The sequence below is a fragment of the Micrasema longulum genome, unplaced genomic scaffold, assembly GCF_059751315.1.
Source record: "Micrasema longulum isolate JH-2025_06_02 unplaced genomic scaffold, ASM5975131v1 h1tg001826l, whole genome shotgun sequence".
NCBI classification, from domain to species: Eukaryota; Metazoa; Arthropoda; class Insecta; order Trichoptera; family Brachycentridae; genus Micrasema; species Micrasema longulum.
Window position 1 is genome coordinate 19,776 of NW_028279000.1, and position 72,089 is coordinate 91,864.

Below are 72,089 nucleotides of genomic sequence, written 5' to 3' on the forward strand. Positions count from 1 at the left end.
TGTATGTATCTGGGGCGAACCGTGTATAGAAGCGATTATGCACAGCTTACCATTATATTTGACTAACCATAATAATGTTTTATTGTAACTTTATTTACAGAAAAACAAACAAATAATAAACATTTATTTTAAATAATTTCCACCGTTTGTATTTTTATCCTAATATAAATATAAATTTTAATAAAACAGACAAATTGATTTACGACAGTGTACTTCTGGGGGTGCGAATGACTAGTAATACATTTTATATGTTCTATAGATTGTATGTATAACCATAAACATTAGCTACATATGATAAATCAATCACTTGAGTAATCTGAATAAATATCGTTTGCGGATGTAGTCACTAATTAGAACTTACAATAATAGTAAGCAGTTACTTTGGGCGCGCTTACAATAATAATTTAATCATTATTGCCAAGTCACGTTACTAACATTTTCAGTAAGTAACATATTTTCACGACTGTATGTATGATTTTTTTATACAACAGACACCGGCCAAATTATTGTGATAAATTTTTATTAGTCTAATAAAAAATTGAATAAATACTTAATGCTATAAGTGATGTAGTCCAAAGTAATATTGTTCAACATAGAAGGGAAATAGTCCCATAGAAGGGAAATGGTAAATTACAAATCTAAATAGTAGACTAAATCAAGAGAAGCACGCGCCGACCATGCTCTAGGGCTTGTTTCGTCTGCTTTAAGGCCTGTGAGATTGTTAGGACGATTAAGGTCTTTGCATAGAATTGTTTCTACTGTTGGTATTAGGAAAATGGTTTTTGCGAGGAATTCAGTACTATGACGAAAAGTAATTTCGCCTGAGTTCAATAGGGATCATGTTAGGATCTGTGTTAGGATTTTGCCGGTAGTGTCTTGATAATTTGATGTTCCACTGTGATTTGTTATAGATACGTATTGATTTTCTTCTGTTGATTGAGTGCATGTTGTATTGGGCAAATTATTCTAATGTTTCCTCTATGTATTTGGGTTTCGTGTGATGATTGATTTGTTTGTATTACTACGTTCTTCTTCCTTTCCGATGCGGGATCTGGAGCGTGCGGCCGCGGTCTCAATTTGGAACTAACACTGTATTCCTTCACTGTAATACTGGGAAATTAGAAAAAGGTGATTGTGCTGACCATGTGTATTTGATTGATCACAAACTGACAATACTGCAGTGAGGGGTACAATGAAAGTTTTAAAAGTTTATTTGTTTTGTTATTTTCGCGGTTTGATTGTAAAGAAATATTAAATTTTCGCTTAATTAGTTTAAAAAAAAAAAAGATATTGATATGCGAAACTGAAGAAAGACTCAAGTCTTTATCAATAGTTTCGGGAAAGGGGTGGATGCTTTCATTGTTCAACATAGAGATAGCCCTTCGAACAGGCATAACCATTGGCGGGTTGGTCCTGTATATTGGAATGTGAAACAGTCTATGCTGACGCTGTCTAAGGTAATTATCCGGAACATAAAAGCTAATGCTCTGCATAATTTCAGGGTTGTCAATAATACCGCGCAACAATCGAAAGAAGTGCGTAGTTAAATACACATTCCTTCTAGTCTTCAAACTGTTGTGACCAAGCATGCCCTGGAGGAACTCAGTGGGATAAAGCCATGGATAATATCCGCACTCCCCCTTGTAAAGAAACCGACGAAATTTCTTCTGAACCTTCTCCACCATAAGAGAGTACTTCAACTCACACGGTCCCCAAATCATCGAGCCACTCTCGAGTCTACTTCGCACCAGCGAGTTATAAAGAATTCTCAGTACTCGTGTACTACCAAAAACCCTGGCAGTACGCAAGACGAATCCTAACATCTTGAACAAACTACTACAAACTGTTTCGATCTGATCAAGAAATGTCAGGGAAATCACAAAAGTGATGCCTATATCTTTAACCTTCGCAATCCGCGTAATATTCTGGTGGCTCGATATGTTTAAGGCTCACAAAGATTTACAACCACATTCCCCATACAATAATATCGTTGAAAAGAAGTTTTATTGGTTATTATAATTTGATCAATGAGTGCACATGGTTTTACTTACAATCTAAGCGTACAAAATGTGCAAAATTCTAAATATAACGCGGATAACTAGCTTCTGATAAAAAACTTTAGGCACTATAAGTATTCGTGTTTGCATTATATTGACTATATAAGTACATTTGGAAACAAACAAACAAATGAGAAATGTTCTTCATCTCTGTTGTAATATGTTAATATAAACAGCTCCCCAGGGAGTTGAATCCAGTCCTTGTCTGCAAAAATTCGGTCAAACTCAAAATATTGTTGATAAATTACCTGGTCCATGAAGAAGTATAGAAATTGAAAAAATAATATTTTCAGGCGTTGTCTAGTATGTAGGTGAAATAATTCAATTAGATGAATCTCACCCGCATAAATAAAGGTTTCAGCTCTTTTACTTCACAAACATCAACTGATGAAAGAATTGAAGGAATATAGATTTTCAAATATAGGCAGAATGATGAATGTTACACAGTGTGTAAAGTGGCCACTTAAACCAGCCATTGACAGGTCATAAGCCCTGTAGATGCCTAGACTTTTATATTAACTTCTCTTAAATGTTCTTCATCTCTTTTGTAATATGTTAAAATATTAAATCACCCACCATTGCTAAATAAATTCCATTGCAATTTGATTAGCAATGGTGGGTGGCAGTAGCCGCCGTGATTTATTTTTACAAAAATGTTCATTAATTCGTACCTACCAGGGGCAAACTGTGTATCGAAGCGATTATGCGCAGCTTACCATTATAGTTTACTAACCATTATAATGTTTTATTGTTACTTGATTTACAGAAAAACAAAAAAATTATTAACATTTATTTTAAATCATTTCCACCGTTTGTATTTTTATCCTAATATAAATATAGATTTTAATTAAGCGCGCCCAGCGCCCGCGGTGAGCCAAAAAACTAACCGATTATTCTAGCTTATTTTTTATGCAAATAAGTTTACTATATTTGTAACTATTTTATTATTATAGATTAAACATGCAGATAACACAAATTATTTAAAGATTCTTGATTTGGAAAACAGCATTTCAAACATTGTTTCTTAAGGAATATTTTTCTTTGAGATGGTACTTTAGACATAAGACCATAATTACTTTCATGCGTCATATTGCAGGGCATATAGCGCTCCACGCGGCCGTTTTTAGCACTAGTAATTACTAGAACAATGCGGCCAGTTGATATTTCAATTGAATACCTAATTTCGACTGAATTCATAGTGATATTTTTTATTAATTTTTTTATGAATTATGCATTAAAGTATTAGATAATATATTAATATAATATAATATATCACGAAGTTACATCGTTTGAGTTGATTTCATGGATGAGAATTGTTGTATCACACAGAAACCCAGAAAAGTATCGATTTATAGTATATATTACTTACATCATATTATGTACCTCCTATGTAGGTACAAATATATGATATTTTTTATATATATTATTTTATATATAGCTTACCTGTTAATAAAATCACCATTCGGCACTGGTACCTACATAATATGTAAGTAATATAATTATAAATTTTATTTTTTCTGTGAGTCTGTGAAAATCAACTCAAGCAACAATTATTATTATATTACTAACCACGTGATATATGTGAGGTACGTAGCTTAATTCTACACTGTTTTGATTGTACATTTTTTTATTGAAAAATACCACAATGACATTAAGCAGAAAATTCCATTATGATTTAAATGTCAACACTAAGCACTGGCCGATTCCTTTTAAAATTAATAAGGCCAAAAACGGCCACTGCAAACGCCACATGTCCCATGTGACACACAATATGTCAACTGTATCCTATCAAAGAAAAATTGTTCTTCGGAAATAATGTTCGAAATACTATTTTCCAAATATATAATCTTCAAACAATATTTGCAATCTGCAAGCTTGTTTTAATACTAAAAAAGCTAGACAAGGTTAAAAAGGTAAAATATGGTGTCCTTTTTTTGTATGGAGAAATAATCTGAGGTAATCTGCAAAAGTCATTGTTCACTAAGAACGGGCTGAGCCCTGAGCGCACTTTAAAGATATTATTTTGTAGGAAGATATAAAGGGTTATATATGCATAATTAATTTATTTATTATACGGCACATGTGCCTTTTACAATATAAAATATAACAATATAATAAGTTAGTTAGATATACAAAAATTAAAAACTAAAAAACAACATGGGTGTAAAAAGAAAAAGAAAAATAACCAGAAATGTATAAATGTGTATACATGCATGTATGTCAGCATACAAAAAATAAAATAAATTACTTTTATTTTTTTTATTTTCCCATAAATATGGTTACTAAAAAACATTATTATCGAAATTCAAATATAATGGTAAGCTGTGCATAATTGCTTATTTAGACGATTCGCCCCTGGGGTGCTATTCTGAACCGTTCTCGTGGCACGAGAAAACCGTTTTTCTCGTGTGGTTGTATGTGAATACACGAGATAATACGGCCGCGAGAGCGTTTGGAATACCATCCCTGGTGTGTGGGAAATACCTTCACTATGGACCATTTTTAACTATTTTATACAAACATAAAACTAAACAACTTAGTCTCCATATCTCCCTATTCTGAGCCGACCGCATCCAACTACTTCTTGCAACTCGTCTGATGTCATCAGACCACCTTGTCTGGGGCCTGCCGACACTTCTTCTACCCGTTCTGGGTCGCCATTCCAGGACATTTTTGGTCCGTCTAGAGTCTGTGGTTTTGGCTTTACGACCAGCCCAGCTCGATTTCTGGCTGGCAGCTCTGTGGACCACATCGGCGACCTTTGTTCTCGCTCTTATCCATCCGAAAACACTAGGGGCTTTCAAGGGTTTTTGAATGGTCTCAGCTCCTATAAAGGACAAATATATATTAACAGCTTGCCCACCACATACCGCACACCGCATCTGAGGACATAAGTCTCCTTGGCGGTGCCCACATACACGGAAAATTTGCTCATTGTCAAACGAGAAAAGCTACCCGAAGGAGCTCTCTCAAATCTGGTAGCCTTAGCATATTTGTGCAGAAAGAAGGTAATCCAGAAGTACATAATTTGTACTATTTAAGATTGAGAAAAGAGGGAAGTGAATTCATCACTGACTGGGATTTGATTGATTGGACATGATCAATTCGCCGAAATGATTACAAAACTTTTTAAAAGCCTTGAAATTCTTTCTGAAAGCCACCAGATCTGTACATCCGACAGGACCTATAACAGGGCCACGGATAGTAGCGAGAAGCTCCATTCGGTAATCATAGAGAAGGGGAAAGGGACAAGACCACAGGATGTGTTCAGAAAGTTGGTTAGGATATCCGCAGCCGCACGAAGCGGAGTCAACAATATCAAAAACAAATCATTTTAATTAAATTTACCATGACCTGATAAAAACTGCGTAGTCTAGTGATCGCGGATAACCTAAGAAGATTCTAAGCGCTGACGGATTGAAGGAAAAAAAAGAAAGGTTACCCTCCCTGAAGGGGAAGATTCCCATCGCGATTGCCATTGTATATATTAAGATATAATTTGTAAAGAAAATCATCGCTATCGCTTCATAATCCAGGGAGAAAATACGGGAACACGTTTGTATCAAAAAATCATTTAATTATCTAAATCAAAATACGTGCTTCTCAATAAAAATATTAACATAATAAAAATATTTTTTTAGCAATTGCGTAAGTACTCAATACGAAATTACCGCCATTATTGCTGTCACCAAATTAGCAGATGTGAAAGTTTCATGATTAGAATCGTTTTGTTGCAATCCGATAGAATAGCGGGTTGATTAATTTTCCGCCATTTTATATGTGTTTATAATATCGAGCTGTCAATTCTAATTCTCGGCAATCTATCATGTTTGCTTTTCGCATAATTTGGTTACGGAAAACACGGGGCCGCTTTGACGACATGGCAAATGTTAGGCATTTTAATAAATGAAACCTGTTAAAAACATATAAAACTAACATCTGTGCGCGTCATCTTCTAATCAGAGGTTAATTATTAATCCCTGGTGTTTGTAAATATTTATAAGTTGTAACATAAATTCTATTTCAACTCACCCGGCCTTAAGGGGGCCTCCAAGAACATATTATTTTAACTAACTTTCAATTGATTTCATTTTTTGCACAATCCTATCCCATGATGTTAAGAATGTATCGAAATCAATAAAATATTTTTATGCATAATTCTTTGAAGAACAATTCACACTTGTCATTGCTTTCTCTTGTGCAAATAGCAAACTTTACAATTCACCGCTCTACAATTTTAATAATATTTGACATGTTGGTCAGTTTACACGGGTGCTTCTTGCCATTCGCCAACTTATTTCCAGCGATAACCACAAAAATCCGGATTTCATTAGTTAGACTTTACATGCTCTCTACTTTTCGACTCCACGGTGTACCTCCTTGCTACCGGGTTGCCTGACTTTAGATCAGTGTTATTCAACGTGTAGAAGCGAGAGAAGCGCGATGTCATATACCATCCTCTCGCAACAGAATTTTATGGAAAAAACAAATTGCCGAAATTCGAAATATTGTGAAACAGTTTTATGAACCGAATTGTAGTCTCGTGGTAGTATTGCGGACTCACTTGATTTTTATTTTTTAACCTTTCACTCGATCTCCATTTTTCCAGCACTAGTTATTTGCGACTTTAAGGTTATACTCTGAAAATATAAATATTTGAGTAAATAATAAAAACACCGGCATTTAGCTTTTTATTAAAAATAAAAAAAGTATTAACAAAACACTACCCTGACAATAGGGAAATATAACTTGTTTCACATTTTTAAAGTAATAAAGGTATATGAAATACTGTCCAGTCAACAAAAAAAAAGTTGCTGATTATTCGTAGCATAAAAATACTTTTAAATTTGTAATTTTGAATTCCCGCAAAAACGGTGATTCCATTGGCCACGCCCCTAATACGTCACGATTCATGTTTATTTGTTCCTTGTCATTGAAATTTGTGTAGGACAATAATACGAATCCTTACGTCACAACAACCAAGGCCAAACACGTCGCGTATTTATACGAACGTATTTTTATCGAATTTCTTTTTTACATTTATGTATGAAAACATTTCTCCAAATATCAATATTGATTTAGAAAATACAATTAATTGTTCTAAATCCATTTCATATGTTTTTATCGGTATTCGTAGAATGTGATATTTCCCTACTATGGTGACACATATGTATTTAGGGCGTCTTTAAAGGATTTTAGCTGGGGCATTCCTAGTATACCCCGCAGGAACTCGCGGAATTTTTTCAAGCTCAGGCCCGGAAATCTTAAAAAGGTTTTCGTGGACATGATAACAATATGTATTTTTTTTTATTAGGCGAATCTTCTCTAGAATAGTTGTACCATAGAAAGCTAAATGAAATATTAAACAAGAATTTAAATATTTTTTTATTTATTTTTTATTGATAAATATTTCGCACGTATCATCTAAATCCAAATGACAGGGTTAAATTAGGGTGGATTGACATTTACCATATTTTTTGTATTTTTTTTAAAAATTCATCTGCTAATCTCAGGCTAAAATCGTGCAAAACAAAAATCTAATGGAGCCTCGTGGTGTGACGTACTGATGATTACGTTTACCTGGCATTACATAAATAAATAAAAAATCAGTAATACAACATACATTTCTCCGGATCATAAATTTCAAGCTGCTCTTATATACACTGAATTGACTTAAATTAGTGATTGAAGAATAATTTCTGATCAGTGTTTTTTGTTGCATAAGTTGTGAATAATGAGCAACGTATTTATTTTAGATACATTAATATCTCTTAAGTCAAATTTGCACATTAATTCTCTGCTCCCGAAAATTCACTTTCTCGGGAACAAACACATGGACGACCAAAAAATAGATATATGTGTTATAGATACAGGTATAACTATCAAAAAATTTTAAGAACAATTATCCATCAAATTTAAATAAATAACCTAGTACCTAGTCGTTTTATATTTCATTTTAAAATTATATTTTCAAATTGTTTATAACCTCTGTAACATGTAAAAGCCTTTCGGGCGTTAATATATAAATATAAACAAATAAGGCTTATATAAAACTAATATTATGAGGTCAAGTCATGTGATGTATCATCTGGTTAGTAAAGTCATAGTGTGATTTTCAATATTTCAGTACACTGTCAAGAAACCAATTAATTTAATAAACTTTAAGGGACCCAAATCAATATAAAAACAATTCTGTGTGAAAAAACTAAATCTAACCTAGAAATCTATACGAACTATTGTTTTATCAATATAAAAAAAAACATTTTTTTTTACTGGGGAGTGCCTGTAAAAATTCAAATTCAGTATTAAAATAAGATAAATCTATTCAAGAATTTTTGAGATAAGCGTGAGAATAACAAATACTTTGTACCCAAGTTCTAAATAACTCGGTATTATAATTTCAGTAACACAATGGATAACGAAATCGAAAGGTATTTTTTTGTAATGATCGACATTGTATGCTGAGTACCTACCGGTATAATAAAAGTCACAACACTAAACTTCACAAGATCGTGCCTATTGGTGATTTCGATTTTCGAACATTTCTGCACTGGAGCGTAAATGGAAAAGTATTTAATCGAGCCAATAGGAAAAAATGTCAAACGACGGAAGATTTCCTAATAGAGCTGCGCGAATTCGTTCAATATTCAATCGCTGGTTTTTATTTTATTTTATTGTTTAGTCTATGAACGTGACACTCGAATTGGAAAAATAAAGACGTTGAATTCTTTCACGTTATTCACGGCCGTTGAAGGAACGGAGTCGCCGAACTATTTGGGATATTTTTGTTGTGTTTATTTTTGACTGGCTATAGAAAAATAAGTGGCGGTTCCTACTTTATATAATGATTTGTTTTTAAATTTGTAAATCACTTTCAGTGTCGATTGAATGTTGAATTCTAGACGTTTTATAAAAAATCTTTACATATAATTCTGTCGTTTTCGTTTTCTCCCTTCAAAATTAGTTGTTTTCTAAGAGCACTCGTTACAGCTCCTTGTTACTGTTCTGGAAGTATTGATGAACTAATATCAATATCGGATGTTGTTACGAAACTAGTAGATGTTAATTTAACGGTGCATAAAAAAAAAGTATTCAATGTTGTCAATTAGAATATCAAATTAAAGTAATGATAAAAAAAGACATATTTGTCGTTGTGAAACATTGTGTCGAACTTATCGGGAATTAAATCTGGGCCTCGATTACAAACGCTTCATCGGTACATATCGATGCGGTATAAAGTAAAATCGACATTTATGTACGAAAATGCATATATTTGTATAAACATTATAAGTATCTCCGCCGGTAAACTGTAATCGAGGGACGACTGTGGAATCATCTCCCATCCACCATTAAAGATGTTACTACATTATCTCTGTTTAAATCACGTCTGAACAAAACATCTCCTTTCTCTTCCTTAATCTCTCCTCTTTCCTCTTTTTTTCTTTTTCCCATTGAGTAATAGTTTTGATTTAAGGTAATTTATAAACAAATACGTTTATTTATATTTTTATATATCTTAAGCTTTTTAATCTTTATTTTCAATTGAATATGTTCTGGAACTTGAATTATAAAAATAAAGCTATTATTTTATTGGTTGGTTGGAAGAAATTGCCATTTGGCAATAAGCACGCCAATGTACAAATAACATTATGTACAAAAAGTAAAACAAATAAATAATCGAACATGCTTGGGGAAAAAATGTACACAATACATATTCCTATTTTTCATACATAAAACTTAATTTTACAATATAAAATAGAATAAAAAAGTCAGGGGGTCCGTTAAAATGAAGAAATGTTTATTATAAAAACAAAAAGGTTACAAACTAAAAGTGTAGGTGACAGTTATGTAGTTATCAATTATTTATATTTTTGTATTTGTAAGAATTCATATTGCTTTTTAAAAACGTTTTCGCTCTCTGTTGCAATAAATTTATTGTAAATCTTGATAACTCACTAGGAGGTTGAATCCTGCCTTTGTTAACAAATATTTGTACATTTATTTTGCTAATTTAACCTAACATACAACTATGAGATATGTTTATAAACTAGTCATCTTGGAAGCCCTGTAATAACTAGAATTCCATGTTACTTTCTCAAAAACGTTTTCGCTCTCTGTTACAATAAATTTATTGTAAATCTTGATAACTCACTAGGACTTTGAATCCTGCCTTTGTTAACAAATATTTCTATGGGCGGGGAGAACAATCACATAAGTCAACTTATTCTATTTTTTATTTATTTGCTCATCTTGTAGTATGAACCCATGTTCACACGTGTTTCAAAACACGGAAGTCAAATAACATTATTAAGAATAGTATTATCAATGTAGTTTATCACACAAAATTAATTTATTAGTTATCGGCTAAAAAAAAAAGTTTTCTCGAATAAGAACCTTTTCTAACTTTATGCCTTAAACGACGTTACATTGAAGAGTTATCCCATGACCATGTATTCCTGATTATTAGCAATAATTCCAATTAGTATAGAGAAAAAAGGATATTCTTTCAATGTTAGATTTTTTATTTTTTATTTATTTATTTACAATGTTAAAAAACCCGTTAGGGTTACATTAGAAATTTAATATTGTCTAGTCATTTTATGTCTCGTCTAGTCTAGTTAGTTCAGTCATCATGTGCTTTGATTCCTGTAATGTTTGAGACACAAAAAACTTTCTCTTGAAAAGTAAGGCATTTCGACTTATGTGATTGTTCCCCCCGCCCATAGATTTGTAAGTTTATTTAGCTAATTTAACCAAACATACAGCAACGAGATATTTTTATAAAAAAGTTTATTTATTTAACACTTTATATACATATACAATATATGTACATATAAGGGCGGGCATATTGCCTTAAGGGCGGGCATATTGCCTTAAACCGTTCAGATTGAGAAAATTACAAATACATATTGAATCTTACAATTTTGTACAAAAATTAAAAACAAAGATTAACAAAAATAAAAATATATAAAAATTTAACACTATACTGTGAAGAGAGGAGAGGGGATGAGAAGGGAAGAAGAAGGATAAAGAAACAACTTAAATATTTAGATAGTGACGTTTCAATCTTGACTTAAATGTAAATAAAGAAGGGGCGTCTCTAACATCAGTGGGTAGGTTATTCCACAATCGAGCGGCTACTACTGTGAAAGAGGAGGCAAGAAAATTAGAGCGATGACAGGGTATTTAAAGGGTTCTGTCGTTACTAGAACGAAGAGCTCTCTCAGATAAACAGGCGAAATGGGATTATTTAAAATATTGTGAAGAAGTGATAGAATGTGAATGTTTCTTCTATGCCTGATACTGAGCCAGTGTAGTTACGTGTGATACTCTTGAAAGTCATCTTGAAAGCCTTGTAATAACTAGAATTCCGTGCTGTATTCTCAAAATTGTTTTCGCTCTCTGTTACAATAAATTTCGTATCAACCCTGATAACTCACTGGATGTGGAATCCTGTTTTTGCATACAAACATTTGGACGTACTCGAAATATTGTGTTTATTATATTTGGTGAATTGTTTCAGAATGACGAGCCTCCAGAGATCACGTACTGCGTGGTGGACCATGCTGGGACGCTCTCCTTGCAGCCGGTGGCGCCCGCCCAGCCCATGCCGCCCCAGGAAGAGCTGGACGCCAAGTTCGCCGAGCTCGTGGTGAGTCCGCAATAGTATGAGAGCTGGTCTTGAGAAATATTTTTAAACTTATTTTTCTACAAAGTGCATACATTAATAACAAAAATAAAAGAAAGAAATAGAGACAAACGCATTTAAAAGTCAAACATCACTGCAGTTAATATCAAAAGTTGATGCTGAAAAGAAAACACATTAATTGTCGAGTATCAAATAAATAAAGATTAGATTTTTTATTAATTTATTTAAACAATTTATGAACAACAAAACTTATGTATATAAAAAAAAGATATGGAAGAATCGCAGTGCAACCATTAACACCAAAAAGAGACTAATGAAGGCCTTGGTTTTCTCAGTGTTCATGTACGGTGTGGAGTGTTGGACACTCAGGGAATCTGAAAAGAAAAAAATCGAAGCTTTAAAATGTGGTGTTGGCGGCGAATGCTTCTATACTCCAGGAACTGGACATGGGAGAAAGACTAACATCCATGTGCGAGAAAAGAATCCTGCAGTTCTTTGGGCATATTTCCAGGGGGAACTCTGACAGTTTGGAGAAAACTATTCTCCTGGGAAGTGTCGAAGGGACAAGGTCACTGAATTATCAGAATCATCACGGACGAATGCCTATAAAAGAGCACACGACCGTTCCAGATGGAGGGAGACTGTCAACAGACGAGCCATGCCTTGAGTCAGGCAACATCCTCAGACATGAGGCACGGATTGAAGAGATACAATAAAACAAGTATAAACCAACTTTGATATATTACAACAGAGATGAAGGACATTTTAGAGAAGGTAATATAGAATTCTAGGCATCTACAGGGCTTATGACCTGTCATTGGCTGGTTTAATTGGCCACTTTACACACCGTGTAACATTCACCATTCCGCCCATATTTGAACATCTATATTACTTCAATTCTTTCATTTATTGATGTTTGTGAAGATAAAGAGCTGAAACCTTTATTTATGCGAGTCAAATTCATCTAATTGAACCTAACCCCATATCTTCTACTATATTTGTGTTCATTTTACGTCTTTTTTTTTACACCGGTGTCTCTCGGAACGTTTAAAAAACCCGTGTCACAATGGGAAGTTAACATTTATCTTAAATTTTATCTACAAAGTAAAATTTAGTTTTGTGTATTAAAAATAGAATACGTATACATTATTTTTTTCTTAACATGTTAAATTAATAAATAAATAAGTAAATAACAGGTTACCGACGAAGATACCTTAAAGTTTCATACAAATATACACATTTTCGTACATAAATATCGATGTTACTTTATACCGTCTCGATATGTACCGATGAACGTTTGCAATCGTGGCCGTGGTATTGTAATCACAAACCAATTTGTGTTTATACTCGGAGACGCATGCTGATAGATTAAGTTTTACCAAAGTAGAGCCCTAACTGATAATTTATTTACAGATTTATACATCGATGATTTTGAAATATTGTGTCTCTGGCGGTATGCATCTTTATGTAGTAGCAATTCGACGATTGAATTCTGCAATGTTCGAATAAATTAATATTAGTTTCGCTTGATAACCACCAGGAAGTTATAGCATATCGTATAATTGAACGGATGTTGCAAAATTTTAACAGTATGCATTTAAGGCTTAATTTGATAAATCCCGAATTGATTTTTAAACAAGGAAACCTCCATCCAGCATTGTTTTTTTTTTTGTAAACTTTTTAAACGGTACTAGAGGTGGTAAAAAAACGAAACTTCTATTTTAAAACAGTTATTCTTCCGAGACATCTGAAAGTTTCACAAAAAATAAAACTGTTACGGTGTAAAAAAATGAGGCAGCTATTTTTCGGACTCAACTGTAACCGTCTCGTAAGAAAATTATACTGTTACAGCGAAAATAAATTAGTCAGGATATCAAGCGAAACTGTTTTCAAAAGGTGTGAAGCAGTTACTGACTAGATTTGTTGCCCATGCTGCTCTAAACGGTTACTAAGAAACAGTTTAATTTGTGATTCGGTAGCAGTTACGGCTGCTTCATATAAATAACCGAAACACCCATTTCTACACGAAACTGTGTGAAACGTAGCCCCCGTGTATTTTTTTTTCCCGTGTATGTATGTTTTTTTGTGTTGGTACCTTTTTCGTGTTATGATGTTTGTTTTAAATAAATAAAAATAAAATATCAAAACCATCGCAATTTTACAGTACAAAAATGATTCATTACATGAGTAGAAACAGAATTATAAATCTATTATATTATTTGAGACGTGTTTGCACATAATCGATTTGAAATAAAGTAATTATACGTTTATTGTCTCATATAACACACCTATAACATTTTAAATACATCCTGCCATAAATATTGAACTTCTTTTTCGTTGTAAAATCGTTGATTGTCTATTGTGGTCTAATTATATTCTAATATACAATCCAAGGCTTTTCCTTAATCGGACATCAGATATTTCGTGTCTGTAAGGAGTTTATAATGTTATTTATAGGATCGCTTCAGGCCTACTAGTGCGTTACATAAAATAACTTTGATTCTTGCACCGTACCACGAATCACTGTGAGAAATTGTAATTAAGATAATTGGTAGACAATGATTTGACAAAACCGCTTTGAAAATTGACATTTTCAAGGCTATTGTTTTTTAGTTTTGGTGAAAATTAGATTAGATGACAGATATTAAAAAATACATATCGACAATATTGACGTTTTTTGTTTATTTCTTGGGTTTCTTGGGCGAAAGCGCTCGTTGGTCAAAATAATTTAAAAGTTAAACTAAACCTAAGGTTTTATTGATAATTTTATTTATAATTTTATCAAAATTTATTTACAATTTTATCAAGACAACTTATTTGAGAAGGGAATATGGATGTCTAGGCATTTACAACATTTATGATTTGTCATAGATTGGATTAGGTGATCACTCGTTGCTATCTGCTACTACTACCTACTATGTTAAATGCACAACATTTGAACATCTGAGCCGCGATTGTAAATATGTAAGAAAATGTGTATATTTGTGTGAAAATTCAAAGTATCTTCGTCGGTATGCCTGTAATAAATTAAACATGTTTAGAAAAAAAAAATAGGGAAATATCAACATTTTCTGCAGGCTTAAAGTATTAAGGGCGTACAAAATACTTGTCGAGTAAAAAAAAACATTTTTGCTTCTTGTTAGTAGCATAAAAAAAAAGTAATTTTGAATTCCCGAAAAAACTGTGATTGCGTTGGCCACGCCCCTAACACGTCACGATTCATGGTAATTTTGAACTTTGTTCCTAACCTTTAAAAATTTTATAGATATATTTTATAAGTCGAATTTTTTTGTGACATATTTTTAAAATATTTTTTTTAAAAGTTAGGTATGGAAATATTTCTCCACAATATCCATATTGATTTTGAAGATACAATTAATTATTCTAAATTTATTCTATATATTTTTATCGGTATTCGTAGTATGTGATATTTGCCTGTTGTAAACATACAGTTATTCTATTTTTCACACAGAAAACTTAATCGGGTTGTGGTCCTGTGGCTAGTGTCTCGGACTCACGGACCAAAGGTCCGTGGTTCAAATCCTACTCTACCCCACTTGATTCCCATTTTCTAATAGTCAGTTATTTACAACTCGTTGAAAATGGCCCTCAAAACTAAGTATTTGGGTAAATTATAAGAACGCAAATATTTCTTTTTCAAAAAATAAATTCGTATATAAAATAGAAGATAAATTTTAGCTCTCCATTAGAGTACGGGCCCCGTCACCCGTTGAGCAGTTCTAAAAATTACCAATCCACAATGAAGTCGCCGATGCCGACCAGTGTGTATGGAAGAAATGTATGGATTCGGAAAAACAAAGATGAAAAGTGTCGATATGTGATCTTTGAGGTACGATATGTGCGCAAATGTTGAGATCCGTAAATTTTGTGAGGTTATTGACAACAAAACAAGCATTTTCGATAAAATCGAGAAAAAAGCGCTGCGTTTGTTTGGACATGGAAATAGAATGGACAGCGAAAGAGCGGTTAAAAATATTTACGATGCGAATGTTGATGAATGCAGAAAATCGGGAAGACCGCGAAAGACATGCCATAACCAAATCCCAGAATGCATGAAGATGGTCATTTATTTATTAATATAAACGGCACATAGTGCTTTTTCTTACAAAATTACATACTAATTAATTTATTTATGTATTTATTATATATACGGCCTAAGCCAATTACAGTTACATATTCTTCTCTGTCGTTCCTCAGTTCTGAGGGCCGTGATCATTGGTACTCTCACCGGCCATTCCATTGACAAAGCGTCTCCACTCTTCACGGCTCTGCGCCCTCTCCACAGCTCAATATAGGGTCGCCCGTGAGGTTGTTTTCACCGGGTAGATCCATCGAGCTGCAGCTCTGCCTCTGCTTCTTCGTCCTGGCACACTGCCCGTGATTATTACTTTCTCAAGATTTTCTGGGTCACGTCAGGCTATGTGACCGAAGAACTGCAGCATACGTTGGCAGCATATGGCCGATAGGCGAACTTTTATGTTGAGTTCTTCCAGTATAGAGACATTTGTTATTCTGGCTGTCCGTGGTATTCTCAGTATTCGACGCCAACATCACACCTCGAAGGCATCTATTCTCTCCTGCTCACGTGCTTTACTTGTCCACGTTTCTGCGCCATACAATAATATTGAGAACACAAGCGTACGCACTATGAATATTTAAGTATTTTTCGATATACCCCGATCTTGCCAAATTTTGGTCAGTCGAGTGGTGGCATATTTTGCTATTAGGATACGTCTTTTAATTTCTAAAGTGCATGCACCACCCGCAGAGTCGGATGAGCCTAAATAAACAAAATTTTGAACTTTTTCAAGGTCTTGGAGTCTAGTTGATGGTTGTAGCATATTGGCTCTGTCAAATGTTAAATTACATATTAATTAATTTATTTATTATATATACGGCCTAAGCCAATTACAGAAAAATAATTTAAAATGATGGATCAAAGACAAACAAGGGCAATACAATAATGGTATACAATATATTCATAAAGACATAAAACTTCGCGCCAAACCATGCCAATCAAACTTCATCCCACACTGTTTTAGTCACGAAGCGATCTACAAAAAGCAGAAAGATCTATCACAAAGAATTCGTGTGACGAATGAACTAATCTACACATTCTGGACATTGGGGTATGTAAACAAAAGTTGCTCTTAGAAGATTTAATAAATAGCAGATTTTGACTTCTGGTGACATGGTTTGGAACATGAAAAGAAATTGATTGCATTTAATTTAATTATATATTAATTTCAACATAATGTGAAAATAAGTATTATGTTCCATAAATACCGTACAGCAGTTTTATGTAAAGAACATGCTTAGATATAGATTATTAAAAATAACATAATTGAAAAATTTAAATAATAAATGATTTAAACAATGTGTGCATGTAATATTTAAATTTAAAAAAACTTTTTTTTTTTAATAAAAACAAAAGTCTAAATAATGCAAAGAGCAATAAAATTCTTTTAAATCTCAGAAAAATTAAAAAATAATCTAATAAAGTATACACGTAAATACACAATGGTATACAAAAGTAAACATAGAAAGCACAATAATCTTACAAATGTAAATTACAGTTCGAAATGATTCAATATAGTTTATATTATAACTATATAACTTTACTTTATGTTAAAAATATCGTCGATTCAGAATAGCACTATTTATTTATTTATTTTATTAGGTAAACAAACAGTATGTATACAAATATTGCCAATTTCTTTGTATATTAGTGTAAGAAACTCATGCACATACCAAAAAAATTGTTTACACTTAATACAATAATTTAAATTATGTTCAATATAATAAATGTAAAAGTAACGAAATGAAAAAATATTTATATAAAAATAATAATAAAGTTAAATGTCTGCTTCTCTCAAAATTTCTATAATTTTTGACCTAAATTTACATATATTTATTATATAAATAAAACACGAGTGATACTTTAATCCACGAATTTGGAATATCCAGTGACCGGTTTCATCGCTTTCGCGACATCTTCGAAAGCGATGAAACCGGTCACTGGATATTCCAAATATGTGGATTAAAGTATCACTCGTGTTTTATTTATATAATAAATTATAATGAACTTCCATCAAGAATTTTCACTTACAAACTTAAATGTTTTAAATTTACATACATTGTCACAAAAAATATCAGCCTCTGTAAATATATTGTTATATTGGTCGCATATTCTAGGTAATGTAGATTGTTTAAAATAGTTTGTTGACGCGTTGTCAGTGTAAAACAAAATATTTTGTCTTGTCGGTCTAGATGGCACACGGAATGGAAGTCTTTCTAGTAGGTTTGGAGAATCAATTTTATTATTTATTAATTTGAATAAAAATAACTGGTCCAACATTATTCTTCGATTTTTAAGAGAGTTTATTCCATGGTACTGCATACTTTCAGCGTGATTAGAAAAGTTAATGTTTAACCGGTAGTCGACCTGCTTAAAAAAAATTGTTGGACCTTTTCTAGTCTATTAATACTTACATTATAGTAAGGTGACCAAATAGGAGTACAGTATTCTACCTGGGGACGAATTATGTGAGTATACTGTTCGCGAATTGTTGCAACTAAACGAAGGTGCTTGACAAGTCATTCGTCCAGTACCTTGAATGTCAAACATGTCAAAAGTCGGAATAATCGGTATGCGCTTGTTTTCTATTTTGAACATCCGCTTTTCGGAAATGAATCAATATATTTCTTTTTTATGATTTTGAGAAATTTATTTATGTACAAACATAAGTTTATTATACAATATTTGAGACATAAGTCCCAACTCCATGGAAATAAAAGTCCGGTGTTGAGATGGGACTAGCAATTAGTTAACACAGACACGTCAGTATATCACCACTCAGAAACATAAAATATATATTTTTTTTAAAATAAATATAAATACATGTTTATATATAAGGCACATCAATATGCTAAACAGTAAACTCAAACATTCCGAAAATCATCAAGGAGTTTCCTACTCAAATCCCTCCCACTAAGGAAAATCCAGTCCTTAACTACTTTTTTAAAACATTTAAGTTTGTAAGTGAAAATTCTTGATGGAAGTTCATTGTAATTTATTATATAAATAAAACACGAGTGATACTTTAATCCACAAATTTGGAATATCCAGTGACCGGTTTCATCGCTTGCCCAGTCTCGAAGATGTCGCGAAAGCGATGAAACCGGTCACTGGATATTCCAAATTTGTGGATTAAAGTATCACTCGTGTTTTATTTATATAATAAACTTAACTACTTTCTTGAAAATAGTTTTTGTCCTTGAGAGCTTAAAACTCTCTTCCAAAATATTGAACATTCTCGGTGCGATAAATGAGAGATGTCTCTGAACAAAAGTCGTACGGGTTTTGGGTATGACATAATTCATGCTCTGGGAAAACCTCGTACGGACATTTTGCTGAGACCTTTCCTTATTGTTCGACCAAATTGCTTTTGCGATTTCTCAAAATCAGTTTGACAGGCGCCGTGGCGCAGTTGGTTAGACAGCCAACTGTGAAACGGGCGCCGCGGGTTCGATTCCCGCCAGTTGCAAGAAAAAAATCCAAGAAATATTTTTTTCTCAATTGGTCTGTGTGATGTGGTATATTTTTCATTACCTCCTTCCATATCCCCTCTATCCCACGTGCTGACAAGCCTCAAAATAGAGGCTTGGCAGGTTATTCCTTAAAAAAAATTTTTTTAAATATTGATATCGTATTTAATTTTTAAAACCTTCTTATACAAAAAACAGGTGCATTATTAGGCTGGCATCTTCTTCACTCATTTCAGTTCTCACATTTATCTTCTTTAACGTGGAAGTTCAGGGCTACAGGAAATTGGATATGGAACGAAGTTTCTTGAAAATGAATGATTTAAAAAAAAAATAATTACGAACTTTGAACGACGTCACTAGTTCTTCCGAATCAACCAATTATAGTGTTGTGATAGATTTCCGGTTTACGGAAAGCCAATTCACCAATCCGCAGAACTCAGAACTTAAAAAAAAAAAAAAACCACTGAATTTCCTCATTTTATTTAGGTACGCAGATACTCTCAGCGGGGTCGATCTTCAAAAATAGATTACAGGTGACTTTCGTGATGCAAAATGTGGCGCCTTTTTATATGATGTTTTAGAACCTACTTCATTATTTGTAATGTGGTATCTCCCCAGCATTATTCTGTTCCTAGGACCACCTCTCAAAGGTTTCTAGACTATGCTTCTCTCTTTCACTAATTATTGTAGAAAAAAAAACTATGCTTATGAGTTCGTGTGGCTCGTAAAAAAATCTTAAACAAGTACTGCTTAGTACTTACATTTGTACGTATCATTATAGATAAGTTGGTACTTAAACCTACTTTCTTTTTACTTAGTTAGCATAATGGCTGTCAATTTTTCGATTGGATTCGCAATTGATTTAAATAAATTTCATGGTTGTACTATTGAATATCGTTTTAAAAACCAAGTATTGTAATATTGTTCCGGTCAAATATACCTGAGCCCCTTTCATATTAAAATGAATAATATCGTCGATCGGCGTGCGTTACCGCCAATTTACAAAATTAACTTTTTCCATGAGGCAGAAAAACCTGCTCTTAAAATCAAATCAAATATTATAAAAAAACAAACTTTGTTATTTGGGTATAGTAAAAATCAACATGTTTTACAAAGAGTATCTGTAATCAAGGATCTGGGTATTGTATTTGATCAACATTTATTGTCATTTATACCTCATATTAATGAGATTGCTAATAGAGCAATGAAATCATTAGGATATATTTTAAAAACGATTGAAGATTTAAAATCAGTAGGTATGTAGGAATTCGGTTGTTGATGATTGGAGCTCCTACCCCAGTTAGAAATTTACAGAAAAGACACGAGGTTGCTGTTCGATGTTTATTTATTACATGGCGAATAAATAATGAATTGTGTCGGACGAGTGTTACGGCGATTATAAGTTGAAGTAACTGCACTTGAACTACATGCTGGAACCGAGTGACTTCGTCGAGCTGGACTGACTGACTGAACTGAACTTGTTGGGATGACTGACTGGCTTTGCGTCCTGTGGTCTCTTTATAGACCACGATCCTTTGAAGTTCATTTCTTCATGGCAGGGACTATTTTTATGTGCTGCAGAACGATGCTCCCGATGTATGTGCAGTACTGTTAGAGTTGCATTAAATGTTGTATTGGATTCTATAGAAAATGATGACATTGCTTTCTTCGGTCATCAAACTATTTCAAGTGAAACGTTTTAGCACGTGTGTGTGATCGATTATGGACTATCAATCCTACAGGTATTATATTTCAAGACTGTGTATGTAGTATCACTTATCAGGAGCATACTTGAATACAATTCAAGTATCCGGAGCCCATTTTACGGAGTGCAGGGGAAATTTTCTCGCTTTATCAATTACAAGCTGTATATTCCTTTTGAATTTTTAAACTATGACTTTTTAATGAATACACTTGATTTGGAATGTTTATCCAGAAGACGGAAACTGAGTGATTTAATGTTTCTCTTTAAGATAATAAAAGGCAGGTTGGACTCTCGTCTCCTGGCTTGCTAAATATGATTCGATTCTGAATACCTATTAGGACTATTAGGCATAATGTGTCATTTTGTGTTTTAATTTTTGCAACAAATTATGCTATTAATTCATTTTTTCCAAGATTACACGGTCTAGGGAATCAGATCAGTTGTATCGACATTTTTCACATTAGCCAAATCACGTTGTAACTTGCTATTAAAGAAATAATTTAGGATTCTGACTGCTGTTCTAAATTTGTAAAAAGAGAAAAAGAAATGAATAAATAAATACACGTTAAATATATATATATATATATATATATATATATGTATATACATGTGACTAGATTTTAGATTTTAGATTTTGGATTTTCATCGTTTTGCTAAATTTTTTTATACTTATTTTTTTTTAATGGTTTGTTTTTTTTGTTGTTGAGAACCCCTTGGTTGGAATAGCTCGTGAAGAGATCACTCTGTTAGCGTGTATTTAGTTCGTAAATACGCGTTAAAAATGCGTTTTATACGCGCGCTTTTGCATTCAGCGTTCAGAATACCACCCCTGAGTTCTTAGCACGAGACAGTTTGTATTATACCTAGAGCATTCAATCAAAAATACCAACAAATTAAAAATTTATGCTTTTTGCTATTTCTAATTTATTGCGTTATCTTTTTTTTTACATAAGAATCGCATGGTATTATAATAAAGCACAATGTATAAAACAACTATGTTATATGTTTAAATATATTGTTTTCGTATTAGTTCGTAATTTTGTAATAGAAGACTGCTGTGTTTAATGTTTTATGCTTTTGTTTATAAAAGGCATTTGTGCCGTGTGCACTGATAAAATGAAATTTTAAAAGTACTACCCCAATCCCCAGTATTATTTTTCTTCAGAAAACTCGCTTCCAATTGATCCTACGTCCTACGCATATCGTATGGTTCAGGAACATCCAATAAGAGTTATAAATTTTACAATACGAAAATTTCATTTTTGTCAAAATTATAGATTGGCGGCATAGAATTAAGAATAGTCCAGAAGGAGCGTAGAATCATATTTGAATACATCGGACTGTGTCCAATAATCCCCTCACTATGCCCCACTTTTGCCGCGCGCATTCGTGATGTCGCCGCGTAATGGGAAAAAAAAAATCATAACACAAATGTAAGGTAAAAAAAAAGCAATCTGTTAATTTCTCTTAAATTTTATTGTGCACGCGTAAATATTGATTGACACAACAGAGTAGATAAGTAAAGGGTCATTTAATATAAGTAATTGAATTAATGAATTTTAAACTTAAAATATTAGAAAAATTTTATTTGACATAAAACGGATATTTTTATATCATGTTAAATAATATTTGATGTTTTTAAGAAAATGTCGGTCAAATGTCCACCACAGAGTTGTTTAATTCGAGGTCCAATTTTCATTAGTTCTCTTATTAGATGAGTAAAGTAAGGTAAAAAAATTTACCCACCCTGGCAGCACTAACGAAATATTCATTTTGTTTCTTCGACAATCTGACAGATGGAAAAATAATTCAATTTTTAAGTAATTCATTTGCTACTTACACATTCATTTGCTAAGTACACATGATATGTGATCCTATCCTGTTTCTTGAAGATCCTAGCAGTATTTAAAAAAAAAACACAACATGACATAGTTGAATTCAAATCAGGAGTTGCGTACTGAGCGACGTCTACAAAGAAAATAATGGGTCAAAACGTAAACTTACTCATTTATGAGTAGTTTAGTCGCCTTCTGTTTGATGTGCGTATGCGGTTTTCGGACTATTCTTAATGAGGAAGTTCAGTGGTTTTTTTTAAATTTTTTATTTGTTAATAGACTGTTAAACTAAGTAAAACATTATTTAAAAAAAAAATTATATATCGTATAATCGGCGCTACGATTTTTCAAAGTTTTGTATTTCTGAAATAACTCCGCGTGTAACGTCAGAGGTTCATTTCCGCTTATTCTCATTTAGTTCTTCCCATTGGTCCAGAAGCGACAAGCAGACCGGAAATCTTCCATAGCTCTCAGATCATAGGTTGATTCACATGAACCAGTGACGTCATTAAAAATAGTGCGTTTTTATCAAAATATTTTTTATTATTTTTTCTGTACATTTTCAAGAAACTTTGATGTACAATTTAATGCTCTAATTTTTACCCCGCGTAAGAAAAAAAATTTTGTATCCAATTTCCCGTAGGGCTGAAGTTCCTCATTCTATGATTGGGCGGTACGGCACGCCGACCGACGATATAATAAGATAAATTTGACAAAATGGCTTTCCCCTTCATTTTCAAACGATAAAACTTCTGATGGTGTATTTATTGTTTATGTTCAGTCATTTTATTCGTATTATCTTTGATAATACTTTCTTTTTAATTCATTATTAGAACGGAGTGTTCAAAATGCGAATGATTGATGCGCGAATCATCCTCCCAATGGCGGATATCAATTTGGTTTATGTTCAATCTACATCTTCCCGCTGTCAAACTTATGCTTTACGCTGATTAATGCCTCGCTTTTCCGGATTTTAATTATCATTCGAACAAGCCCACGGCATTTCATAATCTCGATTATCTTCCTCAGGTCCAATGGGACGAGTTATTCAAATAAGGCCCTTGGACGCGTGTGATTTATCATAGTGAACTATCGAGAGGGACACGGCAGAGTTATAGAGAAATTCATTTCAATTAATGTTATATTAGATTCAAACTCTTACGTTTGACAGGTTAAGCAGTTAGTTTAAAAAATAACTAAGTTATTACCGACTCTTTGAACCGACGCGCTGTTAAAATACATTATCATTACGCGTGGCCAATCAAGTTTATTAAAATTTTACTGAGAAACGAGATATCGTAACCTACGTTAAGTTTTTATGAAGTAGTTTAACTATTATTATCTTGGCATGCTAGAAAACGTAGCCATAGGTTAGTGAACACTGTAAAATATACATTTTTATCTCGTTTACAGCAAAAGTAAACCCATTTTCCTAATCGTTATGCTCACAAATTAGTTAATCAGTTACAATTAGGAAGGAATGCAGACCTTGAGTGTTCATAAAATTACGCAGGTACCCACATAAACGCTTTTCTGCCCGGGCGGATAAAATGGGAACTAACATAGCTACCGTGTAATTTATTTAGCTGTTTATTCGAATTATCTACAGCAGCGACACCTTTACCCGAACAAGTAAGTTTGTATACCTGTACACGACCATTTGTGTCGGCTAAATTTATTCAAAATCTCAGCACCGCACGCACTAAAGCGAAACGAAATTAGGGGTAATTATTGTATTAAATCGAGTAGGTACTTGCGTACTTGTAATTCTAGGCTTAGGTTTCTATTTAATTTTCGCAGTGGCAACACGCAAGCCTTGGCGCGCTGTCAAAAAATATGAAAAGTTGAAAAGAAAGATGGCGCCGATAATTATAATGATTCTTTTGGTTGTGTCATGATAGATTGTGTGTAGCCGAGGGAAATTTCGACATGTTCTAGAGAAATGAACTATTTGTCTTTGCGAGTCGCGTAGTTTTCGCTTGTCAGTTTTAACGACCGAATTTGTGTAGCACTTTACATTATGTAGGTAGCAGCAGTAAGTTTGAGTCATTAAAATATTTAAGGTCATTCACGTCGAGACCTTTAATAACTTTTATGAGATTTTTCACATGTGGAGCATATCGATTATATTTTTTTAAAAATAAACATTTGACGAAAAAAAATTGTACGTTTTAGGAAACACAATTTAAAGGAAAGGGATTTAACGCTGTTTTTAGCAACGAATTAATAAAAAAAATCGCTTCATATCATATCTATATGACTTTATACTATTTTTTATTTTTAATAAAATAAATATTTGCGTTCTTATAATTTAGCCAAATCTTTCATTTTGAGGGCCATTTTCAACGAGTTGTAAATAACTCACTATTAGAAAAACAAATCAAGTTGGGGTAGAGTGGGATTCGAACTACAGACCTTTGGTCCGCGAGTCCGAGATACTAGCCACAGGACCACAACCCTATTTTAAATTGACATATTAATACATAGACGCGCCATATAGAGTTAGATATTTTGAAATGTGGTTACACGAAAACGTACCCATAGTTACTGAGTTTGTTTATTTATACAAGGGCTACATTCAACGACCATGCATATGCTACCATAAATTGTAGGATGCTCATTTTTGGTGTATAAAAAAGTTTATATTTTTACATTTTTTTATTATTATTATTATTATGGATAACTTATAAAGCGCCATTTTCGTAACAAAATACCTCAAGGGCGCTTTACATAGTGATTCTTTTAAATTTGTAATTTAATTAAAATAATTTATTTTGTTGTCACATGCTACGGATTTATTCAAATGATTTAAAGAACAAGTGGGTTTTAAGTTTTTTCCGAAACATCACTTCACTTTCACAGCCTCGCACCTCTGCTGGGAGAGCATTCCATGCCATAGGGCCTGCGACCGCAAATGCGCGTTCACTAAATTTAGTGCGCTGTTTGCGTAGAGGTATAATAACTTTTCCTCTCGTCGTAGACGTAGCTGATCTAAGCGTTAGACGCCTGTCAGCTAGTTCATCTGGAATGCATAGTTCCCTTAGATATTCCGGAGCAGAGTTGTGCAGTGACTTACACATAAGCCAACAGAGTTTGTATTCGACCCTCTGTGGAAAACGTAGCCAGTGTAGTTCCCGAAGTAGTGGAGTGATATGACTGAACTTAGAGATTCCGAAAATAAGTCTCGCTGTGGCATTCAATACAGATTGTAGGCGAGTCATTTTGTTCATTCGTAGACCTGCATAGATACCATTACAATAATCGACTCTAGACACTACAAATGCATTTATTAATTGACGGGCGGCATCAACCGGCAAATTTTTGCGTATGCATTTAATTTGTCTCAGCTGGTAAAAGCATGAACTTATCGTTCTACTAATTTGAGCGTCAAGAGAAAGGTCAGAATTAAGTAAAACTCCCAGTAGTTTAACGGTGGGTAAAGCGGTACTCCCTACATTGGGTAGAGCCGTATCCTGGATCAAATTCTGTCGTCTGGCTGAAGCGACCTATAGTTGTTCAGTTTTTGATGGGTTTAATGTTTAATGTTTTGTCTGTTTTCAGCCATCCAGTTTCCTATTTTCTCGATGCATCCATCAATTAAATTGACAAGCACACTTCTCTCGCCTGGTTTGTAATAAAAAAAAACTTTAGTATCATCTGCGTAGCAGTGAGACCACAATCCACATTCTTTGATAATGTTCTCTATATCTTTAGTGTAAAGGAGATAGAGGAGTGGTCCGAGTACTGACCCTTGAGGCACTCTTGTAGACACCCGAAAGTTGGTTGACTTTTACCCTGGAACACAACTGCAACTCAACTGCAAATCAACATTCGTTTTTGGTGAATCCCAATCAGATTATTTCCTTAAGTTCTTTATAATCTTAACCCTCACTGGATTTTGGGCAGTGCAAAAATCATTTTAACTGACATTTCTTGTATTTCAAAAACGTATTCCAATCAGCGCAGCCCTGTAAGTGAGAAGAGCTTATCAATTGCGCCGCTAGGCGTAGTTTGACGTTTAAAAGAAACAATATTTATATTAGAATATTAATTGTTTTAAGCGCTCATGAACAAATATTTACCAACGAAAAGTTACACAATGTTTATCTGAAAGGTTTTTACACACTTTCATGATACAAGCAAGCATTTTGGTTTCGATTCTAAACGTCACGCCTGGCTAGCGGTCGAAGAACGACTAAATTCGCGTTGGGTATGACTGAGCGTTTGGGCATGATTTAAGTGTCATCATTTTTTAGGGCTCAAGGCATGTGCGTATTAATATGCCAATGATTAACTCAATAAGTTCGTGCACACAAACAGTGTGCCTTCATTGAAAATAAACTACGCTAATATTAACAAACAAATCTCCATTTCAGTTTGAATATTTGTTTTCCTTTCCATTTTCAATCATGATTCACCTGTCGCTTTTAAATTAACATGCATTTGACTTAAGTGAAAAAACTGGAAAATCAAGTAGGCAAATTAAGTAGAAATGGGGTAATGAGGTTGATTTTCTAAATAAAGTATTCTATTAACGACCTTGAAATACCGGAAAATCAATAAAAATATCGTTTTTAGACAAACTAAACATATCCAATATCCAGTATATAATTTGCTTTTTAAATTCACTTTCAAGTTTTATGGCTGCCATGCTAATAGATTAGTGCCATAGGCCAAAGGCCATAGGCAATAACGCATCCCCGTCAAGCGTCTGTATTATGAAGAATTCAACATATTGTTGCGAACTCCTGAATCTCAATAGCCAATCTTCTATATCTATAATTCCACTCGTCCATGCGCTTTGTAGCTGCACGATGATTGGTTATCTAGCTTTCATATATCAACTTTAAAATACCTAAATTTTGTAAATGGGGTCTAGAATTCCAATCGTCTATACGCTTAGTAGCTGCAAGACGTGTTGTAATCTTACTCCTTTTTATTACTCATGTTATTATTTTTTCAAATATTATTAATACAATTAACTTATTTGTCAATTTTTAAAATTTGTAAATGGGGGCAAAATTTCTAACTGTCTATGCGCTCTGTAGCTGCAAGACGTCCTGTGATCTAGCTCCTATCTGTTATAATTTTTTATTAGTCTTAATCGAAAACGAGGAACTAGAATCCCAACCGTCCATGCGCTCTGTAGCTGCAAGACGTACTGGGATATTTATTAATTGTACAGCGCCCTTGAGGTGATTTTCACAAAAATGGCGCTATATAAATTATCCAACTATATATATATAAATATATATATATATATATCTATCTATCTATCTTATATATATATATACAAATGAATCGCCGTGTTGTGTCTCGCAAAAACTCGAAAATGGCTTGACAAATTTACGTGCGGTTTTTTGCAAAATTTTCTAATTCACGTACTCATGGTTTACAAACATTAACATCTTCAATATATTGAGTATAAAAAAGTAAGAAGCAAATATGTGTTTTCATCGATTTTCCAGGGTTGCATACGACTGAAATGCATATTCCAAAAAATTTGGAGAATGTAATTTTTTTGTAAATTAATTTTTTTTGTTATTTTAACGTTTACAAACATCAATTATTTTCAATGAATACGGAATTGATTCATTTCCTAACAATTTCTACATGTTAAAATATTTTTAATGGATTTTTAGAAACGCTTAAAAAAATTTAACCGACTTCGAGACATTTTTGAAAAACGGATTTTTACCCAGAATGCTTCACTGCCGGTAAGAAGCGTAGAGTTTGACATTTGCAAAAAGAATTCTTTATTTGAAAAATTATTATTTCATATTTTGTATTTCAACCACAAACAAGTACCAAGGTACCTACCAATTTAATTAAATCCAATATTTGAATATTAAAAATGTTTAGTTTTGGAATTCAATCATAAACAAGAACTTAGGTACCTACATATCAATGTTTTTGCATGCTTTCACGATACAGTCATTTTTCTTTTATTATTATTTATTTATGTATTTATTGACGGACTTAAACAGTCCATTCCAACAATGGTAAACACATTTTCTTATACTAAATACAGGTACAAATGAAATAAAATACAACGAAATAAAATTTAAGCTAGGACAAAAAAAAATTACAACCTCAAGACAAAATCTGGTCTTTCTTAGTTCTTTCTTTTCTTTTGGTTTTGAATTAAATGTCAAGGTCACGTCCAAACACGGCTGATGATTCGATTAAAGAACGACTAAATTCGCGTTGGGCATGGGTTGAGTGCCATAATTTTAGAGAGCTCAGGGTAAATAGCGCTCTGATTTTTAAAAATCAACACATATTCCTGTATTTTCTCCATGGATTATGGTACTAGAGTAGTGATTTTTGCATGATTTTGATTTGAGCCCAACGAGGCCTCTAGTTTTAAAAAGTCCGAAATAAATAACGTGTGTAATTAATTACGAAAAACATGTTTGTTCAACCAGCTAATAGCAGGCAAGCTAACGTTCGGGCAGGACAACGTCTGTCGGGTCCGCTTGTTATATATATAATTTTTCTGTACGTGTGATGTCACTGAACTCCTCTTAAACGGCTTAACCGATTTACGTGCAGTTTTCATCGAAACGTAGATCTTTGCGCTGCGCGTGGTCGTATATATTAAAATTTACAATCGAATCTGTAAAAAAAAAGTTAAAAGCATAAAGTTTTTTTTCATCGACCTACCGGGGTTGCTTCGACGAGAATGCACATACAAAAAAATGAAAATTTTTTGTTCGTAAAAAAGTTTGTTTTTGAATGTTTACAAACAACATTAGCTTTTTATGGATCTCAATTAGATTATTTTTTTACACTCCTTATAAATTTTTCCCATTTAATTATTTTTTACTGGATTTTTGGTAATACTAAAATAATATTAACTGACATTCAATACATTTTTGAAAATCGCATTCATGAATAAAGTGCACCCCTGTTGGTGAGAAGAGCCGAGCTTGACATTTGCAAAAAGAATTCTATATTTGAAAATGAATTACTTTTAGTTTTGGAATTCATTCGTAAACAAGTACCTAGATACCTACCTGCTTATCAATGAAAAGTCTTTTTCCAAGGTAATAGCAGACAAGCCAACGTTCTGGCAGGACAACGTCTATCGGGTCCGCTAGTACAATATACAATACTGTTTTGTCCCGAGACTCTACCATTATCCACGTGTAAACAGCGATTTGTCCCAAGACATTGCCACCGAGATAGACGGGCAGGCTATCTCCGCGGAATGGCTGCATTGTCGTCGTGTTAACACGCACGGACAGGACCTTATGACAATAGCGATTTGTTGGAGGGTCGCTCCCGCATATTTTTTTGCCGAAAATGGAGGCATAAAAAAAACATTTTAATTATTTTGTTCATTCTTTAACTCTTTAAACACTGGTAAACAGATATTTTGCGTGCCGAGATGAAACATTGTATTACCACAAGCAAAATATGTAATATTCTAAAGTTCAGATATTTGAAAAATAAATCATGGATACATACCGCTCAATAATTTCACTTTCATAATTTATAAAAGTAAACATATAATTTAGCCCTATTATACCAAAATACGCTGACCTCGTGGTGTAATGGTCAGCGCGTTTGCCTACCATGCTAGAGGTCTCGGGTTCGATTCCCTACGTCGTTGATATGAAATATTTATGTAAAAGAGTGTTTTCACAGAGAAATATTTCATGGTCCCTAGACTGCTAGACTAGTACCTGAAGCGTTAGACTGATCATCTTACCTTCATGTAATAAATAAGATACGCTGCAATTGGTATACCAACGCAGTGCCCAATGCACTATTAGGAGCGGAAAGGGAATGATGATGATACCAAAATAAATTTAAAATCATTAATACGCTGGTCATCTTACACTCGTGCATCCCCCATCATTGTCAATAACCGACTGAATCTATTTTACATAGACACCGGCCACTGAACAGCGTCTCTGTCTTCTTTGTTATGAGTTCTATCTTCGTGCTCTCTCTCTCATACAGATTCATTGCTGTATTGGGGTCACATTCATTCTTCGCGTATCAAGGATAAATATTTTTTGTACTCAAATCCAGCATAGTTTTACAAATTTTACTTTCCAAATCCGGTGTGAAAATGTCCGTTTGAAGATTATTAAAATATGACTTTGTCATTAAAAAAAAATAAGAGAGACATATCAAGTGTTGTATTGTATGTGGACTAGTGCGACATCACAGCCACACAAAAGCTAACAATTCCAATATATATATTGGTATAAAATAAATAATATTTTTCGTGAATGTCCCAGCGTTCGTCCTGCTTGGTCAAGGCTGTTCACGGAGATGGGACAAGACAATATATTGTCATATCTATTGTATTGTCCACATGCAAACAGCACTTTATTAAGTGGATGCATGGTATGACTCTTCTTCATAAAAACGTATGCCCGTATTTTCTTCCCGGATTATGGAATTGGAACGATGATTTGTTTACCCCTGATCAGTGTTGCCAACCTCCATCAAGCGAAAATCTCTAGAATTATTATCCCCTTCAAAGGCTGTATACACGGAGGGGGGGTGGCCAGAGTTGTTAACCTCTGGATTTATGGTACAATTGTTCGAAATTTCATACACAAAAAGTGCAAGTAGATTAATAAAATAAATAATTATAAAAGAAAATGTTTTGTCATTACAGGAAGAATTGGATCTCACTGCTCTTAACAAGGCAGCCATGTTGGCTCTTCCGGGGGCCAAAAAGTGGCAGATCTACTGCAGCCGAAGGCCTGCGGGCTCTACGCCCCTCGGAGATGACACCCCCCGAGCCCCCGATGATTACGTCCTCATCCTCAGGCAAATTTATAATGTGAGAAAACTAGTCACATATTTTTTTTTTTGCAAATAATTATTTATGTTTTGATAATTTATGCAAATATTTAAATTTCAAATTTTATTTCAACTTTAGAAATCCTACAAAGCCAAACATTTTTAACAAAGAGTTCAATCAGGAAATGAACATAACCTAACCCAAGTAGGTGTACTAAATTTTAGTCTGCATTCTTATCCAAGACTGTTATAATTATTGGATTTCAGACTCTAGCGGCATGCGAAACCATTCCAGAGGAAGAACTAGAACAACGCATATCTCAAACAGAAGGTCTGAAGACAGCCTTGCGTACCGCAGCTCACTCCTTTGTGCTGCAGTTCATGGAGCTCGAAGGACTTCCCGCTTTACTTGATGTACTGGGCAGGCTCGACTGTTTGACAGGACGCACCGCGCTGCATACAGGGCTCATAGGATGCCTGAAGGCACTCATGAACAACTCGGTAAGTTGGAAGCGCAGAATTTATTAATCATCTCAAAATAGCATTAGAAAATGTCACAATACATGAAAATTTTAATGCAATAATTTAGATGAAAGTATTTTAAGATGTATATTTTTCTTTTTACCAGAATGGACGTGCTCATGTGTTGGCTCACCCGACTGGTATCAATATCATCGCCCAATCCCTGAACACTGACAACATCAAGACTAAGATAGCAGCTCTGGAGATACTTGGAGCTGTTTGCCTAGTTCCCGGAGGACATAAAAAGGTAACAATATTACATTATTGAGTTAGTTAACAAAGTAAGGTGGCGTGCTTAAAATCTAGAAAAAATCTTTGAAAGCAATTACAAATAAGACTTAAAGATTTTTGCTAATCTTGATCAGAGTGACCAATCATACTTGAACTGATGAGCAAAAAACCTTTAAAATGAATGTTTCACGTCCGCCCTACCAAGAATCGAACCCAGGACCACAAGAATGGTAGACGAACGGGTCAACTACTACACAAGGAGGTAGACTTACCTCCACTCTATTGTCTTATTCAGGATTTTTACCCAAATAGCTAAATCATTTTGAAAACGAAATTCCATAAAAGTTGACCAAAGTTGTTCCAAAGGATAAATTAAAATTTCATAAAGACCAAAAAATGGAACTAGCAGAGTACTATTTATTTATTAATTCAGCTTTTACCATGTGGAATGGAATTGTAAATATTAAATAAATAAGTTTACATTGCATGTTTATATTGTAAAGCAGATTTTAAGTTGTTTAAAAATTTTAGGTGATTATTCATAAGATAATGTTTTTGTTAACTAAATTTCAAAGTTGACATGCAAAACATATTAAATGCTTACTTTTATTTTAATTCAAGGTTTTGGAGGCAATGCTTCATTATCAGAAGTATGCCTACGAGAGGACCAGGTTTCAGGGAATTGTCAATGATCTTGACCGTTCCACCGGGGTATACAGAGATGAGGTGAATCTGAAAACAGCCATCATGTCCTTCACCAACGCTGTCCTCAACTACGGGCCGGGAGTGGAGAGTTTGGAGTTCCGACTTCACTTGAGATACGAGTTCCTCATGCTCGGAATTCAACCAGGTAAAAATATTTACATCTATAAGGAATGGTTAGATCCAACAAAGTTAGGTTAGGTTTTATCTTTTCGACAAAATAGGTAAAACAAGTTGCTATAAATACCTGTTCAGCATCCTTTACGATACGATCGGTACAACCAAATTATCTCTGGCGCGTTTTCAAATTTTAAAAATAGTTACTAGTATTTGTGATATTATTTTTTGCTATTATTTTAATTAAATTCTAGTAGGGTAGGCACTGCTTATGTCCCTTTATGGAACGCACGCCACTGGGTGGCACTAAATAATTATAGCTCACTAGAAAGTTTTCATACATGGCACCTGCTTTTCATAGCTCTTTTTGAAAAAAAAAATTGCATCAAAACTTTGTAAAGTATTCTAATTCTTTCCCAATCCAAGTGATAGTAAGTTGCAACTTATTAGCGTTATGAGGACGTAGATTATGCACTCCGTAATGTTTATTGGTTTTAAAAAAATATTAATTTGATATTAATGCACTAATCAATTAAAAACATCATTTATTTACAGTGATTGACAAGCTACGACTACACGAAAACGAAACTCTGAATCGTCACATCGACTTCTTTGAAATGGTTCGCACCGAGGATGAGAGAGAATTGGCAAGAAGGTACGACAAGCCTCACGTAGACACAAAGAGCGCCGGGGCCATGTTCGATCTCATCAGGAGGAAGTTGTCACACACGGCAGCCTATCCTCACTTACTGTCTCTTTTGGAGCATTGTTTACTACTACCATGTAAGTGTGAAAAATTCATTACTATTGTGGCACGAAAAAAATGACGATGTACGAAGCTTATGTTAAAAATGAATTTTAGGCTGATCATTTTATTTGAATGTAACGGAAAAACTTTAAATCTGCTGCGTTTGGTATACCAATTCTGTGCCTTATGCAGCACTGGGTGAAGATAGGGAAATGACGAATTAGTTTGTTGTAATTATTATAAAAATATAGCAAAATAATCAATGGTATTGTTGTTATCACTAGAGTCCTTACAGGGCACTGCAGATTGAATAAACACCTTGCCAGAATGAAACTTTCTGAAACTTTTAGATGTAAGTACTGCAGTGCAGATGATGAAAAAAGTGATAGTTTATATTACAAAATAAGCCGCATCCTTAGGGGGGGCACTGATTGAACCTGAGGATGTAAGAGCGCTCGCTGCCTACCTAATAGTCCGATACTTTAAGGATTTGCACTTGAATGGGGAGATTTAGTAAAATGAGAACATTTACCCTTCACTCAGTAGCCAGGCTCCTTAAAGTCCTGGGCTTGGAGGGTGAGAATTAATTTACGAGGACCCGTTATAATAAATATACACAGATTGCAGTACCTTCAGAAGCTTACATAGCACGACCCCCATTATTCAGAATGGAAATAAGATAATTGTGGCATATCGTCGGTGATACTGTACATTATAAAGAAAACGAAATTTGTCCTGATAAACTATTAAATAATATATTGTCACCAGGTGCTCAGACATTAGTTTGAATTAATTATCAAATGAAAGAGCACAGACTAATACTGTATACGTATAAAATAATTAACATTTATTATTTTGTTTTTGATGCTTTGAAAAATATTATTAAGAAGATGGAAAAGAAAAAACGGATAAAAAACCAGATAAAATGATTTTAATCAGCCAAAAATACCGCTGGAGTATCCGCAAAACTATCATTACTTATAATAAAAATAGCAATAATCAAAAACTAATGGCTCGTAGTTCCTGTAGCAAATTTATTTAAGTGAAACATTTTAATGAAAAAAACAGGTTACTCGGTTTTGCAGTAATCACCGAAGTTATGATATATACGTAGAAAAGATATATAAAAAGATATATATATATAAAAGATACCCCTTATGACTGCGCAAGAATGAAAAAAAAATCCTGCTTTGTGTAACCATCCCAGTAATAATCCGTTTCATTATTTTCACCTTTGCATTGATAAATTTCGCAAAACATTTAATTTCCACATAAGTAGAATTTCATCGAAATGGTCCGGCTAGGTAAATAACAACGAATAACTCTGGTTCCAAAAAAGATATCAAAACAAATTACACACCGTTAGAAAGCCCATACTTTAGATATGTTTTTGAAAAACCAGAAGTCTTCCATCACTTTTAGTTTTTTTTAAATGCAACGCGAAGTTGAGCTTCAAATTTTTTAAAACTATTTTTTTATGTTTGTGAGTCCATAACTTTGTTTCTACCAATACCATGAAACAAATATTAATTTTAAAAGGACCTATCAGCCATTACGATTTTAATAAAAATATTTAAAAAATCAGATCTGCCCACGAAAAAAAGTTATAGGAGCTAAAGGTATGAAAGTTACGAAATTCCAAATTTAAAAAAAAATAATCATATAAAAAAAATCTTGGGGCCTAGGTCAAATCTTTGGGGCTAAGTAGGTAGCAAATGACCCCACCTACTCCCCATTTTCGTATGTTCAACGTTCTGCCGAACACCCTGTGTAATACATTTTGAATTTATACTATTTGCAAAAATTGTTTACAAAATTTATTTAAGTCCTCTTCACGAGGTATACAAAACCAGTAAATTGAGAAGTACATTTTTAAAAAAGCTTCACCTTATTATTACTAATCATTAATGGTATGCATATGTATATTTTCAGTGGAGTACAATCCGCACGCACAGCATTGGCTTCTACTCGATCGAATCGTCCAACAAATCATCCTTCAGTCCACCACCAACGCTTCTAACTCCACCAGTTCCCAGGAAAATCTCAACGACAAGTCTTCCACCTTGTCCATCGACCAGTCGGAGAAGGGTAACGGCTCCATCAACAGCAACGGGAAGATAATTAATCCAGATGTGACCCCGATTGATATAAACGTTGCAGACATAGTCCATCTACTGGCCAAAGAAGAGGAACTTGTGGCCGCGAGGACTAAAGCAGAAACTATGGAGAAAGAAAACACAGAAATCAATGAAAAGCTCGCACAAAAGGTGAGATTTTTCCCCAAAATGAATAAGTCAATTATATGACAGGTGCCGTGGAGCAGTTGGTTAGATGATCAACTGTGAAAATGGCGTCCCCGCCAGTTACAAAAAAAATCTAAGAAATTTGTGTTTTTTATATTTTTGGGGTACTTTAGTTTCAAATCCTCTCTTTCCATCCTGGCAACTCTCTGCAAAATAGTGGCTTAGTTGGTTATTCCTAACTAATTAAACCTAGATTATAACACGTCAAGGCTGATATTCCAAATGCACTCGCGGCCGTAGAAAACACTTTCATCTCGCATATTTTGTCTGTAATACACGAGATAAAGGTGTTCAAGTACAGAATAATAGCACCACTGGCGCTGGTATAGAACTCAAGGACGGTTGGGATTCTGGACCCTATATCTGAGAGAGCTCTTCCAACCTCTATCACAACACGGACTATTTCTTCGTTCTAGTAATGAGAGAAGCCTTTTAATACCCTTTCATCGCTCTAATTTTCTTGCCTCCCCTTTTACAGTAGTGGCTGCTCGATTGTGGAATAATCTATCCGCTAATGTTAGAGACATATACGTAAATAAAAAAAATACACATATATGAAATTTAAGCATGTAATGATTTGATAAATAGTTGATTGCATTTACATATTGAAGCTAGATTACCAAACGTCTTGCAGCCACAAATCGCATAGACGAGTGGAATTCAAGCATCTTAAAAATATTTCAATACATTTACAAAAAATATATACTAAGCAGAGGAGTAAATTTGTAAACAACAGCAATAAAGCAAATCACCAAGATTTAATGTAATCGGTGTACTAATGCAATACCTTATGCATTACGAGGTATGAAAAGGAGGAGGAGAAAACATAATAATAAATGTACTTATTTGGACAAACAACATAAATATAGTAGGTAGATAATTAAAAAATAAATAAATACATATATCAATAATACTGCAGTTTAAAGCTCACATATTTCCACTCGATTTCCTTATTCAGAATTTTTACCTAAGGGTATCCATCTAGTCGAAAACATTAATCTAGGGTTCTGGATCTATTTCACACACAAACCTGTATTTTTTATTTGCCTGGACACTGAACACTGTGCAAGATATGTGTATGTTTTTGCTTGGGAAATTTCAAATAAAAAAAACACCTACATTCAAACTTTTTGTGTAGATGTAGCCACTTTACAGACCCACAGACATGTTCTGGAATGTTGTATGTATGACTTTTTCAGATGAATTAGATCAATGTTAAAGGTTTGACATATTAGCACTAAATCATTGGAAAAAAGGGAACAAATAAGTACATTCTTACTAAACAATTAATTACTAAATAAAATGAACTTATTTCATAATAATATTATGTAGCCTAAGTCATTATTTAAAACCATTTGAAAATTTTTCTTAGAGTCACATAATTGTACACTTTTTCTGACCACCAAGCAGAAAAGCCAAAGATATTGTCTATGGGTTTTTCCTGTAAGTCCTAATAGACAAATATATCTTGGTTTCAAATAACATAAGTTTCAATGGTAGTTTTAAAAAAATCTGTTTTTATTTCAGGAGCGTGAGTTAGATTTGAGATCGCAGGAGAAGGAAGATCTAGAAACATCCACTACAAGATTGAAGGAGAGGCTGGAACGGGAATCGGCTGCTCATGCTGATGCAGCGGCTAAGGCTCGCCAGGCTCAACATCGAGTAGCTCAGCTTGAACATCAGGTAACTAAACTATTATTTTTATTACGGATACCCGCCAACGAGTTTGCTTTGTGAAACTAACTTGTCTCATGGCATGTTAGAATAATAATTATTACTTTTATTCCCTTATCCGCACTTAATGGCTCTGTACACAATATGGGAACTCTAATTGTGGTGTTCCGGCAATCATTTTTGTACAGTAAAGTCTCAACTTTATTTTACTTTTTTTTATCGTCTTATGAGATGCAAAACCCTCGCTATAAGGACCTTTCAACTTCTTCTCACTTCAAAACAGGATTCATCTACAAAAATAGTTTAAAATTAAACAATGTTTAAGTATGTCCAAATGCTTGCAGACTGGCTGGATTTCCTCCCTAGGGAGTTATTCATATTTAAATTTATTTAGTAAATGCCAGGACTTCCATATTCCCTTCTCAAAAATGTTTTCCCTCTCTGTTGAAATAAATTTTAATAAGTTTAAAATTATATTATGTATTTCAATTTGGCATTATCTTGATGTTTGAAGATTTTATATTCATGATTGCCCCAATGTTCCCATTTAGGAACAAAATCGAAGTAAATTATTTATATTTCAATGTAATTATTTTGTATTTTAATATTAATTATTGCAATTTAATTAAATACGCATGTAATTGTGAGATTTTGTAAGAAAATATGAACTCATGATTTCTAGAGAAAATATTTTATTGCAAATTTATTAATCCTAAAAAATGTATCGGATCCCACTTCTTTTGCGTTGCAAATGCCAACTGACAAAGCCAAATGCATGACTTTAACAACGAAGAATAGCTAACCTATCACAAAATGAGAGTGTTAAGCAATATTTCGATATTGAATACCACATCCCAACTAAATGTAATGCTTCCTAGTAGCTGATCTGGCAACTGAAGTATTTGCAAGCAGACTGATCATCATGGTTTCTTGTAAAAAAAAAAAGGATTGAGATATGGAAAATTGGTGTACGTGTGCAGTGCCCTTTGCACTATTAGGAGAAGATAAGCAAATAATGATAACGTTAGTAAAGAAAGTAAACAAACATAAACATAAAAGAGTTTTGACTTGAACAAAAATTAAAAATGCAATAGATGTCAATAATTTATATTAAAATTTGTAATAATTTTTTGTGATTTTCGTTAACACATTTAATAGTAATGATTAACATTAAAATATTTATTTTATTCTTAATAATTTACGTTTTATTATCCTAGGGAGAATGCATTGAATTAATGTAATAATTATTATTTATTACATTTACCTTTTTTTCTAGATTGTGATTCTATGTCATTATAATTTGATCTAATTAATTTTACTATGTATTTTTATTGTTATTTATTGTGGCTTGACACGGGCATAGCCTAAAAAGCCTTAATAAGTTTTGAATGAATAAATAAATAAATAAATAAATGTAATGTTATATCTACAATAATTTACAAGACCCAGTTTTTTGTCTCGTATAGTTTTTTTTTCAAATAATTTGTAATGCTTGTATGTAGTATTAAAACTAAAAATATTTTGAGTTTTTATTTATAATAATATTCACTATGAATTATAACTGCTATCGCAAAATTCATTCATGAAAATTTAAGACTGCCTTCTTCGCATCCAACACCAGAAAGAACTTAAAAAGTTGTGAAGCAATGGATTGCCTTTCCGAGAAAATAATAAATGCTTGCTTGGTTGATGCATTTAAAAACCACCTGGACGAACACATAAATCTATTATGTTCGCGTTTTTTTATTTTACAATAATTGCTCAAGTTAAAACTCATTACCAAGACTGGAAAAAGTTTTATTTTTAAAATTTTGTTATCTCAAAAGTACTATTTTCTTATCTCTTTTTTGCAACATTATTACTAGTGTTCAGACGTAAATAGAAGATGTTTTGACATAATTTTTGTCTTCCTTCAATAGTCATTAGTTCTTCCGATTCATCCCGACCAATGACACGGAGAAACGAGGCCAATACTCTCTTTAGCTTGACATCACCACCACATTTCCATGATATAGAGATAAGGTTGTATTATCCAATGTAGTAGTGTTGCCTTTGCGCCAAAGAAGTGTTGACCCTTTTCTGAAGAATCGGATCCTATTTTCATAGTAAAATGTTAACAAGATATTTTTATCTAATACGGTGCATTAGATGTACATGCATAAGGTTAATACTTTTAGTTTATATGCATATATAACACAAACAAACAAACCATTACGCCGTAAGCAGAGAGGTTAGAACGCCATATCACTCTATCTTGGCAAACAGACTTCGCTTCCTCTACATTCATATATCTTCTCATGCACGCACGCCGATTATTTCTATTTTTGACATGTCCATCTTCAAGTATTTGATGGACTTGATCGTGCCATGTCTTCCTCGGTCTTCCTTGTTTTCTGCATCCATCAACATTCGCATTGTAGATCTTTTTAGCCGTTCTTTCACTGTCCATTCGCTCTACATGTCCAAACCAACGCAGCACCCCTTTCTTGATTCTGTCGATAATGCATGTCTCAGCCTTACACACTTCACGGATCTCGACATTTGTGCACCTATCATACATCGTTTTACCACACATTCGCCCGAGGGATCGCATTTCGACAGCATTTAACCTACTTTCATCATAATTTTTCCAGTTCTATACTTCGCTCCCATACATTAGAGTTGGCACTAGAACTCCGTTGTGAACTGCTAGTTTAGCCTCCTGCGATAAACATTTTTTTGCCAAAGTAGATTTCAGAGCACCGTTCACCCTGTTCCCAGCACTCACCCTCCTTTCAATATCTTTCTCGGTCTTTCCATCCTCAGTAAACATACTGCCCAGGTACACAAATTCTTCTACCTGATTCAGAATATCTCCGTTCACACTGATCTCACATTTAGTTATATTTTCATCCCTTTCAAAAACCATCACTTTTGATTTATCAACATTCATAAGCAAATCGCTTTTCTTGCATACATCGTAGACTTTTGTTACCAAGAATTGCAGGTCTTCTTTGCTGCTAGCAAGGAGCACGGCATCATCCGCATACAGAAGACAGTTAACAGTTATACCACTCATTTTTGCTCCCATTCTAAAATCTTTCAGTTCTTTCATACAGTTATCGGTGTGTATGTTGAACAACCATGATAACATTACACATCCCTGTTTGACTTCTTTAGGAATATTAAATCACCATGTGAATGACCCATTCACCTTCATATATGCTGTGCTTTCCTTATACAGTGACGCAATAGCCCTTGTCAGGTTACCATTCACTCCATACTCTGATAAAACCTTCCACAATTACACATATATAAAATTAATAATAATATTTGATGTATGTGTTTTGGATCAATTAACTTGTGATGCATATTTTTAACAAAATTGGCAGAGTGTGTTTATTCCTACCTCCTATATAGGGTTGCCAGAAGGTATCCTTAAGGAAAATTTGTCCTTTTTAATAAATTATTGTCCTCCTGTACCTTTCTGCTTGTTGTCCTTTTTCTTATTTACAAGGCTTGTGAAGATCATTTGCAGCAATGGATAAAACCATTGGAAGATTGTGAACAAATAAATGTTTAGAGTAGATGACTGTGTTGAAAGAAAATTGAAACCTTAAGTAGTATGACAACTTAGTTCCATGTTTTAAGTTCTTGAACGCCAGACCACATGATCAATATCCATTGACAAATATTATGATTCGATATGAGATTTAATATTATGGAATGCTTCTTAAAACTGCTTAAGGTCTGCGAGTGTTACTTTTGTATAAACGCACAAAACGCAAATGTCAAAAAAGGTTTTCTCATGCAATGAAGCAAAGAAAAAAAACAGGCTCATTATAGAGTCAATAAAAGCACTTAGACCCATCAGCCCTCCTTTTTTAAACTATCCTCTGGCAACTCTACTCTAATTATTTTTACTTACTCTAATACCTCTGTGTGCTTTTACTAATATACAACTGTATAACCTGTGAATGTTATATTGTTTGGTTTCTTTAGGTAACACAGGAGAGAGCCGAAAGATTACGGTTTGAAAAACTTGTCAGTGAAGGCAGTATTCCCGATGATACTAAGGTAAAATAATAATATGTTTAATTGATAAATAGTAAAAGAAACATTGAAAACATTCACTATTGGGCTTCTATTAAACTTTATTGCTTGAATGCCTCAGGAATCGATCTGAACCAGAACCCTGGACGAGTGTTGACAATTTCATACATCGTAATTTCAATTGAATTTAACTCTACCACATTCACTGTGAATTTGGCAAATTATATGGAGGGCTTATGGTCACATATTGTCTTTCCTCCTCATGACCAAATTGCAATTACACGAACAGCAGTAAAAGCTGTTTAATTCACTTGTATAATTTAGTTAGAAAGTGCAGAATCCATAAAAATAAAAACCGCTAAATTTTGTAATCTCATTCCAGATGATGAATCTCAAAACGGACTTCACGCCCCCTCCACCCCCGCCGACGCCTCCCTTCATGCCACCGCCCCCGCCGATGTCGGCCCCGCCACCCGGCCCGCCACCGCCGCCCCACCCCTGCGGGCCACCCCCTCCACCTAAGGAGCAGGCGAAGAAGAACATCCCCCAGCCTGGGAACCCCCTGAAGAGCTTCAACTGGAGCAAGCTGCCGGATGCCAAGCTACACGGAACCATCTGGTGTGAGATTGACGACACAAAGCTGTATGACGCCATGGAGCTGGATGTCATAGACAAGATGTTCTGCGCTTATCAGAAGAATGGAGTTGCGGTTAGTTATAGTTTAACCCTCCCTTCTTGGTGATGTGTAGCTAAAACACATTGCATCTAATAAATTTAACATCTCTATAAATGTAATAAATATTAGGTTAAAGTTTTCGGTATTCCACAGTTATACATGTACATATCGGTTGAAATAATTTATTATTAAATAATAAATACTCATTGGGCACAGAAAAAGCACTAAATATCAGAAATTGGAGATAAATAATTAGTACAACCAATGTGTCGCAAGTCGTGGCGTATGAAGTAAAAGAATTCCGAATATACGATTGTCTCACACACTCTTTACGTCTCACTCTCAATACTACAGGTATATTCACGAGAGGAGAGACAATTTCACGCATCACACTGTCCAAGAGCAAGTACACTGCACTGCCAGACACCAGTAGCTCTCCAAGCTTGGTTAAGGGTGGTCCTGTTGCTCGTACTGTGAGCATCAGCTAATGTTTTTAGCAATTAGATCAAAAATATTATTACTTTTGACTTCAACTATAAATAACTGCAGGCAATTGCAATTTCAGAAGTATAATGACTGCGCAGCACTGGAATGTGAAGATGTTTTTGGCACAGCAAGTGAAGGTTTAATCAAAAATATTTTTAATACGTCCAAATGTATAACATGACCTCAATATTCCCTCCTAAAAAATCTTTTGCTCTTCTCCAACCTTGCCTACAAACATTTGGACATACTTAAAGTACTTTTAATTCACTTTTATTCATTTTTCACAACAGGTCAGGAGGCCCAAATTGAATGGTAATTTACAGCACGGAATACCCAGGCTTCAGAAAAATAGAAAACTCACATTTTATTTTTTTGTGTTCTCAATCGGACCTAGAATCTTCCGTGCGTGAGTTAAGTGTCTTAACCGCTGCGCCACATCTTTTTTATCTTGATATTATATATTTTCTTCTTCAACTGTGTAACGTGTTTGATATTATACATCTATTAGTAAAAAACTGTAACTGGACGCATATAGGTACTACTTTTTATAGACACTCAATATTTTTTTTGTTAATTAATTTTTCTCAATAAAATTTGTAAATATTGTTTATTTTTACAGAATGATGGATCAATTGAAGATCTTCGCCAACTCGGTACGAAGAGTCGAACCAAGATCCTGTCAGTGATAGACGGTCGCAGAGCACAGAATTGCACCATTCTGCTCTCCAAACTAAAGATGACTGATGAGGAAATTTGCAAGTATGTGTAGGATTTAGTTGTTGGGTATTGGAGTTCCTACCCCAGTTAGGAATTGACAGAGAAGACACGAGGTTGCCGTTTGATGTTTATTTATTACATGGCAAATAAAAAAATAATTATGTCGGACGAGTGTTACGTCAATGATGGGTTGAAGAGACTGCACTTGAACTACATGCCGGAATTGAGTGAACTGGACAAACTTGTTGGACTGACTTACTGAACGAGCTGACAGACGTTGGCTGCATCTTGTGCTCTCTTTAAAGACGATGCTCCTTTGTAGTTCATTTCTTCATGGTAGGGACGATGTGAATGTACTGTAGAACAATGCTCCTGGTTTAACGTGCAATACTATAAGAGTTGCATTATACGAATGTATTGGATTCGATATAAAATAATGACATTGCATTGTCGGTCATTAGTCTACTTCAGGTGAACCAATTTAACACGTGTGTGTCATCGAGTATGAACTATGGGCCCTACATATGTTTCACCTTTTTATGGGTATATTTCCTAGAAGAAATTAAATTAAACTTCTCCGATTGAACGCATACGCACTAAGCTCAAATCAACCCTAGTATTTAGTACTGGATAAACTACAAATTCCAATAGAAAATGTTTTGGAAAAGTTTTTTTACAAAGGAGATATTAGGTATTTTTCACTTGGATCGTTTCACTACTGACACGATGATTTGTAACCTAGTTCTTTCACCATGTGAAGAGATTGAAATTGTCTTTTTTAGGGCCATCCTCTCAATGGACAGTGGAGAACAGTTACCCATCGACATGGTAGAACAACTCCTGAAGTTTACGCCGAGTGCTGAAGAAGCCGCTCTGTTGGAAGAGCACCAAGATGAATTGGACAACTTGGCACGAGCTGATCGATTTCTTTATGAAATATCAAAGTAAGACACAACGTTTTGTAACATGTATGTGCTTTTAAATTTAGGAATAAGAAAATATAAATCTGTCTAATAACGTTCCCATAATCAAATATACTGCAAAAATATCTTTGAACAAAAATTCTTGGAGCTTATTTTATTCAGTTCTATAGATTGGTAGTTAGATGGCAGAAGGGATCTGTAATTTTCAAGAATGTTCAGGAGAGCTGAAATACGACTCAATTTCAAGACTTCAATCCCCAAACTAAAATATTTTAGTGTTGCTTTTCAATAATGAATTACCATTCTAAATTATGGTGTTTTTTTTTCTTTTCTATGTGTATTTACTGAAATATTGATTAAAACTTTTGAAAACTAAAAAACAGAAAAAAATACAGATGGTCCCTTCTGCCATCTGACTACCGAGATATCTTTCTGCGTTCAGACTGGTGAAGACTACAGTTCTGTGTGGCTGATTTATCCTCACTCGATTTCCTTAATCAGGATTTTTACTTGGGAGTAGCCATTGATTCAAAAACACTCGTCCAGAATTCTGGTTCTATTTTACTGATAGAACTATGTATTTCATCCATCTGGGCACAGAAAGTAGTTTGAAATACCTCAAATAATAATACTTAAGAACATGGTGTGAACTCTTCGAACCCATCAGTTATTTTTTACCCAAGATTCTTTTAGTTTCCCAAGTTGTATAAGTACTTGTGTAAAACATCAAATAAATATTCTGTTCCTTTCTTTGAGATGGATATGAAAATAGAAACATTCGTGCTGACAATTTTTCACAGATATGTGGCCACACACTCGCACACCTAAGAGAAAGAACATTTATTTATTTATTCATATTTTTTCTCTTACAAACTATAATTAATAATAAACATAATGTTACCGCACTGGGGTTACCCATGCCGAGGACACATAACAATATACTTTTCTAAAAATAGTTTTGCTTTTGAGAATAAACAAAAAAGACTAACTTAATAAACAGAAATAATTAACAAAATGTTCAGACCGTTTATAATTAATTTATGTACATCTATATTATTTATATTACTAAACGCACAATGAAAGAACAAAAACCAAACATAAGCTATACACTTGTGGAGCAGTTGATTCAATATTAGTTTGGGCGAATGAGACAATCCATTTTACTTCTACCTAGCTCCACTATCAATTTTTTATGGCCTTTTATTTATGTATTTATTTCGACGGCTTACGCCTTTAACAAAATATAAAATAATATTACCTAACCTAACTTAACCTAACCTAACATAAGCTATACACTTGTGGAGCAGTTGATTCAATATTGGTTTGGGCGAATGAAACAATTCATTTTACTTCTACCTAGCTCCACTATCAATTTTTTTATGGCCTTTTATTTATTTATTTATTTCGACAGCTTACGCCTTTAACAAAATATAAAATAATATTTTTTTAAAAATTATAATAAAACAAAACACCCGAACACCGTATAAAAAATATAGATACATGAAATAAAATTAGCAGAAAATAAGAAAATAATAAAGAAAAATTAATTAAGAAATTATAACATAGGTATGCAGCAAATTAACAATAAAAAAGGGTTTAAATAAAAAAGTATTGAAGTAACAGAGGCGATGTATCATAGCATAAACAGTAAAACAAGTATAACATTTTTATAATTTAGAAAAGAAGTGATTAAAAAGTAATGATTTTAATTGGTATTAAAATAAATTAAATATGTCTAAGTTTCCATGTTTGTTTGCCAACATGTGGAACCGTGGAATAGGTGAGTATTTGGCAAAGTTTGAAGTATGCAATCAACAGCAAAAGAAGTATTTTGTCTCGTCTCACACTGTCTCACATAAAAATTCACACAATTTAAAAGTTCGGGACTGTCAAGAACATTATTTAATAACTTGAAAAGCAGCGCTAAATCTGAAATTTCCCATCTATCACTAATACATATAATTTTAACTGCTTCATTAAACATTTATGGTTAAGCTCTTCAATTGGAATTTTTAATTTGAAATTTATAAATCTTAAAAGGGATGTTTTGGTAGTGGTTGCCGTTTAATTCGTTTTTTTTAATGAATTCTCAGGATCCCACATTACCGCGAGCGAGTTCGGTCTCTCTTGTTCAAGAAGCGTTGGGCGGCGAGCAGTTCTGAGGTTGCGGCCAGAGCGGCTGCTGTACTGAGAGCGTCCCGTCAGGTGGCACGATCGAGAAGACTAAGACGTCTTCTGGAAATTGTTCTAGCACTAGGCAACTATATGAACAGGTAAGCGAATAAATCATTTTGTGGACAAACCTCTTCCTCTTAACGTTTTATTTATTTATTAAAGTGGTACTCGGAAGAAATTACTTAAGAATTTTCTGGATGGAATGACATACTTTTTCGGGTTAAAGTAGTCTGGTCAATTGCCAGCTCTTCAGCTATCACTATGCAGAAAAAAGACGGTTCGTTAGTCTATGATCTATGAGTTATCCCAAGGGATTGATATTTTTTCGGGATGAGATGTAGTTTGTTTGTTTGATATCCTATTTTATTTATTTACACTTCAACATTGTTTGTATTCTTTTTTTATACAGAATAATGTTCCCTCGGTGGGGTGTCCTGTGCTGAGGGAAACATTTTACAAAATGTGAAACATGCCTTAAATTAGTTATTTAACAAAGTTAACATAATAATAATAATAATAATAATAAAACATAATTAATCTAATTAACCTAAGTCTTGCAGCTACAGAGCGCATGGACGGTTGGGATTCTTGTTCTGGAATTATTATTGAAATGTAATACTTTTGAATCTTGTTACAGAATCTTATTGATATGTTTTTATAAGCTTAAAATGATTTTAACCATCTTGCAGTTTTGAACATTTATATTAAATTCTTTCAGGGGTGCTCGTGGCAATGCATCTGGCTTCCGTTTGGCGTCTCTCAATAGATTGGCCGATACAAAATCTAGTCAAGCTCGCAACACAACGCTCCTTCATTATCTCGTGCAAATATTGGAAAACAGGGTAAACACGTCAACAATTTTATACTATGATATCTCCATTTTTATTTGTGCTCATTTATACGATATTCCAGTAATAGTGATTATAATGAATTGATCACTTCTTTTCCAAATCGAATTCGGTGACTCTTCTGTGTACTAAAGATTGTAGGCTTCAAGAAGAAATCATCTTAATGTGGAGCAGAGCTAAACGATAGGTTCAATTCATAGGTACTTAGCAAAGAACCGGACACTTGCTTAAAAGGAAAGGAAGAATAACATGCTCATATAAATTTATAAACATATACCCGTCCCTTTTCATTTTTTTAAATAACATTTACTCAATTTAAGCTCCATATTACAACTCGTCTATCAGTAGTGTGTTTGAGAAGGATGCTGTCTTTCTTTGGACATGACAATCTAGAAAAGGCAATAATGTCGGGCCGAGTTGAAGGTAGAAACCGGGGTAGAATCTCATATAGATGGACTGACCAAACAAAGGAGGCTACAGGGCTAAAATTTTACGATTCAGTTCGTCAGGCTAAGGACAGATTGGAGTGGAATTGACTAATCAGATGATAATTCATGGTGATCACGATCCTTAGCATTGAGGGACTGACTTGGAAGAAGACTTAATTTAATTCAGGTCATCATTTTACAATGTTCTGGCAATACATAGAATATTTTGGGTCCCAAAAACCTACAATTTCTTTGCCCGAATTCAGATTTTGTTGTGACCACATGACCCATCGTCTAGTTTGACTTCTGGTAGTGTGGAAGTGTTCCTTTTTGTATTTAGCAGATATACATACTCATATTTTAAAATACTTTGAAAAGTGTTTTTGCTTTGGGCTACCCCAGCGAGGACAAATAATGTTCTACAAAAATGTGAAAAAACAAATTTATAAAAATAAAACCGAAAATTTAATTTCTTTTGTATTGCTTGTTTCCAGTTTAAAGATGTCCTCCTACTGGAAGAAGACTTGCCGCACTGTCGGGAAGCCTCGAAGGTGGCTCTAGGTCAGCTGGACAAGGACATGGCAACCTTGAGAGCCGGTCTGACGGACATCCGGAGGGAGATGGAACACCAGCGCAGCCAAGCCGCAGCTCAGCACGATCGCTTCCTTCCCGTCATGGAGGACTTCTACGCTGGAGCCAGTTGCCGATTCGCCGAGCTAGAAGACCAATTCCAGGTATTTCAGTCTTATATACGAGGGGCGTCAAAACAAAGATGGCGTTCTCCACTTTTTTCGACTTGAGTAATATTCAATAAATACTTTTAAGTCCTTTTCCCTGAAGGCAAGGATAATTTATTTTTTTATTTACTTGTTGTTGCCAGATAGCCGAAATCAAGAGAGGGTTATCACTAATGCCCTTACAGGGTACTGCAAATTGAATAAATTCCTTATGTTAGTAAATATTAGTATCTAACCTTTTTTTACTCTACCAGTTTCAAGACGTAACCGTCTCTTCGTCAGGACACTCACAACACCAACATGCAAATACTAAAATACCTTTCTAGAAAGAACCTTTCTGAAACATCTAGACGTAGGGTCTGCAGTGCAGATGAGGAATCACCAATACACATTCTATATGATGTTCCACATTGCCATACGCCACAATTTCATCAACATCATTCCCCGTTCCATACAGAATGCTGCATAAAGCAATGAATTGCTATATAAATCGAAGCGTATCTAAGAAAATTATCAGTCTTACGCATCAGGTATCAATCAGTCCAGAGACTGAGAAATATTGCAGTGCAACAACACCTTTTAAAATAAATATCTCAACAATGTTTGATAATGTCCAAATGTTGAGTTGTTCATATTTAAATTTATTTCAACAGAGAGGGAAAACATTTGTAAATGCCTAGACTTCCATATTCCCTTCTCAAAATTGTTTTCCCTCTCTGTTGAAATAAATTTAAATATGAACAACTCTCTAGGGAGGAAATCCAGCCAGTCTGCAAGCATTTGGACATAATCAAGCATTGTTGAATTACTACCTGGTAAAAAAAGAAGTATAAAAATTGGAAAATTGTTTTCAGGAGTTGCCTAGTAGGTGGTTTGGTTCAGCCGGATGAATCTCACCCACGTGATAAAGGTTTCAGCTCTTTTACTTCACAAAAGTCAACAGATGGAGGAGTTGAGGAAATGTGGATGTTTAAACATGGGCAGAATGGTGAATGTTACACAGTGTGTAAAGTGGCCACTTAAATCAGCCAATGACAGGTCATAAGCCCTGTAAATGACTAGACTTCCATATTCCCTTCTCAAAAATGTTTTTCCTCTCTGTTGAAATAAATTTCAATATCTCAATGTCAGGAATCGAACCCAAGACCTCTTGCATAATAGGCTAATGCGCTAACCATTATTTATTAGTTTATACATACATTAGACTGTGATGCAGACATTTACTGCAAACAAACATTTATACATCACTGTTAACCAGTTTTCGAGTATGTGAAGGGAATGATATCACTGTTAACTTTTGTAAAATTACCAACTTACATTATTTTTACTGTAATATGTATTTGTGAACTCTTTCAGGACATGAAATCCCGTTTCGAAGGGGCAGTCTGTTTGTTTGGAGAAGATGCAGCTACCACACAACCTGAAGAATTCTACGGAGCTCTGGATACCTTCCTCACATCCCTGTCTGAGGCCAGAGCTGAGAACCAGGCTGCGAGGAGAAAGCAGGAAGATGATGAGAAGAGATTGAAACAGGAACAAGAGGTGATTTGGCTGCATAAGGAATAACAAACTTAACTGAATGTTTTTCATGTTGAATAAGGAAATTTTGTGGTTTTTTAAATTTTTTATTGATTTGTTAATAGACTATCAAACTAAATCAAAATTTATAACACGTCTGGTTGTATATTTGAAAGATATTTGTTACTTAAGTTCATACATTACATACAGTACAAGCACTAGGAAATTAAATAAATACAATATCGTTGGTTACACGGGTTGACCAGCACTGATTTTACAGTTTGAGGGGCAGAGGAATTATTGTTCACAACAGGAGGGGATTTCGGGTTCTGGGTGGCCAAAACACGTGTGCGCCTCGGACAACCGAACTAGCTCTTCCTAGTAATATGATGTATCGTACCGTATACCATACTTTGCAATAGAAAATGGAAATGTTTTTATTTGTGCAGCTTTGATATTCATTTGACATACAACTAATTGATTTATTTATTTCATTGCAATTATTACGGCAATACGTTAATTGAGAATTGTTTTCTCTTTGAGAAATACATATATGACTTTCTCAATATTTATAATACATTCTTGTATTCCAGCTCAAGAAGCGCACGATGGAGCGAAAACAAGCGTCAAGTCTGCTGTCTTCAGTTTCCAAATCCCTTGGGCTGAGCAAGTCTTCTCACACAAACGGGGCGGCCAACGGTCAAACCATCCACGTCAATGGAGATGCGGGTCGCGATGTCACTAACACCAACGGCCAAGCCAAGGGAGAGTTTGACGACCTCATATCCGCTCTCCGGACGGGAGACGTGTTCGGAGAAGACATGGCCAAGTTCAAGAGGGCCAGAAAGGGATCCAAGGCGAGCCAGAAGGCCGGTCGAGATTCTCCACCGAGGGCCATATGCAGAGAAGACTCGAGAGAGAGAGCCCAAGTTGGAGGAAGGAACTGATCCGATCACATATCACAATAGTCAAAGTGTATATTATATTCTTTATTCTAACTATTCATAATGCGTATTGTATTTTCGTAATACTGGGTCATTTAAAATGTTTGTCAATATTTTTTTTATTTGTATGTAACGTTTTGGTCATAATGAATTATATGTGTCCAGTATTCGAACATTCAAACTCATCCCAAGCCCATGCGCCTTTTGACGAGGAAAAATATTGTCTATGTAAGTTCAATACTGCCGATAAACCATTTGTCAATATGTTCGCAAGGACAAAAAACCTTGCGAAAAAATAAATTTAAATGCAGTTCATTTTGTGTTGTTTATTTATAAAAGAAAATTTATTTATACTGTCGTATGCATCTATACTAAGAAAATTGTGACATTTAAACTGGCAGTTACTTACGACGTATTCACTGTATTTCCTTCACTCAAATCGAACACGTCTCATCCGCTGTATTCTGCCGTCATAAGAAAGAAGAACGCATCTAACATTTTTTCAAAAATGAGTTAAATACACATTCGGAATCAGGAAAAAAGTACGCATCTACTAAAAATACATCATCTTCCTAAAATAACCACAACCCTAATATTTTCACTAATAAATGAGACTTAACTGCAAAAAGTCTTGAAGATTACTAAATATAAAAGGCTGTTCTGACTTATATAATTATAAAAGACTGATAAAAATACTTATTTTTTCTTCTATTTGGTTTTTAAAAACATCTGAAATGAATGTACCAACTGGTTTTCAATTAAATTTAAGATCTGCTGGTAATTTCGAAGTTAATTGATTATAAGTTCGGCGTTACTAGTTTGAAAAGCAGTAAATGGCCAGTAACGTCTATTTTATTTAGTTGAATAGAATCAATTGGCATATTAACACTATAAAAAAAGACGTTTACTCAATTACTAAATAAAAGGGCGTTTCTAGCTAGAAACGTCTTTTCATTGCAGTATAACATATTTTCTTGTATTTTTTTTTCTAAAAAGCAGATGAAAATGTTATTTTTTATAACGTAAAATTTATTAAAATTAATATATATATTCTGTTAGGGCAAACCATAATACATACTGTCGCATAATAATATACTTCATTTTTGTAGTATTTTTCACACAGCGATTTTTTCACAAGTTACAAAATATTTATTTTCTTTGTTATTTGTTTTATGTAGAAACGTTCTTCTTTCTTATGACGGCACTATTGGACCTAGGGATATATGCAGTATTCCTTGCTTCTTTGATGGGGAGGATTCATTAACGCTACTGAATTTAATCAAATGCAAGCAGTCTATTGGTAAATTTCGAAATTTAAATAAACCTATCAATGTGGCTTGTCCCATTCAATTGCAAAATGTCAAAAATCATATTTTTTGTATTTTGGTTCATACAGGGTGGGATTGAACTTACCATATACAATATTGTCGGGTTCCTGGCATAAATAACCAAGATGTCTTCATAAATGACGTCAAATAATCTTTGTTTAAAAAGTAAATAAAAATATTTCATATTTTAGGAATAAAAAAAATAATTCAACAACGTTTGAGTATGTCCAAATGCTTGCAGACTGGCTGGATATTTAAACATGGGCAGAATGGTGAATGTTACACAGTGTGTAAAGTGGCCACATAAACCAGCCAATGACAGGTCATAAGCCCTGTAAATGCCTAGACTTTCATATTCCCTTCTCAATAATGTTTTCCCTCTCTGTTGAAACAATTATAGATATACACTGCATTTAGTGTGCTAATACAGTGCCCTATGCACCAATAGGTGCGGACAAGACAACATTTTTTTTTCTTTTTCATTACAATATTTTTGTCGCTTTTTGTATTTACATTTTTTAGTTTTTGTTACTCGCCAATCTAGAGACTTCTAGAATTTACATTATCTATAAGGAACTGAGGGTAAAATTGACTTATTTATTAATACATATTATATACAAAATTACAAAAGACAAAATTAATTATCAGATAAAATTACCAATGAGGAAAAAAATGGTCAAAACTCATAGTTGAATTGTTGATTTGGGATGAGCTTTTATCTTCAAAAATGCAATACCTCGCAACAAGTAAAATATATTTACCGACTTGTGCCAGAAACCTGATGATTATATTCCATTGTCTACCTTCATTCATAAGTAGCCATATCTGACATTTGTTTTTTCTCAATTCCGAGTGTCACGATCATTGCTACTGTTTTCCTCGGCCATTCACAATGTGCCTCCACGGCTCTACGCCCTCTCCACAGGGCATGGAGGCAAGCTCGCCAGAGATTGCTTCGCCCGGTAGATCCAGCGAGCTGTACCTCTGCCTCTGCTTCTTCGTCCCGGCACACTGCCCGTGGCGGTTATTTTCTCCAGTTATTCTGAGTTACGTTTAAAGTTTAACTCTACTCTGTAGGTCTTAAATGGAATAAAAACTTCTTAGCTTTGTAATATGCTGTCCGGACAGCACGCATCCTGTGTGAGTAGATTTTAAATTTAACATGTGTGGCGAGCAAAATGTTTTTATGAATTATTGCAAAAATTTATTTACGATTGTAAACATTGAGAATTGTTAATTTGGAATTGATTTCCTTATAGTAATGGACTGTTCCTATTGTCGTAGGAATAGAGATTATAGAACAATAAAAGTAGTAAACTAATATTTAAGTGTAAACATGTTTTCTTAAAAATTATATGTATCTAGTAATTTAGAATCTCTAAAAATGCTTATTACAAATATAATGATAAAACATAATATTAGAAGAATGTTACAGTAGCAAATGTTGCCATATAATATGTATGTTTTATTAAAATTATTATCACCATAGATAAAAATAATTAAATAACTTATTCAAGTATATAGTTTTATGAATTGAATTATGCATGTAATATTTAATTAATCTGTAGATGTCATAAATGTAACAATTTTTAATAATGAGACTTCATTTTTTGATTGTGTGTTTGGGTAAAACAAGAATGAATATTGTGTGATAAAAAAATAGATGGTAAAACATGTTTTCAGTTTTTTCTCAATTTATGAAAATCTAAAATTATTATTTGAATATAAAGTTCAACAAATGATAATACAACCTTAGTTGATGATTGATTGAGGTATAATAATCAATTTCGATCTTAAAATTAACTATTTCACGCAATATTTCTATTATAAACACTCGAATAATGTTAAATTTAGCCTTTTGTGTGTTGAAATAATGAAATAATTTGTGACTGAAAAATTAAATTATGGAGGTATTCATAATTATGAGACGTGTGTCTACGAGTAGTGAACTTTTCTTGAAAGGTAGTAGTGAAGTATGTAGATCTTTGATATTTATGTGTAAAATACTATTCTAAATAAAATATTTCAGACCATTTCATATTTTGATGTTGTAGAAAAATTCTAACCTCCTTTAACTGTAAAAATAAGAAGAATGTCAAATTTTCAACCAACAATTTATTGAAACTTAAAAAAAAAAATAGAATTATCTTTTTTCAACTAAATCATTAGATTTTTTGACAGCTGGAGTTGAATTTTATACATTGAATTCATATTGTCCATTGTATTATTTGATAACCTATGATATGAACAGGTATGGTCAGTTTCATCTGCCACAGAAATTTTCATCAAAGTTCTCTGTCACAGCATTTCCTCTTTAGCATCCGTAGATGTTTTATTATTTATGGCAACGACATAGTCCAATCCTAGATCAATACATCTTTCCCAATGATGACAGCTCTGCGTGGTTGCTGGTGCAAACAGTTATAAGAAATATACTTTTCAATATTTACTTTTTATTTTTTAAAATGACTCTAAAAATCATTGTTTTATTTCCGAATCTTTTATTTTGTATGATTATTTAACACCCCAAAACAATGACGTATAATAAGACACATTTCAAGTGCAAAAAAATGGAATTTTAATTTGAGGGTTATCGCCTTTCTCGCCATGATCTCCTCCATAACTTTGTTATAAGAGATGACGTAAAGCAAGAAAATGGTTGTGTTAAGAAAATCTTTAATTACACGGCAACTATGAAAAACATAACAGATACATAATTTCATTCGTAAATATGTATATTTCTTTCTCACGAATACTTTTATGTGTATCGTGATTTGCTGTCTCTTTATTTCGAATTGTCGAGGGCTACGCAATATTTGCTAAATATGAGTCGCAGTTGGTAAGGCAATAACGTGTCTACTTGTTACACGTTAGTGCTCCGAAAGATGAACATCGCAAGTGTATCGGGGACTGTATCTTTTTTATGCACCCAGCGTGAGTCCCTAATGAGAAACCGCACTTACAAATTATTATTTCATTTTCTCCAATTTGTCACCTGACACGAGACTTTTGATATTATATAAATGTTATATATTATGTGTTAGTCTAAAAATCTAATTATATATCTACTGATTAATCACTGTTCTAAAGGGGCTGCAAATAATCATTGATTAAACACACCTAGAATTGCCTAAGTATAATACTATAGTCTCCATTCATAAATTAGAATTTCGTTGTAATATTCCCATTTTTTTCAGCTTTGAATTACTTGCAACATTTTCATTTGAACCTCAGATTAAGGATTTGATAACATTAAAATACAAGTCTGGTTAACTTAAGAAATAATTAAAATTTACACTCTTAAAGATGTACAACGATTTTGTAATAAACAATGGCAGTTAACAATAACATGGTCGTTTTGTTTACTGGTGTTAAAATTTAAGTGTTTACACTTAAGACGTCCATGTTTTTCATAACATTTTTAAATGATCACAATAGTCATATTTTAATCTAAGAAATCAGACTGATACATTGAAAATAGTTGCACTGTTTTTATTGAATCCGAAAACAATTTTATGTCCAAACTTTTATAATTTTATATCTTATCTAGCGTGGTTGGCTTTTGTATTTTTGTAAATATTTTTAATATAGTAGAATTATACATGTTAATCACAGATTTAGTGAATAAAATCTTAAAGAATACCTATTTTTTATTTTTTAAGGTCAATGCTTCTTCCCACTTTAATATTTTGTTCATTGCAGAGCAATTATTTATTTGACAATGAGGAACTTCAGCCCTACGGGAAATTGGATACAAAAAATATTTTCTTACGCGGGGTAAAAATTAGAGCATTCAATTGTACGCCAAAGTTTCTTGAAAATGTACAGAAAAAATAATAAAAAATATTTTGATAAAAACGCACTACTTTAAATGACGTCACTGGTTCATGTGAATCAACCTATGATCTGAGAGCTATGGAAGATTTCCGGTCTGCTTGTCGCTTCTGGGCCAATGGGAAGAACTGAATGAGAATAAGTGGAAATGAACCTCTGACGTTACACGCGGAGTTATTTATAAATACAAAACTTTGAAAAATCGTAGCGCCGATAATACGATATATAAAAATTTAAAAAAATAAATTTTGACTTAGTTTAACAGTCTATTAACAAATAAAAAAAATTTCAAAAACCACTGAACTTCCTCATTGTAGTCTGCATTACTTTATGGGTTGTTTGACCCATTACGTTATGCAGATTGTAAATATAAGTTAATAAATAGACAGCAGACAGCTGCTAAACTACCGATATGTACAGAAAAATAGATGTATATTACCCGCAGAAGCCATATTCAGCAAGCGAATTGCTCGATTAATCGGTGAATTCTGACTTGCGTTTGTACTGCTTCTGGGTGCGTAAAACAGTGCATGGGATCTCGCTCTAGTATAGTTTTTGGGAACATACCAACTGATCTCTTTCAGTATATTTGAATTAGATATACTTTCAGAAATCAGCTAAAAGATTTTTTTTCCAAGAAAAATATAACGATGAGATTTCAGTGTTGAATTCCAGAATCCCTGCTAGAAATAATAAGGGATACAAGAATGGATAATTGTTATTTTCTTAAAGATACAAGTATCCCTTTTGAATCTTCTCTATGTCAAGGATGTGGTTTGATTTAGAAGGTCCCAAATTATGGAACAGTATTCTAGTATGCTGCGGACTGGTGTATCATACAATGTGTGAATTGCAGTAGTATTGAAATATCTAGAGTTTCGAAGTACAAAACCTAGCATTTTATGAGATTTATCTACAATACTAGTAATATGGGACTTAAACGTTAAATTTTCATAAAAAATAATACCAAGATCTTTAATTTGGTAATTGCGTGGAAAATGTACATTAATGTTGTAAGGAAATAGAGACGTTTCTTTAGAGTAAGTATTTGTATATCTTGTGATAACATAGCATTCTGTTATGTTAAAAGGTAATTTGTTAGATACAGACCAATGCCATAAATGACTTTAATAATTTTCAACTAAAAACTATTATTTAAACAGCCCTGTTTTATTTGAAGACCAATCTTGATATCAAATGAGTTCAGAAAGAAAAATAATCAAATGAGTAGCAACACGCAGGACCAACCAGGTCAGGACTTTTATAGGCTCTTCGGCGACTGGTCATCCACATAGCTTAGTCGAGGCACAACTGGGCTGGTATTCTGAACACTTTTGCGAGCGTACATAGTTGTCAGAGTTTGAGCTGATAATGATCGCGGTCCTCGGTTGTAAGAAAATGACAAACGAAGAAAAAATAAAAAAACAACTCCAGTTTTCCTAGAATGTGCCTAGAATAGGTAATATTTAAAAGATTACATTTATGGGTGTTTCCCATGTCCATTAACACACTTTATGCATGCTTCGCTACAATGTAACAGATAAACGTAGCGGGTCCAAATTAGTGAAAAATTAAATAAAAGGTACTTTTATAAAAATCGCTCTATCTAAACAATCCGAAAATGTCTCTTTCCTGCTTACTTCTAGTATAAAAATAATATGTAAAAAGAAGACAGATATAATTAATCGACTCATTGACTAAACAAATCACCTTACCCACACGCTCTTCTTATTCTCACAAGAGCTGTGGAAGAACATGTGTGTAATGTAAATGTGTAAATGAAATGACCACTTATGTCAGTCTTTTTAAAAGTGTGTGTAATTTGGAGCATCGTGAAGCATTGACGTATAATCATCATTCCCTTCCCGCACCTAATGGTGTTTTTGTTACATGAAAGTAAGATGATCAGTCTCTTGTTTCAGGTACCAGTCCAGGGGCTATGAAATACTCTAGTGTAAAAACAAATTGACATATAATACTCAGACAAAATAATCGAGTAGGTCTAACTTTCAGATTAGGGTAGATTTCAGGTAGAGGGTATTTCTACCCATCCCCCCAATAAGAACCAGTCGGGCGCGTGAGTAGAATGGCGTAAGAGGGAAAGGTATTTCCCGCATTAAGTGTGGCAATAGAAATATTTCAATACTAAATGGATTAAAAATTATTCAAGAATAAAACAGTCTTTTCAAATTTTAATATTTATCCTTTAATAACAAACTATTTACTACTTTATAAAATTATTCCTAGGTACTAAAGTAATATTTGACAATAGATTATTTGTAAGTAATGGAAAAAACACATTATTTTATAATATACTTTTGAAAAAAAATCTTAAAAAATAAAAACGTGTAAAAAATATGGAAAATTACTTGAATATCTTACACTTAATCATATTAAATTTTAATGTCAATACTAAAATAACAAGAAATACTTAATCATAAACTTGCTGTAACTACAACTTAAAAAACAAAAAAACAGCATTATCTTCAGTTGAAAGTGTTTACATCAATCATTATACTTTATTAATTTTATCAAATTCTTCTTTCATAAAAGTTATTTTTCTTAAACAGATAAAATTAAAATAACCAAATTAAAAAACCAAATCAATTTAAAAAAAATTGTGAAACTAATAAGTACACTGGCCTGGTTATGATTCTATAATCCGTAGTTGGCACGGTCCAGCTTCAGCTGATGGCACCTGCTAATGATCAAAGTCTTCACAAACAGGACAGTTCCCGAAGCCTTTGTATCAACAACAGATCTAAAACAAGGGAATTGCGAAAGGTTTAGTTTAGTTTCAAAAATAACTAGAAAAAGTCAAATGAGAATGGGCTATAATTTTTAAAATAGGATTTGACAAGTGTTTTACCTAGCTAAATCAAATTTTGAACATCCCTGATCAACTCAAAGACATTATTTTCTAAATCATGAAGTTTAACCAGAATATTCTTGAGGCTTTGTTTAAAATGTATTTTGGTCTCGTTGTCTTCCAGTTTGGCTGCCATATTATCTCGATTATTTTTTGTAACACCTTGTTCAATGGTTTGATGCTGCTTGGCTTTTGCAATGTCTTGTGCAATTTGTTTCGGAGTACCATTTGGATCCATCGTCCTTTTCTGTGCCCCCTTTACTTTCTTAATGCTCTTGGGCACATATTTTAGAGATCCATCTTTCATTTCAAACGTATCATACAGCTTTAAATACAATTTATAGTTCGATTCATTTATGAATTTTGAAATTTGCTTTCTGAAAAATTGCTCGACGAATTCGTGACAATTGCGACTCATGCAATCCTCAAAAAAATAAATTGTATTGACAAAACCGAAATAAATCGACATTAATGTCACTAAAATCTCGAGGAGTGGAAGAGTTTTTTCCATGTTCTTTCCCTCACCATGGTGTATCGCCATAGCAATGTTTGCGGCATCTTCTCTACGATCCATCCTTTCAAACCAATAAAAGAGATCATCGAAAATTTGCTTATCACTTTCAAGGTTTTGTAATTCAGTCATATCTATAAACAATAAATGCAATCCTAGGTGGTCCTTTCCTGCTTGTTTAATAGTTTTGGAGTATAATTCGTCAGACGATATATTGCATATCAAACTATTAACTCCAGCTATGTCCCTGTCCCTTAGCATAGCAACTGTCGCTCCAGCAGACATGGCAATATCTCCATCGAAAAACTTCAAAATGTTATTTAAATATTCATCGCTTTTAATTTTCTTCATAGCCACAGGATGCAGATCGTCAAATTTGATCACACGGGACAACATCAATTTTAAATATTGAATATCGGACATACTGCGTGAATAAAAGAGTATCACAGATCACAGGAATAACTAACAATTATTCAGAATAGTGAGTTTAAATCAAATACACGGTACACCGAAGATTTAAGAACGAACCAGCAACCGCCAATGGCGCCAATTGCGCAAACCGCAAACAAGATATCTGTAATCTGTGCCGCAAACGAATAACATTTATGTCAACCTTATATCTTATATCGTTTATTAGCGCCACCACAGACTATCAGTAGAGATTATGATTTTATGAATGTCATACCATAGTGCAAACTTAAAGAATGTAAATCCCTGGGATTCCCCAACTTTTTATTCTAAAATGATCGTTTATTTATTTTATTGAAATAAACGGCACTTAGTGCCTTTTACATATAAGATGCATATACAATAAAGTACATACATGTAGGTAGAATAAGGCAAATACAGTATTTAAAACTAATTATTACTAAACAGTTATTTACAAGTTATGGAGTCAAAAAAAAAGATACACAGTTTAAAAATTATATTACTAGTTATAAAAATACTTGAAAAATAAAATATTCATAGGAATATTTTGAACCTGTAAAAAAAAGAAAAAATAACAAATAAAGCAACACATATTAATTAAAAAATTAAAACAATTTTGAATAACACTAAACGAAGATTTTTTTTAAAATCAAATGTATTATTATTTAAATCTACTACTTGGGTAACTAGTAAAAATATACAAATAAATAGATACTGATAAAAAAAGATTGAAAAAGATAAATATTTTGTACTTTTGAGTAAAATTAAAAAAAGAAAAGAAAAAAAACATCCATATAAAAATGTACACAATTTCGAAGAATACTAAATGACAAAAAAAATCGTTATCTAGAACTATATTCGAACAATACAATAAATATGACAATATTGTCATGTTCCAGCTCCGTGAACAGCCTCGATCGCGCAGGACATAACGCTGGGACAATACGAAAATTCGGCCGCAGTTCACACGACGTGAGCGCTGCAAAAATGAATACACGACGGCGTTTGTTACGAGCAAATTCACGAAAAACATTTCAGAAAATTTCTGCCAAGATGTATCGGAACTGTCATTTATTTATCTCTTATTTATACTTTTACAATGTTTGTATTTTTTTTTAAATACAGAATAACGTTTCCTCACTGAAATATCCCGTGCCAAGCAAACATTTTTACAATAAGTGAAACATGCCTTAAATAAGTTATTTAACAAAGTCAACATAATAAGAAAATAAAAACGTAATTAATCCAATTAACCTAATTATGATCTTAAACATAATTAGCAATATGAACTAAAATAACCATAAAAAACATAATAAATCTGTACCTATAGACTTGTAGACCGAATTTCATAAGCAGGACACAATTTTTTACCTATTTGGCTTGATCCACTCATCGATCCGTACGGATCCCACCTCCACTATGCATTTCTTAATAGGTATTTTATATTGTGAAAACTTACTAATTGTCCTTATGGACAATGGAAGTAGACTGTAAACTTTAACCGAATAGTAGGCAAATCTTTTTTTACCAAAGGTTGTATTAATTTTTAATTGTTTTTGCGGCATCAGGGTGGAGTATCTAGTGACTCTTATATTTGTGAATTGGGTTATAGAAAGTAGAGAATGATGTTTGTGTGCACACAGTAACAAAGCTTTTACATAAAGTTGTTTTACAGGTGTTACATTAAGATTTACAAATACACCGAGGGAGCTACTTTTGATTGGGACTCTTAAGATAATTTTTATTAATACATTTTGTGCAATTATTATTTGTTTGATCAGTGTGTCATTTGCACATCCCCATCCAACTATACCATATTCCAACACTGATTGACTTATTGCGTAATATATTTTTACAAGTTCTTTTGTAAATTTGTTATTTTCCTTTATTTTTAACGGGTTCAACTTAATTATTTCATCTTAAATTCCCATCTATTTAAAAATGACAAAATATTTCATTGAATCTACTCTGTCCAACAATTTACAATTACATTTAATATTTGGCGTTTGGTTATTTAGGACAAACTTAATGATAAAAATGTTTTTTGCCAAAAGTCAGTTATTTTTTTTAGGAGGGACACGTTCACGTCCAGTAAATCGCTATTGTCACAAACAGAGATTATATACATATGAAGATTGGAAACTCCGATAGAAGTGTATGGGAATTTATTATCCCTACGTTTATTTTTTATCTCTTTGCACACTTGCTATACTCTTTTAAAACGTACGAAGAACCTACCCAGAATTTCATATAAACTCAACAGCCGTAAATAAAATTAAAAAAAACTATGGTAACCCAAGACCCAAGGTCAGCCCCAAACGTCAAAACCGGAATAGGTTCAAACGTCAACAAGAAAATAACAAGAAAATTATTTCAAATATGGAACCCCACCATAAAATTATTGTAATATTTAAAATCATGAATGTTTCCTAATCTAGGTGTACATATTAAGTGCCATTTTCCATGAGTTATTTCATTGTTGACATTTTTCAATAGGATTGAAAAATGATAAATGTATGTAAATAAATGGATAAATGGATAAATGGATAAAATGTAAAAAAAATAAAAAAAATAGACTCTATGTCTATTTATTTATATTTGGATAATTTATATAGCGCCGTTTTTGTGAAAATCACCTCAAGGGCGCTCTAAGTATACTCTAAGTAAATGTGTGGTTTTATAAATAAATGTATTATTTTATTTTTTACATTTAGTATTTCAACATAAATAAATTAAAATATAAAAATAAATTAATTATAACACAGGGAACACTAGCAAAAATATTTCTTTCAATCTTTATAAGGAAAAAATAAGTAATCAACATATTTCTGACATATTATTATTGTACTCTGATTGACATATTATTGCACCCTGACATTTCTCGATCACAAAGAGGCAATCAATGGTAAAGCATTGAAGATGTTATAATTCATTCTGCGTACCGCCAGGGTTTTCGAAAATACACGCGTACTGAGAACTCTTTACAACTCTTTGGTGGGAGTAGATTTGTAGGATTAGTTGTTGAGGATTTGGTTGAAGTTCCTACCCCAGTTAGAGATTGACAGAGAAGACACGAGGTTGGTGTTTAAAGCGTATTTATTACATGGCGAATAAGATACAGCACTTGGTTGTGTAGCACGAGCGTAGCGGCGATGATAGGTTGAAGTAACTGCACTTGAACTACAGGCTGGAACTGTGTGATGTTGTCGAGCTGGTCTGACGTGACGTGAACTGACTGACTGATGTTGGCTGCGTCCTGTGGTCCCTCTATAGACAATGCCCCTTTGTAGTTCATTTCTTCATAGTAGGGACGGTGTGAATGTACTGTAGAACGATGCCCTCCGATTTCATGTGAAATACTCAGAGTTGCATTTTACGAATGTATTGAATTCAATGGAAAATGATGACATTCCATCGTCGGTCATTAGTCTACTTCAGGTGAACTAATTTAACACGTGTGCGTCATCGACTTTGGAATAGTCCATAGGGACCCTACAGATTCAAGAGTGGCTCGATGATATGGGGCCACATGAACTGAAGTACTCCCTTATGATAGAGAAAATCCAAAAGGAGATATCTCTACATGAGAGAGTGCGGGTATTGACCTTGGTCTACACGACCGAGTTTCTGCAGGGTATGCTAAAAGTTTGAAGGCTAGAAGGAATGTGTAATATTTCTATAAGGAAAGGTATTATTAATTAAATTAATTATGAAAAATGAAGGGACAGGGGGAGTGACTGAGTTCTCTCCACATTTCCGAAGCTGGTGCAGGAGTTGATAGCTTCCTGCCAACTTCTCACAAACAAACTGAAATATGTTTTCAGCAAATAAATACCATTCGCTCCGTCCATTTTTATGCTAGGTGCACGTTGCATACATAATTGTTTACTAAAAATCAAAAATAAGGTTGCAAACTGAATTAAAAATAAAGCTAATGAATAAAAACTACTGTTCATGGCACTTTAATCACACACAGTAGATATAAGCTTAAGCCTACATGCAATTAGTTTCCTTATCACTGTTGGAACAATACTTTTCAGGTCGGCATACTCAACGCCACTTTCAAAAACAGTTTTTTTTGGTTGTTTGTAAGGTAACAACCCTTTAATCATAAACACTAACGAGTCATCTGAAAATTTTGCGCTTCTAATGTCACCCATATCCTCAAACCCTTTGATAAACCCACATCGATAATTAAAACTTAAATGAGAACATAAACTCATTTCATCAAACATGACAATAATATACTTTTGCACATGTCTGTCGTGAATTCTACTTTTTTTTTTAATTTGTCAAATAAAATATCATCAATGCAGGGTTTGAGTTGAATCCAATTTAATTTGTATTCTTATAGCTTTTGGAGATGGCAAGGCGAAGAGTTGAGGTTGAGGTCACCTGTGAAAACGAAAGAGAAAACATTAGTAAAATTGCCCCTGCATAGGTAGGTCCTAGGGATTCAAGATGGCGGTGAGTGCCGGGTGCCTGGTCACTTGGTCACAAGGTCCATACGTGTTCATACGAGGACGATGTGGCCGTGCGCGGTGGTGGGGGTAATTATTGGTCCGCGGAGATAGCCTGCCCGTCGATCTCAGTGGCGATGTCTCGAGATAACGTTGTTTCCTGCAAATTGCTGTTTACACGTGGACAATGCCCGAGTCCTGGGACAAAACAATATTGTTTTGTCCACGTGTAAGCGGCTTTTAAGGTAGACAAAGTAAACACACATCGCGCATAGCGGTTCTTAAATAATTATATAAAATATTTTGACATTTAATATAAGTTGTTCACGGATTTTGCATTGTGATCGCGAACACGATAAACAACCATGGTGAGAAATTGTTATCACGTCGCTTATTAGCACGCCGATAGTTATTTGTGATTGAGCTACATGGCCTCTATTATGAACGCTATTTTCATCTGTATTTATCAAGACGGTATACTTAACTTCTGTACTATCTGTATCTTCCTCGGTATGTTCTACCCTCTTGTCATCTGGACATATAAGATCGAATATATGACCGAAACAAACCAATGAATGACCGCAAAAATTAGTCCGTGTTAAAAATTAGACCCGTCAATACAAACCGATGTACTTACGTCAAAACTTGATGGTGGGCAGATCGGTAGGGTATCTTAGTAATCGGCCGGGAGAATTTTGTCTTCAACTATGAAGTCATACGGAAGCTATGTCATTTTAGTGCGTAGGTGTGTGTACCGTGACGTACGCTTCCCCTCGTTTTATATCAATATACCTTCCCAAAATTTGAAGATGTGGGGTCGGTAGTGTATCTTCTTAATCGCTAGAGAGAATTTATCTTACACTATACCGTCAAGGTGAAGGTATGATGTTTTTATCTTCCCATCATAATCGAGGCCCAGAGTTGGTTCGAGCGCATGCAAAAATGCATTAATCTTTGTGGAGAATATTTTGGAAAACTATAGTCTTTAAAGCTATCAACTGCTTTATTCCAGCTCTACATGCAGAACTTAAAAGACTCATTACTCATTATTCATTTTATTTACATTTAACAAATTAACGATTAATGCTTGCCAAAATTCTTATTTATGTAGAACTTGCAATCTGTATAACGATAAATTTAACCATATTGATATTAATAATATAACATGCAACAATTTTAGAAAAGTAATTAAAAATCAATTTATGTTTCACTAATTTTATTTTATTATTTTTTTTTTTTTTAAATATGTTTTTTAATATTCTCTTATATAATATCTTATTTAACCGAAATACCTACCTGTGCAGTTACATTGTGTATGGATATGTACATGTACATGTGTATGTGAGTTTGATATTTGGTTAATTATTATAAACACTTTATTTTATTTTAGTATTTGAGTTTTTTTATTTTTATTTTTATAATTATTATTTTCTTCAATTAAGTTGTTCTTCTTATAAGGCTCAATAATTATCGCAAATGTTATACTCGCTGCATATGTATGTATACTTATTATTATGTTATCCGCACTGTAAAATGTACATACATATCTAAATTTAATATCTATTCTTAACTTCTTATTGGTAATATTTATCTTTTAGCTTACGAGAAGGCCTGTAATTGGATCTTAATATATAATTCAACCTACACTGTAATTAATAAACATTGTAATCTGTTGGCTTTCCAAAATAAAATAAAATAAAAATAAAAACATTTATCAAAAGTCATTTTGACAAATGACAAAACAAATGATTGGGTAGGTTGCGTAAGAGAAATAAAACAAAATAATTTGTAAATATTATAATGTATTAATATTGATTTTTTTCCATTACAATTAATTTATTTTAGTCTAAGCACATGTTATGTTATTACGTTCTGTTTTTCGATAAAAGATTACATGATTATTTTTTTTAAATACAAATATATAACTATTGTACAAGCTTCCAAAGTAAATATTCAATGAAAATAATTTATTAACATTGATGGTTAACAGCACAGTGTAATAAACTTTAACTATTTTTTTTACCAGAGATTGATCTAACCATTATTTAAATATGTGATTTTTGGGGTAGAACATATGTTTTTAATATTTGGAGGACTTCGAAATGTTATTGCAACTGAGAGGGAAAACATTTTTGAGATGGGGAAATGAAAGTTTAGGGAATTACAGGGCTTATGACATAAACAATTTTGAAATTCTGAGTTCCGTGCGTGAGTCAAGCGTCTTGACCACTACACCACGGAGGCCGCCAAGTTGTTGTGACGTCGAGATTTGTGAAATTGTTCCACACAAATTTCAATGGCAAGGAACAAATAAACATGAATCGTGACGTGTTAGGGGCGCGGCCAATGAAATAACTGCTTTTGCGGGAATTCAAAATTACACAGTTAAAAATATTTTTTATGCCACTAAAAATTTTTTTTTTTACTGGACAGTACTTTAAAAATGAAAAAAGGTGATATTTCCCTATTGTAAAGCGCCTTTAAGTTGATTTTTCACAAAAAAATACGCTGTATTAATCAGCCAAATATTGTTATTATAGGCCATGTAAACGCTGCGAGTCCCATATCCTCTCTTAGAAAAGTTCTCCATCTGTTGTAATGAATCAATCTAGATAACTCTAGGGGTATAATCATATTCTTGATACAAACATTAAGACAAACTCAAACAATTGTTGTTTTTTAAATTTATTTCCTGCACAAAAACATTTTTGTAATCATATCGTAGGTGAGCATAAAGATGTACAGTAATAAAATATTAAATAAAAATGAATTACAATATTGAAATAATATTTTCCAGTATAATTACCAACACAATTAGACATGACGAGCTATACAATAAAATGAGATGATTTTTTCAGAAATAATCACAATATTAACATACTAAATTGCATATTTTATACATTTTATATCTAATTAATCGTAAAGAATATTGCACTTAATTAAAATGACTTATATAGCAAATCTAATATAATTATAACCATAAATATTAGTTTTTCCCCTTTCTTGCACAATTCTAATTTCGTAGTAAGTATATTAAAAATAACCTAATTTATAGGTGTATGTATTTACATTATTACATTAAATGATTAATTATTCGTTTTAAATATATATATATTTTCTTGTTTATAAATGTGTATAAATCTCTCTAATTTACAGACATACGTAAACCGGTTTTGAAGTAACTACCTCATTGTTAGTTAATTTAATGAATACTTTCAAACCTGTGGTGGTACGAGTATTCTGAATTTTATCCACCCCCTAGACTAGAGAGTGGATACTATAAAGATTTTTTTTGAATGCACCAAAACCTTGCGTTAATTTAATTTAATTTATGGCCACATTGATCATAAATGTCAAAAAAATACGAACACGTGAAACCAAATATGGTTTTATTTTATTTGGACCATTATTGCGACCTGAAACATTACCTAAAATACTTAATAAGGTTGAATTGACCAAGCCGTATTAGTTTTTTTCAGTTTTGTTAGTTTTATAAATCATTCAACAATTGAACGTAGTTATGCAGAAAGCAGCCGGTCCACAATTTCGGAAAAACGAGATATTGATGTTATGACCTTAGTCAATTCTATGTTCTGCTAAAAACAGCCGGACCGATTTCATATAAAAAAAAACGGTATTAATCACCTCCGGAAAAAGGTGTCGATCACAAAAACGGCATTTCTCAATTTGCAGAAAACACCCACAAAACTTGAAAAATCTTATGGTACTTTAAAAATCTTTATGTGTTCATTGTTTATCTTTTTTAAAGTCAAAAACATTCAAACATTTGTGTAGATTTTATAATTCACTCTTTTCACAAAATGGCTATTTTCTCAGTTTCACTTTTCTATGGCTGGCCGCTTTCTGTATAACTACGTTCAATTGATCATCAGTGTGGCCATTTTATAAAGTAAGGTGTCGTCGCATTCAAAATGAAAACCCCCAAACTAACCACTCTCTAGGGAGTAGAGAAGATTCAGAATACCACCTAAACTACATAAAAATTGCTGATATTTTTATCATTTATGCCTTCCAAAAAAGTTATTCCAAGTTAACAAATTACAACAGGGATGGAGAATACCTTAAATAAGGGAATTTGAAAGTCTAGGCATTACAGGGCTTATGACCTGTCATTGGCTGGTTTAAGTGGCCACTTTACACACTGTAATATTCACCATTTTGCCTATGTTTGAACATCCATATTTCTTCAATTCTTCCATTTGTTGATTTTAGTGAAGTTAAAGAACTGAAACCTTTTTTGTTGTGAAGAGGTTTATCTGACTGAATTATTTCACATACTAGGCAACGCCTGAAAACAATTTCCCAATTTTTAAACTTCTTCTTGGACCAGTTTGTTTCATTACAATATTTGAGTTTGTCCAAATGTTTTTAGACAAAAGTCTGGATTTCACCCCCTCGGGAGTCACTAAGATTAACAAATTACAACAGGGATGGAGAATACCTTAAATAAGGGAATATGGAAATCTAGGCAATTTGATTTCCTTGAATAAAATTCTGTCATCATAAGTTCTGAGAATAAGGTGGTGCTGGTTACTTAGAAACCCGTCGACGTATAGATTTTAATTAAAGCAGGTTATACAAATTTAAAAACAAAAAAAATGTCATTGGTCACAAAGTGAAAAATGTATCTGATCTAAAAATAACAATTAATAGTAATATTGAAGTGGTAGAGACAAATAAATTTATCGATTTTTAATTTATGAATTCATATGGGCTATCTAAATCACTTCAGTTTTGAGTTAAATTTCGACTAACATCAAATGTAACACAAGTTTCCTTGGTGGTGTCCACATTTAAGGAAAAATTCCTCGTTGCTGAACGAGAAAAGATCCACGAAGAAATCTATAAATCGAATAGTCTTGGCATCTTTGCACATAAAAAAGATAACTCCTAAAGTACTTCATTGGATTGAGGAAAAGAGGAAAGATAATTCTTTACTGTTTGTGATCAATTTTATTGGATATGATTAATTTTCTGAAATCATTACAGAACCCTTAAAAAGCTTTGAAATTATTTTTTTCAGACAGAAGTTCTGTAGGTATATTCGACAGGACCTATAAAAGTGGCACGGATAGTAGTGAGAACCTCCGTTTGATTTTCAAAAAGAGAGGGAAAGAGACAAGATCACAAAATAAATCACGTGTTCAAAGGATTGAGTCGACATATGTTAACTCAAGTGGTTTATCCAAAAAAATGTAAAATGTCATACCCAAAAGCATAGAACTAAGAACAGTCCAGAAACCGCATACGCGCATCAAACAGAAGGCGACTAAACTACTCTTAAGAGTTAACTCCTTTAAAGGAGTTGTTTTACGTTTTGACCCATAAGTTTCTTTGCGGACGTCGCTCAGTACGCGACTCCCGATTTGAATTCAAATATGCCGTGTAGTGTCATTTTAAAGTGTAGAAATGCTGCTGGGATCAACAAGAAACAGGATGGGATCACATTTCGTGTGTAAGTAGCAAATGCATTACTTAAAAATTACATTATTTTTTTCATCTGTCAGATTGTCAAAGAAAACAAAATGGACATTTTGTTAGTGTTGCCAGGGTAGACAAGTTTTTTTACGCTACTTTGCTCATCATGTATTATCTAACATGACATACAAATATCCGCTTTATGTAAAATAAAATTTGTTACATTTTTTAAGATCAAAGTTCATTAATTCAATTACTCTTATTAAATGACCCTTTACATAAGTAAATTAAAAAAGTAGATAATACTCTGTTGTGTCAATCAATGTTTCCGCGTGTACAATAAAATTTTAGAGAACATAACCAATTTTTTGAAAAAAATATATAATTATCCTCCATTTGTGTTATGATTATGTTTTTCGCGATCTGGCAACATTACGCGGTGACTTCAAGTATGCACGCGGCAAAAGTGGGCAGAGCGGGGGGATTTTCGGACACAGTCCGATGTATTTAAATATAATTCTACGCTCCTTCTGGTCTATTCTTAATTCGATGCCCAAAAGTATAAAAGTATATAAAATGAAGTTTTGAATTAATATTAAAAAGATTTTTGGTCTTACTCTGTGAATAAGTTATATTGAAACGGTGATTGGAAAGATGATTAATCAGTATGATCAATATGAAGACATTTGTATGAACATGTGAGGATAATGGAGCCATCCAGCCTCCCTTACATTGCATTCCAGCTCCAACCCCAAGATAGAGAACTTCCGGGCAGACCACCAAATAGATGGATTGACAGCTAGGAAACGACCGCGGAGGAGGCTTATCCTTCTTGAAAAGCAGGCCACAAGGCCTACACTGAGAATAAAATCATCAATATGAGGTAAAATCATCTCTTGCACTTGTAGATTTGTATTTTGTGAGGGAAAAGGCAAAATTGTCATACCGACGGGCTTTGGTCAAACTATCACGCTCCAGACTTTCGGACGTACACAATTCGTCCACATTGTAATGTGAGTGATCGGTATTGTGTGCACACTAATACAGACTTACTGAATCCATGCCGCTCCCTAGGTGGAACATATGGAATTCGCAAAATCTCTCCTAAGCCTCTCTGTCTGGAGCCCGCTTCCGTGTGTCCTTCTAGTCAGGTCCGTCTCCCGCAGTTCAGACGCGAACTGTCGGAGAACTGTCAGCAGTGGATGCCCAGGACTAGAGAACCTGATGCCTTGCAAAATAGGCAAACGTGGTTAAGACTCAGGAGGTGTCCGCAGTATATTATGGCCTAGCAAGACGTAACGCCTCGGCTTGGTGACAATCATCATCGAAGGTTATTGGGTCCGCTTTTTGGTTTGATATGGTGCAAACACAAGAAGAAAAGATCGCGATGTTTTCCACTAAATGTACTGACTTCATGTTTTTTTTTAGTCGGGCTGTGATGATGAGTATCTGATGGTTTATCTGTTCAGTAACAAAGAGAACATTTATTGATAGATTTTTTTATATAAATGCATTATACAAAAAGAAAAAGGGGTTTTTAAAAATGAGGTTTAATTTCTAGATGGACATATAATTCATATCTTAACAAATATGAAAAAATTCTAATAGCGAAAAAGAAATTCATCCTAAGATGATTTAAATCCAGCAAAAATAAAATTAAATTCAAAAATAATATTGAGTTCAGTTTCGATGTGAATATTTTATCGAAAGTATTCAAATATTGTCTAATTAAATATAAATAAACAGTCAAAAGATTTTATCAATATATTTGGATTTTTATGATTGGTTTAATTTGAGAAACTTTGATATTAAAACGAAGGCATAATGTTGCAGAGCGTGTAAAACGATTACTAA

At 33.4% G+C, this 72,089-nt stretch overlaps 2 protein-coding genes across 3 annotated transcripts in view; one reads left to right on the forward strand and one right to left on the reverse strand.

The window, feature by feature from the left end:
• The first annotated feature begins 11,580 nt into the window (after positions 1-11,580).
• On the forward strand, positions 11,581-52,069 carry DAAM (disheveled-associated activator of morphogenesis-like protein). 2 transcript variants are annotated; one of them, XM_088238072.1, is made up of 17 exons: positions 11,581-11,709; positions 31,457-31,624; positions 31,852-32,085; positions 32,213-32,353; positions 32,959-33,187; positions 33,712-33,939; positions 35,837-36,171; positions 37,735-37,890; positions 41,863-41,937; positions 42,296-42,622; positions 43,695-43,834; positions 44,575-44,736; positions 46,809-46,988; positions 47,609-47,732; positions 48,661-48,900; positions 50,260-50,445; positions 51,015-52,069. In XM_088238072.1, the coding sequence occupies exons 1-17, from the start codon at positions 11,665-11,667 to the stop codon at positions 51,366-51,368; spliced, it is 3,324 nt and encodes a 1,107-aa protein (XP_088094198.1). In that variant the 5' UTR covers positions 11,581-11,664; the 3' UTR covers positions 51,369-52,069. The 2 variants fall into 2 exon arrangements, with proteins under 2 accessions (XP_088094198.1, XP_088094199.1); XM_088238073.1 differs by lacking the exon at positions 41,863-41,937.
• Positions 52,070-66,581: 14,512 nt separating this feature from the next.
• LOC148273846 (uncharacterized) overlaps positions 66,582-72,089 on the reverse strand; it is a gene marked incomplete at its 5' end in the record, with an annotated part of 9,757 nt that continues 4,249 nt past the window's right edge. The window contains one exon of the mRNA XM_088238074.1: positions 66,582-71,696. The remainder of the gene's footprint in view (positions 71,697-72,089) is intronic.

Bases quoted from the DNA above. Each gene is read 5' to 3' on its own strand.
- DAAM (XM_088238072.1), top strand. From the start codon at position 11,665: ATGCCGCCCCAGGAAGAGCTGGACGCCAAGTTCGCCGAGCTCGTG. The intron at 33,188-33,711 runs GTAAAAATATTT...ATTTATTTACAG, and splicing joins CATGCTCGGAATTCAACCAG to TGATTGACAAGCTACGACTA. The intron at 42,623-43,694 runs GTTAGTTATAGT...TTATTTTTACAG, and splicing joins ATCAGAAGAATGGAGTTGCG to AATGATGGATCAATTGAAGA.